Genomic DNA, 69,111 nt, shown 5'->3' with positions numbered 1-69,111 from the left:
GCCACACCTCTGTGCCCAGCCCTCTCCCACCCCACCCCAGCACCACAGGAACTGACCACACTTCTCTAGGAGCAGGTTCTCAGTTCACTACCTGGAGGCTGCCCACGCTTTTGGCTCCACCGTTTGCTTGGGCGTAGGAAGTCACAGTCTGCCTCTGCAATTGTTTTCTCATCTGTAAAATGGAGCTAATGATAAGACAGACCCCCTATCAAAGACAGCTAGGAGACACTCAAGGGAGCCCTAGAGATGATTCTCATAATGGGGTAGCCTTACTCCACCTTTGGCCAGCTCTGGTTGGCCTGAGGACTCGTCCACTCCTGCTGCCTGGACCTAGCCACGGGCCAGTCCTGGAGAGATGATTCCACTCTGTTCTCCCAACTGCTGTGCCAGCAGCTCCAAGCCAGAGGTTTGGGGGTGGGAGTTTCTTCCTAGACTATAAAGAAAAAGACTTTGAGTCTGGAGATGTGAGCTCTGTTTTGCTTCTGGGAAATGTGTGAAGCTTTCTTCTCTGGGCATCAGTCTCCCCATCTGTGCAAGATACTCTGTCAATGAGAAAGATCCCTAAATCTCTTCTGGCTCCAATACTGTGTCTCTCTAAAACACATAGGCCAGCAGACAGGGTCCACATCTTCCAGGGACTGTGAGAGTTGAGACACAGGGGGGTTGGTGGTTAGAAAGGGGTGGGAATAGGGGTTGGGCTGAGGGTAGAGTCAGGGACCCTTTCCATCATTTTCCTGTCTGGGTCTTTGGAAGCTGCTAATTCTCCGTAATGTGGATTATTTTGTATAATCCTTACAAAAACCCTAAGAAGTAGCTGATGTGTCCTCATTTTACAGATGAGGAAACAGGCAGAGGTTATCTGCAGTATGGATTTGCCAACGGTTACATACTAGCAGGCTGGCTTGACTCCAAAGCCCAGGCTTTTAACCACCATAGCACATCACCCCATTCCCAAGCTCCAGGGACCCTTAATTAGACCTCATTAAACAAGGGACGCTGCGGGGATGTGGCTGTCCCTATAAGTGTCATTTTCCCATTGAGAAAATGGCACACCAATCCTTGTCCTGCCTGCTCTCCTAGGGGACATTAATACCGCAAAGTGTCTATCCCATCCTGAGGGCCTCTGGGGAGGTGTATGGACCATCCTGCCTCAGTTTCTAGCCTGGGAACTTGGACTAGCCAGGATCAGGACTAAAAGTGGCCTATGTGGGAAACAAGTGCGGCTGGGATTGTATGAAGTTACCTGCCATAGCGGCCAAGTCAGCAGTGGCACTGGGATGGAATCCCAGGAGTCAGGGCTCCCCCTACACCATGGTCCATCAGTGACCTCCTTCCTCTCTGGACCAATCAGGACTACCCCTAGCCACACCCTTGCTAGTTACAACTCTTGCTCTCACCTCTATGCCACTCCAGACACTTACCATGTAGGGCAGCTTGAAGGCTTGGGGCCTTAGATCCCCTTTACTGACCAGCCCTCAGTTTCGAACCTGTTTTACTCTTTATTTATTTATTATATTTTAAATTTTAAGTAGGCTCCATGCCTAAGGTGGGGTTTGAACTCAAGACCCCAGAGATTAAGAGTCACATGCTCCAACAACTGAGCCAGCCAGGCCCCCCTGCTGTTTTTACTTTTAAGCTTAAACACACATCCTTCCGTCATAGAACACTTAGAAAAGACGGTTAAGCAAAAAGAAGAAGATAAAGATCACTCTAAACATCACCACCTCTCATAGTTTGGTATCTATCTTCCCAGATTTTTTTTCCCTGTATATATGGTGGCATGTTGCTTTGGTTCCCCCCCCCCCAACATAGTGTTTTCATAATTAAAAAAAAAATACAACTAATTGTGAACAGTGGTGGAATTACTGGTGATTTTTATTTTCTTCTTTGTGCTTATCTGAATTTTCTGAGTTTTTTTTTTTAAGATTTTAATTTATCAGAGAGAGAGGGGAGAGAGAGCGAGCACAGGCAGACAGAATGGCAGGCAGAGGCAGAGGGAGAAGCAGGCTCCCTGCTGAGCAAGGAGCCCAACGGGACTCGATCCCAGGACGCTGGGATCATGACCTGAGCTAAAGGCAGCTGCTTAACCAACTGAGCCACCCAGGCCTCCCGTTTTTCTGAGTTTTTGATAAGAAGTCTGTATTACCTAGAAAAATGAGGTATTAAAAATAAGATGAGAATGTATTTAGTGTGACTGTGAAAGTCATAGAACTGGAAAGAGAATAGCTAACATATGTGCCAGTTAATAAAATTAAATGTTAGAGAAATAAAGTGACATATGATTGCTGTAAAAACCTCAGAAGTTACAGGAATATTGAAAGTAGTGTCTCCATTAGATGCATAAATGCGAGCACCTTGGTGTGTATTCTTTCAACCTTTTTGCTTCCATATATTTTACAAAAGTAGAATCACAGTTCTGTAACCTGCTCGCATCTTACCTCCACCAGCCTTTGGTTTGCCCAGTTCAGCTAAGAGGGAGTCCAGTCTGGGCCACTAGGGTCTGTCAGCTGTAAGCTACTAGCTGAGAAAGGTCCTGAGTCAGGACTTTCTTCTCTTTGAGTCTCGGTTTCTTTCCTCTGCTGTAAAATGGGGCCGTGAGCCAGACATAAAGGACACACCGAAAGAGCAGTGTCTGGTATTTAGAGAGCACTCAGAAATGACAGCCCCTTTTCTAAAGACAGAGCTCAGGGACTAGGACTCTGGGAACCCCGCTCCCAGCCAACTCCACTCCTGACCCTTCCAGGGACCAGCTGCCCCCACCCCCGTCCTTTCCAGGATGCCACTAGAAGAGATGGGGACGCGTGGTCAGCCACTTCTGTCACCCCCAGGGAACGGCCTCACGCTGGAGGGGGCAGTGCCCTCGGAACAGGACAGTCAACCCAAACCGGCCAAGCGCGCGCGGACATCCTTCACCGCCGAGCAGTTGCAGGTACCCCGGCGGACCGCGAGGGGCCGAAGGTGGGGGCGGACCCTAGAGGTAGGCGGGGCCTAGAAGGGCTCTGGCTCCGCCCCTTCTGCCCGGACCCGCTGGTGGTGGGGAGGGGCCGTAGCTGTCTGGGGCGTGGCCTCCGGGCCGGATCCTCTCTGATTGGGCCGGGGTCTCGGAGACCTCCGCGCGTTCCTGCCTCACTGCCCCTTTTGCTCCCCGCAGGTTATGCAGGCGCAGTTCGCGCAGGACAACAACCCCGACGCACAGACGCTGCAGAAGCTGGCGGACATGACGGGCCTCAGCCGGAGGGTCATCCAGGTGGGGCCGAGGGAGGGCGGGGCCTTGGGGGCGGGGGCGAGGCCTAGAGGCCGGGGGCGGGCCCTCCAGCGTGTGCCGGACTAGCCAGCCACAGGCCCGGGCGCACGTGGCCGCCCTAACGCAGGAGGCGACGAAGCAGTCCCGCGTGGGGTCTCCCAGCGGCGCGTCCGACCCTTTTCCGCAAGGCTGAGGCTGCTGAGGCTGTCGTTCCAGGTGTGGTTTCAAAACTGCCGGGCGCGTCATAAAAAGCACACACCACAGCATCCCGTGCCGCCCTCCGGGGCGCCGCCGTCCCGCCTCCCTTCCGCCCTGTCCGAGGACATCCACTACTCCCCGTTCAGCAGCCCCGAGCGGGCGCGCATGGTCACCCTGCACGGCTACATTGAGAGTAAGTGACCGCACCACCTAGGCTGCTGGGTCTGCGGCGGGGGAGGGGCACGCGCAGCAGCGCGCGGCAGGCGGAGGCGAGCCTGGTGGGGGAGGACGTCGGGTCTGCAGTCCCTCGGACCTGGGGTTGGAGAGAGGGGCTAAGGTCCCGGTCTTTGCCTTAGGGAGACGGGATTCTTTGTAGAAAAGCCATTTAACCACTCAAAAAATACTTTCCAAGTACCCACTCTGTGTGCCAGCGCCCAGGGACTAGGGAGAGAACAGGATGGGGAAAGCCTTTACGTTTTGGTGGAACCTGCGTTTTGGTGGGAGAGACAACGTGGCACACGATAACCAGACAGATGAGAGCATGGTTTTAATCCTGATGATTGCTGTAGGAAAGGAGCTGGACGCAAGCTTGTGGAGATGCCTCCTCTCAGCAAGCCGAGACTGGAAGGATGGATAGGAATTAGTGGGACACAAGGAGAGGGGAAGTAGGAGTGCCCAGCAGCAGAGGAGCTGAATGCAGGCAGGCCATAGCTCAGAAAGCACTGTGGCATGGGTGCTTTTGGGGTTGCAGAAGGCAGCCAGTGTGGCAGGAGTATCCAGAGCTAGGAGGCCGAGGGCAAATGACCTACCCTCCTTGAATCTCAGTATCCTCAGCTGCACGCTGGGACATTAATAATGCCTATTTCACAGGGTTGTGAGAATCCACGCATGTGTTCAGTAACTACTCTGAGTGCCTTCTGTCCTAAGCACTGGAATACAACGGAGAACAAAACAGACCCAAATCTGTGTGCTCTTGGGGTTCACATTCCAGAGTGGGACGTGAGTGGAGAGACAATCAGCTAATAAAGGAGGGAGGGGATGGCATGCCAGTGGGGACTGGAGATGCCATGGGGATGATGGAACGGGTCTGGTGGAGTGACCTTTGAGCAGGAACCTGGAGGAGAGAGGGAGGCGGCCTTTTGAATTTCTGGGGGAATGAATGTTCTCTATGTCTGCTAACAAGCAGGTGCTTATTACGGATCTTCATTCCCTTTGAACTTGTTTGTTTCCTCAAAGCTGGGTGTGACCAGAAAAATAGAAGTGGCCACAACATACCCACAAACATAAATCCTCCCTTCTCCAGCTCCAAGTAAAAGGGAAAGAGAACAGGGAGCATCAGAGAGAGAGCCCTGCTATTCACTGAGCCCCTGCCATGGGCCAGACACTATACTAAGCATGTGTGTAAGCATTAGCTATCACTGTCTCATTGCACAGATGAAGAAACCCAGGGTCCTCAGTAATGGGAGCCAGTATTCCTTAATGGTTGATTGTGGGGCTTTAGGGTGAGACTGTCAGGCTTCTGATCCCAGCCGTGCCACTCACTAGCTGTGGGACATCAGGCAAGCTTCTTAGCTTCCCTGAAAACCAATTTCGTCATCTACAAAAATGAGGATGATAAGAAGGCTTCTCTCAGAGCATCAGATAAGATCTCTGACATCAAGTCTCCAGCATTCAGTCCATGGGGGGACGTCCTAGCTGCTTTCCTAGTGGTGGTGGTGGTGGTCCTGGCTGGCACAGCTGGGGGTGTGGAATCCTGCCTATGGCACCAGGCAGCCAGTTGGAAACCATGTCTCTTTGCACTGTGTCATTTCTGAACCATCTGCTCCGGAGGAGGGACTTTTCTTCCTTTCTTTTCTAAACAATGATTTATGTTCAGGTTGCACAGAGTCCACAGAACTATCTAGATCATCTGTTAAAGGCACCAAGGACTAGGGACTCTCTAGATACCTGGAGTCTGGGCTGCCAGCTAGCACTTGCTGTGAAGCTGGCAATGGGTCTTGGTGACCTCCTTGGGAGTGGGGCCATGGCATCCAGAGTCAGGCCCCGGGACTCCCCTCACAGACTTTGTCAATGAAGGCTAGATATGTCTTGGATGCTCAGAGAGGGGGCTGAGGGTGCCGTCTCCTATTTACTTTGAGGTGAAAGTAAAGCATAGGGCTGGAAATGTCAAGGGTGTTTGGACCTGCTGCCTCTTGCTGCAGGGCTGAGGGACACCTCAGCAGTTTGCTTGGAAGTTAACAAAAGTCACACAATTCTGAGTTCCCTGGGGCCTCGGAGCTTGGAAGCTGATAAAAAGCTTTGGAACCAGACCCCAGAAAGATGCACATACACACATAGTTTTCAGTGTAATCCCAGGCTGTTCATGGACTTCTAGAATGCCCCAGGATAAGAATCCCCAATCTTGGGGTGCCTGGGTGGCTCAGTGGGTTAAAGCCTCTGCCTTCAGCTTGGGTTGTGATCCCAGGGTCCTGGGATCGGCCCTGCGTCAGGTTCTCTGTTCAGCAGGAAGCCCGCTTCCCTCTCTCTCTCTCTGCCAACTTGTGATCTCTGTCTGCCAAATAAATAAATAAAATCTTAAAAAAAAAAAAAAGAATCCCTAATCTTATATAATTGCTTTATTCTCCTGATGAGGGAACTGTAGCTCAGAGAGGCACAGTGACATGTCCTAAGTTACATATTAATTATAAGTCTCTGTACTGTATAGGGCTCTCCCCTGGGATGCTGCCATTTTAGATGTTGGAATAAGGTACAGAGATTCACACAACTGATATTCAGTGAGTACCTTCTAGGTGTCAGGCCTCATTCCAGGTGCTGGGAATCCATAAAGATCTAGAGTCTGAAAAACAGACAAAAATTCTGGCCCTCCTTACAGCTTGTATTCTAGTTGACAAGACAAGACGATGACAAGTCAACAGTAAAAATGTACCACAAGTCAGATGATGGCAAGTGCGAAGGAGGAAAAATAAAGCTGGGAAGGAGACCAGGGAGGGTAGGGGTGAGTGTTGTTGGTGGTGGGCTGCAGTTATAAATAGGGTGGCCAGGGACAGCATCATTAAGGTGACATACAAATGCAGGGTCCTCTAGGAGGTATAGGGTAAAGCCTGAGTGATACCTGGCAGATTAGAAGGGAGAGGCATTAAGAGGGGAGACTAGTAATGGAGTAGAGCTTGGTATGTCCGTGTTGAATTACGTATTAGTTTAGGAGTGTTTGTCAGTGAGCTGGACAGTTATCACCTGGCACTTCATAGACTAAAGCTTTTTACCCCAAGCATTACAACCAACTCTGCTGAAGTTTTGCCCAAGACCACGCACAGCCAGTACACGGTCAAAGTGAAGCCGGTCCCAGGGCTCCAGCTTGCTGAGCATGGGGTGCACGGGCTTGTGCGCGGAGGCTGCGGGATGGGCTCCAAGGCGTCCTCTCGTCCACAGGTCAGGTACAGTGCGGGCAGGTGCACTGCCGGCTGCCTTACACCGCACCCCCCGTCCACCTCAAAGCCGACATGGATGGGCCGCTCTCCAACCGGGGTGAGAAGGTAAATGGAGCCAGGCTGGGTGTGGTGGGGGAGAGTTGTCCGGCCAGCAATGGGTTTCTGGCAGGCACCACGCTGCTCTGTGGCAGACCCTTTCTGCCCAGAATCCTCCAGCCCCCACCTGGCCCCCAAAGCAGGCACTTGAGCCGCGTGTTCTATGGGCCCAGCACCCCCACAGGCCTCCTTCTAGGCCTCCCACCAATACTTGGCCTCTCTCTTTTTTTTTTTTTTTTCCCCAGATTTGTGAACTTAGTCGCTTTGCTCACATTTTGTGGTTCCAGGAAAGGCTTCTATGACACACCACCCTGCATCCCACACTGTCACCTGTTCTTTCTCCTTCCTCACTTTTATCCCTGTCTGTTGAGTGAGCGCCCCTATCAGGGGGGGACCCCTGGGATAACAGGGCAGCAGGGGACTTTGGTCAGCTGGCAGGGCCTCCTTTGTGGAAGCAGGATCTCTGGTTATCTCAAGCATCAGGTCTGAACATCCAGAAGGCTGCTTAGACATCCCCCAGGCCAATGGCCTGAAAGCTTTGTATCTAAGCACCAGAACCTTAAAAAAAAATTTTTTTTCCAGAACCCATAAAACAGATAAAAGTAGATGAAACCACATGCTTTCTAGATGAGACCACAGTGTGTGTAGGACTCCACTTCCCTCTCCGTGCCGAGACGCCTCTCAGTGAGCCTAGCAAGGCCTCTGTCCTAGGACAGCCCCTCGTTTTAGGAGTGGGGATATTGAGGCACAGCTTGCTGCAGGTCCCAGAGCCTGGATGGGAACCGGTGTACTCCCCTCATCCACTCCACTGACATTTGCTATGTACTGACTGTGCTCCGCAGCCCGAGTCAGTGGCCAGGAACACAGAGGTGAGGAGAGCAGGGTGCCCACTCTGTGGGGGCCACAGGTTAGAGGAGGAGACATGGCAGAAGCACTACAGTGTGAGGAAACTGATGGGGTAGCCCAGGGAGCTGGAGAGTTAGGGCACAACTCAGGAGAAGCACAAGGAGGAGTCTCTGGAGGAGGGCAACATCTGTGCACAGGCCTGAAGGCTGAGCCAGAGCTCATCAGGGAGAGCACGAGCCACCCTGGCTCTTGGGGAGCCCTGAGCAGTTCAACGTTGCTGGGGCACCGGCTTGAGAGGAGCAGTGCAAGGAGTGGGGACTCAGGGCTGCAAGGCGGAGGAGTCTGTACTTTGTCCTGGGGCAGCGGGGAGGCCCTGGAGGCTTCTTTTTGAATTTTATTTTACTTATTTTATTTATTTGCTTTTAAGGGTTTTATTTTTTAAGTCATCTCTATACCCAGCACAGGCCTTGAACTCACAACCCCGAGATCAAGGGTCTCACGCTTTACCCACTGAGCCAGCCTGGGACCCCTGTTTTGTTTTGTTTTATTTTATTTTATTTTATGTTGTTTTATTTTATTTTTCTAGTTTTATTGAAGGGAGGCCTCTTCTGGAGACATTGCTGTAGCAGGCCTCAGGGAGGCAGGGAGCCCCAGGAGTCAGCAGGTGTGGTGGGCCAGGAAGACTGGGCCAGTTCCTTCCACTGGAAGGGCCTCTAGGGACTCTCCAGGCCAGCAGAGCCCAGTCTTTGCATGCCTCAGAATCACCTGGGAAGCTTGTACAGAAGTAGATTCCCCAGCCTCCCCTCTAGAGAGTCTGCTGGGGAGGCCTGGAGTGGGGAGCCACTCCCGCAGGATACCTCTACTAATCCTGAATGAGCCCCTGCTGGGTGCCCCCCTGTGTGCCAGTGGTGGTGGTGGTGGTGGTGTGGACAACCTGGTGGCGCAGATGGATTGAGAAATAAACAGCAGCGTGCAGTACAAAAGCCCACAGATCTGGGGTGGGGGGAGCCTCCCAGGAACACCCCCCAAGATTGCGCCACTCCCAGCAAGAGCTGATGTTGCTCCAGCAAAGCCTCCACTCCCAGCACGTGCTTTCCGTACTCTGATTAATGTTTGTGGGTGTGGGGATGGTCCTCAACGTAAAGATAAGGAGACTGAGGTCCTCAGAGCAGCAGCTCACCAGTACCACACGGTGAGTGTGGGTAGAGCTGGCCTCCATCCCAGGACTGCTCGCCTTGGAGCTGCCACTCTCCTCTGAGGGGGCACTTGTCCTGTCACACTTGGCACAGGACCAGAAGAGGCACGCTGGCACTGTCCCTGTCCTCGAGGAACATGTGGCTCAGAGCAGGAGGTGAGCAGGGTGACAGAGCAGTTGAAGTGAGGGATGAACGTGGCATTGGAAGACCCAGAAGAAGGGGCCCTGAGCTCTCAGGGAGAAGCAGGGAATGGCAAGAAGGGTGTTCCATGTCAAGAGAAGAGCATGTGCAAAGGTCCAGAGGCAGAGAGGAGCCTGGGTCTGAGGGACCATGGGGTGATTAACATGACCGAGGCCCAATGAGGTGGCAGGGGTCACACCACGAAGGGCCTGGACCATGGAGCAAGGGGCTTAGGCTCTACCTGCAGCACAGCGGGGAGCCTCGGAAATGTTTCAGGCTGGGCTCAGCACTTGGAGCTGAGCCTTGTCTCCTGGTTACTCAGCTAAGCTTGTGGTTATGTCTGGTTCAGTCTGAAGGATGAGCCAGGCTCGGGTCTGAAAGCTTTTGCTGGAGAAGGTTTCTGGACCCTGGGTTTGGCTGCCTAGCCAGAGTTTTCTCCCCAACTTCACATCCAGCAGCTTTGCCAAAAAAAAAAAAAGTGTCTCCCTCCTTCATGACCTCCCACCTTCTCACTGTCAGTCCTTCCTGCCAGCTCCTGGGGACCCTTTCTGTCCACCTCTTGCCAAACCCACGAGACCTGGTGGGCGGTGTGTGATCAGTCCAAGAGTGTATGGACTTCCTCCCAAATCCCTCCAGGCTTGTGTGGCCGAGCCATGAGGAGACTCAGTACCCCCCACGGCAGGCTCAGAACCCACTCAGCACCAGCCCTGGTGTGGCCAGGAGGACAGCACTCTGAGCACGGGCAGGGAGCAACCCCTGACTCTGCCACATCGTCATTTGGCGACACGTGCCTGAGAGTTTCCAGAGCTGCCTTTCTCCTTGGTCATGTCCCCTGATTCCACAGTTCCAGAGCCTGGAAAGCCTTTAGAAATCAGGGCCATCTTATCATGGATCAGATGGAGAGACTGAGGCCCGCAGAGGGTAGGGGCTTACCTGAGAGGGTGGGGTCTTACCTCTCCTCAGAAAGCTTCTCTCAGTAAGGGACCAAAGCCAGGCCTCCCAGTGGTCAGAGAAGAGCACTGCCCAGGCTGGGGGAGACAGTAGCGTGTGAGCTCTGGAGTCAGGCTGATTCTGAATCCCAGCTCTGCCTCCTCCTCACGGCGAGGCCGGGGAACACAGTTCACTTCTCTGAGCCTCCATTCCCACGCCCACAGCATGGGGATAATAACAGTTGCCACCACCACCGAAGGCTGTTGCTGAGAGTCAACGCAGCGACGCGTGGGAAGCGTCGAGCACAGCCCGTGGGCCGCAGAACAGGCTCCGTAGAGGCGGGTTATCATGATTCCGCTACAGACATCGTCACCGTTACTTCCTGCGGCTCCTCTTCATAGTAAACATTCTGGGCAAGGGACGTTCCCGATCTGAAAATGGAACAGCCAAATGGCCATGCCCACTGGATGTCCCCGGATCACCCTGACAATGTTACTACGGCGAGGCACCTCCCGCCGACCAGCCGGCCCGTAATCCTTGAGCTGCCCTGCAGGGAGCTGGCTGAGCACGGGAGTGGGGTGCGGGGACAATGAGAGGTCAGGCCGGTGCTTGAGGTGGAAGAGGGCGAGGGAAAGGGGCCGGCGGTTCCTGATCACCCACGTGTGTCCGGCACCTGACTGCCTTTCGGCTCCATGAAGATCCAGTGAGGTGCTCGGCCCTTGCCCGGGGCGTGGTGAGCGTCTGGGACGACTGTCCCCGTGGCTCGCAGAGGCAGAGGCGATGTGTTACAACACAGAGAGCTTGGTCTTGGGCCAGGTCTGGGTCCACCTCTTCCTCGTTGTGAGATCCCGGCCGTACTGATTTTCACCTATCTGGGCCTCAGCGCCTTCCCTGGGAAATGGGCATAATCGCGGGGCACCCTCATAGGGCTGAGGCTTTCGTCCCATAACATAAGTGAGGCCCTTCCCACAGTGCTGGGCACGGGACCCAGTGCCCCGCAGACACGTCTTGCCGCTCTCTGATCTCACTGAAGCCTCCCCCTTCCGAGAGAGAGCTTTTGTCATCCCTGCTCTCCAGATGAGGAAACAGGCTCAGTCAGAGAGGTGCAGTGAGTGGCCCAGGGTCTCACAGCAAATAAGTGTTGGAGCTAGGATTTGAATCCAGATCCGGGCCCTGAGCAACCCGCATTCTCTATGCGTTGGAGAACCTCTGGGGGGGGGGGGCACCCGGTGGGGCAGGGCCCGGACTCAGCCGCCTCCCGCGCCCTCCTTTTGCAGGTCATCCTTTTTCAGTACTGACGCCGCGGGCCCTGGTGCCTCTGTCCGCGGGCACCCCACCGCCGCCCCGCAGCCGCTGAAAGCCGGTGTCCGAGCCACTGCCAGGGATCCACCCGCTCCGTACCCACCCTCCCCCACCTTCCTGACAGCCACCAGCCCGGCCCTGGGGCCTGGCCTTCCCTCCTCCTGCTGACATCCAGAACCTGCCAAGAGCACTTGCGGGGTCCTCCTCTGGGAAGGCAGAGCTCCCTGAAATCTGGAATCAGGGTGAAAACAACTGGCCTGTTTTTCCATCTAGACAGGAGTCATCTTCAACTTCAGCCGATTTCAATAGCAAAAGGCCAAATCGAATCGTGCAACGCCAACAGCCTTCTAATTTACAGGTTTTCTTTCTTCCCGTATTGGCCTTTCTTTACTACTTCCTTGCAACCATCTCTGAATTCTGAATAGCCGACAACCCCCAATGTTATCCACTCTGTTGCTTTTGTCTGGAAAACTCTACAGTGTTTGTGGGATGTCCCCAAAGGAAAGCTATGTTCTAATTTTATCATTTCCATCTGTCTGGTTATGTCAAGTTAATTCAGAGAGAGAAGAGACACTGACCAACACTGAGAGGCCCAACAGGGCAGAGATGGAGGCCTGCCCAGACCAAGAGGCTGGGGATAGGCAGGGGCTGGGGTGGGGGTTGCGGCTGCGACTCCCACTGGAGAAGGATGTGGCTTGCTGGGCTGGTGGGGGAGGCATTGGCTATTTTAAGGAGAGGAAAGAGAAGATGTGGGGTGTGTCTGGGTGAGGGGGAGACTCTGTTCCTACCTAGTTATCCAGCATATATAGAGGAGACGTGGCAGAGATGGTGTTTGATATGCGTGATGGCATTTCTGAACGCTTATGCAGGGTAGCCTTGGTGGCCACTTGCTGACTCCTGATAGGGTTGGTTGGGTCACATCTTCCTTGGAGGGGCCATCCTGGAGGGGGAGCTGCAGAAACAGAGCCCAGGGAAATGGCAGTAGGAATGCTCATTTTGGACGCAGGTCTGAGTAGAGAGAGGGTACCTGCTGCCTAGGTGAGTGTGCCAAGCTCCGGATTCCAGGGAGGCACGTGGGGGGCTTCCCCACCAGCCCTGCACGGAGCCAGTCCCACCCCCTCAGGAGCAGAGGCCAGACACAGCTGTGCTCACATCCACCCTATTCTGCTGCAACTCTTCCACCCCAAACAAAAGGGCTTGGGCTGCACAAGACCATGATTTATGTTTTCAGGGGACGCCCATTTGTCCCAAGCGTATCCTGTAATTTCAGAATTACTTGGTGTCCTGATGTATTTCCCACCAGAGGTTGCTAGTAAGCCTGTTCTAGCCCAAGTCCTCCCTCCTGCTTCGGTTAGCCGGATGCATTGCTTCTGGAAGGAGACTCTAGGATGGGAAGTGCACGTTCATGGCACACAGGCATCTGCTGTCCCCACTTTCACCCGTGGTAGACATCGCTGATGGATTGTATCACTCTCGGAGTCTGGATCAGGTTTCGGAATCCAAAGGCTTGAAGTTGGCGCTTAAAATGAAAACTTATATGCCTTTCTTGCTCTGGGACCTGGAGGAGGGCAAAGCATGGGTGTAGCCGAAGAAGGGAACTGGCTTTCTTTCCCTTCCGAAGGCAGTTCTGGGGGACTCAGGGCCAAGAGAGGGTAGCACCAGAACATGGTCAGTGCAGCTCGATTCAGAGCTTATCCAATGAGCGGCGTGTACTGGCCCTGTGCAGGGTGCTGGGGCCCAATCCCTGGTGACTGGGGAGCTCTCCTGCTTCCTTTGATTTTTGCTCCTGATGATTGAAGCCCCAAGCACAGCCATGTGGTACACATGTGGCCACGGCCAAGTGGGCAACCAAACCCTGCCAGGACCCACTCTGCCTTGAGCCTTCCCCCAGGGTCTGTTCCTTGCGTGGATCACGTGGTTGTAGCACGTTGCCATTCAGACATGTCTCCACTAGCCTGTTAGAGCAGCCTGGGAACACACAGGCCACCAAGACTATTTATTTAAATACAAAACAGAGGGAGAAAACACACACACGGAAAAAAAATTGTAAGCACTTTTTTTTGTAAAACCAATGTCTGTTTTGTTACATACCTTTCATGTTGTGCTTTGTAAATGTCCTATTTGTGTAATAAATAAAGTTAATGCAAGTAGAAGTGCGGGCACTTAAATCCAGAACACGATGGGATTCCGTTTCTTTCCTGCTCTCCGGTTAAGGACTCCGGCCCCCGGCCCCCGAGGGTTCTGGGCCGCTGGACAGTGCAGTCCCCCTTCCTGGGCAGTTGGTACTCTTTCCCAGTTAGTCGCGGCTGTGTGCTGCCAAGGCACAACGGTGAGTTTCTTCTCTCATCTAAGCTTGGTAGGCAGTCGTGCTGGCTGCTGTGTCCCGTGTCCCCACTCCTGAACGCATGCTTTCTGCTGGGCCCCAAGCTGGCTCTGCACACTTGGAGAAGGGCCCAGCCCACCAGCCCTAGAGGAGCTCTCAGTCTGGCTAATGCTGTAGCAGATGGATCCCTCCGACATGCTGTGGGGGCTGGGGTGCGGGACAGAATAGGTGCAAAAGAGAAGTTATTGGGGGGCCTGGAAGGGGAAGTGCAGGGGGAGCCTGTTTGGAAGATTCGGGAGAGTTTGGTCTGGGGAAGTAAAGGGGAATATGGGATGGGAGGCAGGGAGACAAGGAGACAAGTCTCTAGCTTTGACACATACTGGGTCTCCTACTGGATCTTACTGGGTTCCAGAGCCACCACACCATCTGGGGAGTGAAAGAGAACATCTTTTCGCTCCTGGGCCACTTGTCTTTTAGCAGCAGAACTGTTGGTTCAAGCCAAAGTTCTCCATGAGGCGGGGAGTGGAGTGGCCCTCCCCGCCCTGCACAGAGTTGCTCAGAAACCTCAGCTCCGGGTGTACATTGTCCTCACCCCTGCAGGGCCCTTGTCTTTATTAGCTGTTTCATCCACCATCCCTGGCCCCATCTCTGCCCTTCCCCCCCTCCTTTCTTCCAATCCACTTATCAAATGTTGATTTAGATATATGTGTATCTTTCAGAAATAGTTTGTGTGTGCGCTTCTTAGACAAGAATGTGCCTTCTGTTTTCCAAGCACAGTATGGAGCTCAACTCTGTCATTTTATAGAGGTGACCTGTTGCCCCAGAAGGGAGGATTAACCCCCAGGATCCTTCCATGGAGCAGCTGAGTGTGCCCAGGCTGCCCTCTACTCCTAACTCTGCCTACATGCTAATTCCAGTTCACTAGTTTGAGGGCCAGTTTCCTATCCCTGCAGACCTTGTCAGAGCCTTTGAAGGCCCACCTTTTCCTGGCAGCTCTTGGTGTGCCAGGGACAAAGCATGGGGGTAAGGGTAGCATGGGCTGCTGGATCCAGCAGCCTCTATGGAGGGATGGTTATACAGAGATCCAGGATGTCTGTGGCCCAAGTGTGGCCGTAGAACATGTCACTCCTTCTGGTTTTCAGCTGACACCTGATCTTGGGGGTGATGCTGAGAGATACCGGAAATAAGAATGCTTCAGGGAGTGGCACTTGGGAATGCACATTGCTAGACCCCATTCCCAGAGATTCTGATTAGCATGTCTAGGGTAGGGTCCAGAAATATCTAATTCATGAGTGATTCCGAAGCCGGTGAAATGAAGATCCCCTAAGAAATCATCTCAAGAAAGTACACTTGGGGCCACTGAGTGCAAAAAGGCTTTATTCCTGAGCTAGAAGTCAGGGTCTGGAACAGCAGGCTGCCCCCAGGGCCAGCCACGGTCAGTGGTGCAGAGGAAACCTCCACCAGCAGCACAGTTCACAGCTTGGGTCGGTGACCCACGATCTCATCCCAGCCCTTGCGACACGTCCTGATGATCCACTCGTGCTCGTCATCATCTGTAGGGGAAGAGGAAGAGCTGGTCATGCCTGGGGTTTGCTGGGCCTTCTCTGTGCAGGGAGACCCACGGTCGGCATCTTGGAACTGCATTCCAGCACAGGGGTGTGGCTTCGGGGGCCAGGCCAGCTCTGAGCTGGGAAGGAACAAATCTTTCACTAAAACCCGAATCCTCCAGTTGCCTACGAATGTCTGGTCTTGGGGAAATTGAACACAAAGGGGTTTACTGATGGTGGATATCGCCTGTGGAGGCAGGCATGAGGTCATGTGGCCACTCTGAGCTGGGCAGTCCCCAAGGGCACCCAGAGAACAACTTGCTTGGGCATTCGCCCCATCTGACACCCACAAAGGGCACCTGCCCCCAACAGCCAGTACAGGCCCTGCCGGTAGTGCCAGGGGCCAGAGCTCAGCTCTTCTTTGTTTCCTTCCTGGGTTTTCCACTACAGACCCCCCCCTTTTTTTTTTTTTAAGATTTTATTTATTTGACAGAGATCACAAGTAGGCAGAAAGGCAGGCAGAGAGGGAGGAAGGGAAGCAGGCTCCCCGCTGGCTCCATCCCAGGACCCTGAGATCATGACCTGAGCTGAAGGCAGAGGCTTAACCCACTGAGCCACCGAGGTGCCCCCTCACTATAGACCCTTCTAAGTATCCAAGGCTCCACAGGGGAACCTGACACCTCTGTTGACTCCGAGCCTTTCAGTGGAGAGTAGAGAGGAGGAACTGATGTTCCTATGGGCCCTATGCTCATTGATCTCTCTTAATTTAACCCTCGTGAGCACCTGCGGGCAGCAATGCTGCCTTTCTGCAGAGGAACAAGCTGCTCAGAGAGGTCAAGTCACCCGCCCACAGACACAGATTAGTGCACGGGAGAACCCAGAATGTGAACCCAGGTTGGTCTGACTGCAAAGCTTGTGCTGTTTTTTAAACCTCAGAGAGAGGGAGGGAAATGCAGTCTTTGGTCCCCCCATATCACAGTCATCTCTCTGGGGACAGACTTATTTTTCCCCCATTATCCTCCAAACCCACACACAGCCCCTCTTTGAACCCTGACAGAGACCCACTTTAATGGTGGGATATATGCCCCTAAACATGCATGCAGCTCTGTAAAATGTGTGCCGTTGTTTTGTGCGCGAATGTGGTTTTAATTTGCCACCATAAATGGCATTGTGCTGTGAGTCTCATTGTGTCTTACTTCTTTCACTCAACACTACATGTTCAAGATCTATTCTTGTTGCTAAATGTACATCTCATTCTTTGCTTCCTATTGCTGCCTAATACTCTGCGGTGGCTTCCTTGTGACGTTGTACTATCCACCCTTCCTGGGGAGGACACCCAAGGGTGCCACCTCCCACGCCGGGACAGACGTCGTTGGACCCTCTCCTTCCCAGACTCGTGGAGAACGTGGAGGAGGAGGAGGGTCTCGGGGTCATGCCTGCACTTCATGAACCAAGACTCCCAGCTAAACCGGGGTTCTTTTCCTAGTGCCATAGCTGTCCTTGCCTCATTCCTGCCTCACCTCCATGTCAGGCACTAGGGGCAGAGAACGAGCTCAAACCCCTGTCCTCACACCCTTTTCCGCAGGGCTACAACCCTGGAGCAGCTTTTGTCGCTTCTCTTGACCTGCCTCCCCCTAAGGGATGGGAGCATGGGCTACCTGTCCTCCTCAGGAACACGTGGCAGTAGCCAGAGACCAAGGGCACCCCCTGAGAGCTCAAACATGGAGGGTCACCCCCAATTCTGCCCTCCAGACCAGATTCCCTTGCCCCCTTCCTCTTCTGAGAAAGCACCCGGCCCGGGATCAGAGAGACAGAGGCTTACTGACAGCCTACCGTGTACTCCATGCTTTGCAAACATGGAGTCTTGGTGATAGCCCAGGAGGGTAATGGAGGTTCCCTCCCTTTGAGAGAGGTGACGAGCCTTGCCTCACCTCCACAGCCAGTGGAATTCAAACCCACCAGACTCCAAAGCCAAATGGCCCCCACCCTGGGGTCGATGGGGCTGATGTGACAAGGGAGCCAGGGGGCAAGGCTGCCTCGCATAGAGCTAGCCTCCTCTGCCTGCTCCCTGCTATTCCTCTGTATGTGACCTCAGGAAAGAGGCACGATCTTGCCTCCGAGGACTGCCCCGGGGGCCGCAGGTGGGCCTCCGCGTCTTCCCAGAGAGGCTGTTGGGGAATCCACGCGTGGCCGTCAAGCCTGGGGGTGGGGACAGCGGCGGCACACAAGGAGTTAAGCGCTGGTGAAGCCCACTTTTGCCACACCGCGAGCAGCCTGGTTGATAATTACAGTTCTGAAGTCTCTGGGCTATTCGAATCTGTGCAGCTGCAAGCTCTTCAGTGCTAACCCCTGAAACCAGACAAACTGGGGGTATTGTGCTAAACCAGCCCTCGGGCCCCTCCCCCATCGTTACAAATTGACAGCAATGGACTTAACAGCCTCTTCACTACCCCTCTCGCTCTCTACCTGGCGGCACAGCCACCAATTTGAATCACAGATGCCTCCCCTCCCGGCAGCTGCTCACCAACCCTCCCTCCACCTCCTCTGCGAGGAGGCGCCCGGGCTCCCCTGGCCCCGCCACGCCAGGGTGAGGCCTCCGAAGCACGTTTCATCAATATTTAAAATGGAATTAAACCTGCCGCTTTGATTAATGCCTCCCAGAGCCCGGGAGTTGTGATTACTATTTTGCAAATTGCAATTGTTGGAATATGTTAATATGATTGTCTGAGAACATCTTCACCTTCTCGGATAATTTCCCCCCCTTTTCGGCAGGAGGGAAGGGGGAGAGGAAGGGAGGGGAAAGGTAGTGGGGGGGGACCACGCCGCAAACTCTTTAATCAATTGTAAATTATTACCCTGGACACAATTGCTGGTGGTTCCGAAGGGAAGGGGAGGGAGATTTCTGGTTTGGTGCATTTATCTTGAAAAGTTTGGGCCTTGTTGGCCCACAATTCCATTCTGGGACACGATCCTAAGGGTTCGTATATATAATAGATTATTATCTATTTGTCTTCAGTATTATTTAGAGTCAAGGAAACTGAAATAATCTATGTTTCTAAAACAAGAGAAGGCTTACGTTGTTGTGTATTTAACAACTAATTTCTCAAACGGGGACTGTGGGCCAGGTATTATGCTACAAGTCTGGCTGCAGGGTGGGGTGGGGGAAACTGATTTAGCAGCGCTTGAAAAAGTCGGGTTATGAAGTCTGTATAGTAGCATAGAGATGTTTTTGATATGATGAAAAGGTGGGAAGAGGCAAGAAACAAAATTACATTGACAGCATAATCTGCAGAAAACCGTGCACGGAAGAAAAATTAAAACTAACACATTGTACGTGAATAATAGTCATTTCTGAGCAAAGACGGGAGAGATTCTTCTGTTTTGGTATCTCCCGAATCTTCTTAATGTGTATTGACAATCGAAAAAATAAGAAACGATTGTCTTTTCTCTTAACCTCCAACTTAATGCCTTGCTGATTTCATGCATTTGGGGAGTTGAAAAAAAATATATTTCTAGGTTCCTAGAAACACCGATGGGGGTTCTTGAATTTCTACAAAGTAAAAGAGCCAGCATTAAAGTATTGGTAAAAATGGGAGAATAGACAAATTTCCTGAGCAGAAGAATTCCAGATAAATTCCGTGAAGACTGCCCTCAAGGAGATGGGGCATAACTCCCGACCAGTGAGTGGTATTGGAAGTCCTTATTCCGTATCTGTTCAGTGAAGGAAGGAAGGAAGCAATGGATGAGCCCCGTGCCCTGTGCTTAGGGGCTGGAGTGGGGGTACAGAGGGGAACTGAGACCCAGCAGGGGGTGTTGTCCAAAGGTTCCACTCAGATACTCTTCAGGTTCAGGTCTGCCCGCCCTTGGGGCAGAAAGATTTCTTTATTCTGGGCTGAAGCTTTAGGAGTGGACCTCACTGTCCCACGGAACCCTGTCCCCGGCACAAGCCACCCCCCGCCAGGAATCTCACCAATTATTAGGAGAACTGGGCTTCTTATAGAGAAGAAAAGGATCTTTCGGGGAGAGAGACCCCAAATCTGACCACAGGACGTCCCTGCTGAGAAGCCTTGCCTGGAAAGGCTCCCCACGCCTTTACCTGGACTTCAAGGCCAGTCTTCTGCTCTCCAGACTGCCTCCCGCCCGGCTCACCTCACCCTGCTGTAGGGGAGTCCCCGCTGTGCCCGTGCACACCAGGGCCTCTGCGCCTCTTAAATATACTGTTTGGGGGGCCCGGGGCAGGGCCATTTCAGAGCCTTAGTGTATGTAAAAGTGAAGAAAGGCCTGGACGACAGTGTCTACCAATTGCAGTGTAATTTAAACATGTGTAATTAACAAATGCTTTGAACACAAACAAAAAGGCAATATAAATGTGTCATTCCAGGATTTCTTTCGAGGCGGTGTTAAGCACACGGTGCACTAAAGGCCATGGGCTCAGGAAGGGGAATGTGAGGTTGGAGGTGTCTGGTGAACGTGGCTTTCTTTTGTAGCTGCCACACTCCAAACTTAAGGCCGCTGGCGAGTGTGGGCGACTAGGTCCCGGGGCCCTCCTGGTGGTCCTCCACCCCCAGGGACCCTGTCTGGATGGCATCTTCCCCGTCTCCTGCTGAGGTCACTGTCGCCCCCACCAGCCCCGGGGCAGTCGGGCCCAACTGCACTCCTGGTCCTCAGAGCCTGGGGCAGATCTAGCACTTAAAAAGTCTTTAATGAGTATCTGGTGAATGAATGAATAAAGCAATGCAAAGTTGGGGACAGGAAAGCAATAGGCTTACCCTGTGGGATCTGGACAAAAGGGGAAGAATTTCTTCCCCGCCCTCAGCAAATGGAGCTCCTGAGAGGACAGAGTCGATATGCCAAGTGCAGGGCCAAGGCTGCGGTTTCCTTTGTGTGTTTTGAGGCCACAGATGGAGCAGCTCCACAGCACAGAACAGAGGGGTGGTCTGGACTCATTCTGGGGCACCAAGCACACTCAGGATGCTCAAAGCCCCGGCTGGTCTGGGGCCTGCCTCACAGTGAGCGCGGGGGGCAGGGACCGGCAGGCCTGCCCAGGCCTCCAGCTGGGTCACTGTCCCTGTCACTAGTGCAATCCCCAGGTCGGTGCAGTGCAGGGGGAAGAGATCCTAAAAATCTTTCAACAAATGTGGGGCAATGCGAGCTCCCAGGTGGTTGGCAGGGAGGCAGCGGAAAGGCAGCCAAGAGCATGGGCCCTGGAGTTTGGCTGCCACCAGCCCAGAGACCATGGGCAGGTGGATCTCATTCCCTTACCAACAAAGTGCCTGCTGGAGCAAGTGAGGTCATTCCTGTAAAATGCTTAGCACGATGCCTGGCATGCAGGAAATGCTCCAAAGCAAAAGAAAACCCGAGGTTGTCTTGGCACAGTGAGCCTCCAGGGTGTGCGTGACAACACAGCATAGAATGGAAGGTGTTCTGGGTCCCAGTGCTGAGCCCTGGCGCCAACTTGTTGGGGGATCTTGGACAAGCCACTCTCCTTCTCTGAGCTGGACTGGGCTCCTTGCTTGGACCAGGCGAGGTTGCGGGGGTTCACGAGACCTCCTGCAGAACCAGGATGAGCAGCACCAGGATTGACACCCAGGAAGGAGGAGCTATGATCCCCACTTTGATGGATCTTTCATTCCCTAACTGGGTTCCTGCAAGAGAGTGTTCTTAAGGGACTCTCTCAGAGCACCCTGGGATTTCTTGTTCTTGTGGGGGAGGACAGGGTCTTTATACAAGGATCAGCACCATAAATATCAAGAACCATAGCTCAGGGGGCGCCTGGGTGGCTCAGTGGTTAAAGCCTCTGCCTTCGGCTCAGGTCATGATCCCAGGGTCCTGGGATCGAGCCTCATATCGGGCTCTCTCTGCTCAGCAGGGAGCCTGCCTCCTCCTCCTCTCTCTCTCTGCCTGCCTCTCTACCTACTTGTGATGTCGGTCAAATAAATAAAAATCTTTAAAAAAAAAAAAAAAAAGAACCACAGCTCAGCCACTGATTTTTGTTCAAAGTGAGGTGGGCAGGCTTGGGCAGGCGAGCCCAGAGAGGGCAAACGGGCGGATCCAGGTTATCGGGCGCCCACAAGCCCGATTCTGTGACCTCTTGGCACGCCTTTGAGCCGAGCACACCTGTGGTCACCACTGCTATGCAGCTCCTCCCTCTGGGACAGGGAGGGGACCAAGATGAAACCAGGCATCTTAGCCTCAGGAGAGGGGACGGACTCATAGAGCTAGTGAAAAAGCCACACTCACGCTGTGTGTGCACCGCAACAAACGGCCGTGTTTCCACCCAGTTGGGTGAACGTGCATGAGAGCCTCCCTAAGTGTGAGTGTGGGTGTGTGCGTGAGCATGAGCAGGTGTGTGCTGTGAGCGTGCAAGTGCTCAACGCGTGTGTTGCACTCAGTGTGTGACAGCGTCTGAGTGAGTCCTGGAGCAGGGGCTGAGTGAGACGGTCCTTCCGTCCCTCAGGGACAGCCTAGAGCTCACCCACAACGCCAGGCCGGGCTCTGTCATGCGGGCTGCCCTCTTTTCCTGGGGTGGAGACCGACGCTCACACAGCTCCTGTGTGGCCTGGGGTTCCAGACGGGGACGGGAGGTGCCTGGTAAACCCGGCGCCCTGGCCCGTGGGCAGTGCCACCCTCAAAGCCCAGCCCCACCCTCTGTGCAAACGCAGGGCTGTGTGAGCCTGAGCTGAGCGGGTGCCGCCCTCACCTCCTCATCACAGCTCCTGACAAGCAGGAGGCTTTGAACTTTGTTAGCAGTGCTGGTGGCCAGAGGCCAAGGCCATGGCATGGCCAATATTGACTAAGGGATCGTTGCCCGGGCAGAGCCTATGGTGGGGTAGGAGGGGAAGCCCTGGGGCTGCTCTTGATTTTCTCTGTAGAAGAGCATTTTCTGGGCTGGGTGGGTGGAGGGCTCGGAGGTGGGCGTGGGGGGGTGGGGTGGGGAGTGGATTAACCCAGGCCGCTTCACTCCCTGGGAACTAGAGGGGCAGGGTTCAGCACCCACAGCTCTTCAAAGCCTGTTCAAATGTGAGAGATTTGGGGACACCAAACCAATCTTTGGTATTTCTAAAATACAGAAAGGGAGACTGCAAAAACGGAAATTAACACGTTATCTAGTTAATGCACTCAGACTGAATGATTAAATTTAGAAATCAAAACAATGTTCTTACACTTGAAATCAGTTTATAGGCCTGCTTGCCTCATTGTGCAAGAGTTTCCCAATATGCACACGGCTCTCTAGACATCACAGGCCGACTGGCAGCCCAACAATTTACCAGGCAAAATGTTAAAAATCCCTTCAAAGTTTTAGCAGCAAAAACATATATATTTAATGTGGGAGTGCGGATACATTTTTGTTCTAATATGTTGAAACGACTAGGGAAAGACCTCCCGAGTCAGACTTAGGACTGGACTCGGGCTGTGCCTGGAAGGGGTGAGTCTGAGCGGGAGAAGGGCCACGTGGCGTTAGGGAACACGCGCACGTGCCAGGAGCCGAGTTGGGCACCTCGCACACCCGATCTCACGCAGTCCTCACCAGCGTCTGTCGTATGCACGGCGGGTATCGTTCAGATAGGAGTTTTGGGTGCTCTGGCCCGTCGGTGAAGGGTAAAATGTCCTGAGTCATGATGCCTCTTGGAAATCTCTTAAGAAGGCCCCGTGCTGGGGAAGGACATCCCAAGAAGGGTTAGGCAGTTGGTATTCTGACACGATCAGAAAAGAGAGTCATTTCTGCTGCTGAAGTCCAAAGGCACCGCCGGCTTGTTAAAAAAAGGCATATCCTGAAATACTAGAACCATCCTGCGTGTGGCAGGCTGTTCATCCAACAGGAGACACAGGGCCAGAGACCAGGGATTCATGTCTCCCCACACCCCGCCGTGAGCAAGTGGAAGGAAGCTGCCAGACCAGCAGCACCCCTTGTATTCCCCTTCTTCTTGCTTCCCCACTTCTGTTTTTCAAGCACTCACAGTTAATTTGGGCTCACTACCCATGTTCATGATGCCCAGTCACTATACACAGGCAGCTCAGGGAAGCAATGTGCCAAGGCCAAGGTCATTCAGTTGGCATGGGCCCCAGAGCCTTTGCTCTGACCACTGCTCCCTTCCGCCTCTGCTCTCCAGCTGTGTGTGGACAATGGGCTGAAGGGGACAGGCCTGTGTCCTCTAGTCGACAGACACTAAAGGCTGAATTAAGGCTTTGGTGGTGGGGCCAGCCAGGAGGGGAGTTAGGATGTTAAGAATCTGCAGAATGCACCAGTAGACTGGAACTCAGTCCATTTAGGAATCTCGCAAAGTCACTGTTAGCATCCCCACTTCACAGATGAGGGTCCTGAGGCTCAGAGAGGTAAAGTCGTCTGCCCCAGCTCACCCCGTCAGTGAATGGGCACAGGGGCAGACCCAAGTCCATCTCCAGACCTCTAGCCCTCGCCAACCACGCTTCTCTGAAAAACCTCTCTGTCACCACCATGCCTCTAGTCCTCCCTGTCTGAAGGATGGCATTCAAGGCTCTCTCTGCCCCACACTGGGTCCCTGTGCCTTGAATGCCGAGCCCAGATGTACTCCTACTCACCTGTCAAAGCCGAGTCTGTCCATCCGTGTTGGAAGGAGACTCTTCTTGACTCTTCCTCCCTCCCCCAACACAAGACCCCGTCTCAGGTGCTCTCTCTTGGGGACCCTTGGTTCCTGCATCTCCCTGTGCTTTGTTCCTTCCCTTCCATAAGCGAAACCCACCCCTCATCCTTTAAGGCCTAGCCAAACGCCCCCTTTTCCAGGACAGCATCTCAACCACACTTGGGCTCTGCTGCCCACCTCCCCAGCCCACTGTGCTGCTGGCTTCTGGCACCAGCAAAGCAGGGGCACTCCCGGTGTTTGGGAGAAAGAATCTCATATGTGATATTTCCAGTTAAACATTAACATAAACATGATAGGAATATAGAATTATGCTGGACTTCTGTTCATATGCTTATTTGGGGGGTTGATGTTCATTTCAGAACTCTATGCTGTGGGGCAGGAGTTTCGCTAGTCTTTGTACACTTAGACCCCCCTACAGGTCCCACGCTTCTGTCCAGAGAGCCCGCACTCCCAGATCCTGGCACTGTGTACTCATCTCCTTCCCCTGGCCCACACTGGTTTGGAGAGGCAAGTGCAGAGTCTGGCCCCCCAGGGACACCCTGGTGAAGACCCGTGTCTGGGGGGAGCCTTAGAAGTGCCGGGCGCTAGGCGGATAAGAAATGATGAAGATGAGGAACAATGCCGACGGCTGGAGAGAGAGATGCGCGACCTGCCGGCCTCCTGCCCAGTCTTGGAATCCCCATCAAAAGCAGGTGGGAGGGTGCCTGAGGACAGTCTGCCATCGGCCTTGCATTCATTTCTATACAAGGAGACAAAACAAACCATGAGGCTGGCCAGCCCGGGGTTGACTCCAGCAGCTTGCGGAAGGGGAAGCTGTGTCCTTTGGATGCCTCCAGGAGGCTGCTGTGGGGGGTGGGGACTTATTGTTACCAGAATCTGAGGGCACACCACTGGAAGGGAAATTTCCAGGGCTCTTGGAATTGGGGTGGGGAGAGAAGGAGCAGTGGGCAATTCTGACATGTTGGGGGGAGGCAATAAGCCCCCTCGGGCTGTTTTTCCTTTGAGACCCGCACCGGGGCTGATTCCGCCCTCTGTAGGCAAAATTCTGTTGGTAGGTTCAAGTGTCTTCCTCTGGGGCAAGTTCTAGAGCTTTGCCCAGGTTCTCATAGAGGTTCAGGATTCAGAAAAGGCCACAGCCTGTCTCAGTGCAGAGCATGGCCTCTGGTATCAGGGAGGCCTGGGTTCGAATCCTGATTCCTCCCTTCCCTGGCTGTACCTGTCAGCGAGCCTCAGTTTCCCCAGCAGCCACACAGAGGTGATAATATATTCCTCAAAAGACCAGGAGGTGGTGAGTGAGTCCCCAGCACAGCAGAGGTTTTCAGCTCATCATTTCTCTTCCTTCCCTTCAAGCAGATGCCCAAGTCTGCTGGCAGGGGTATGTGATCTGTGCAGGCATTTTCTTTGGCAGTTACAAGTGTGATATTATCCCTCCACAGAGCCTTCATTACGGCGCTGCGAACAATACCACAGATAAGGCAGGGATGGCCCTGCGTGCCAGCCTCCAGGTGATTATCACATTTGGGCAAATTGCCTTTTGTGTCACGGAGAGATGACGGCGGGAGGGCCTGTGCAGGAGGCTCGCTGGGCCATTTTGCCAAAACCGCGAGGGAAGCATTGTGGAGAGACAGCCCGGGTTTTCTGGGGAAGGAGGCCTGGCTGGCAGCCGGAGCTCGACCCGACGCTCCCACATGCGGACCGTGATCTGCCCCGTGTGGGCCGCAGGCTTCTCATTGGCCAGGTGAAGGCCTCAAAATTCGAAGTGTCTTGATTTGCAGGCAGCATTGAAAGTCTCATTCTTTGGCTAGTTTTGGAGCAAAAATGTGGGGAACCATCTAGGGAAAAAGAATTACCGCTGCAGTCTTCTGAGGAGGGTCCTCCAGTTCTTTCTTTCGTGCGTGAACTCCAGAACCTGCTCAAAGGCCATCTTTAGCCTTCAGTCAGCCAGGCCCCGGGGCCGAGTTCCAGGTCTGCCGCTTATCCCCCACGTAACTCTGGGCAACACACTTCACCTCGCCTCAGTCTCATCATCTGTGAAGTGGGAACAATGAAGACAGTCGTTTCCCAGGGTTACGGTGGGGATGAGATGAAGTGAAATAAGATAAACCGTGTAACATGCTCAGACCAGGGTCTGGAACATCGTAAGCACTCAGTAAATGCTGGTTGCTTTTGCTGTCCTGCTTTCTCCTCTGAAATAAAAGAGCGTCCCTTTGTATAGCCATCGATCCATTCCCTGACTGCCGTTTTAGGGATGGTACCGATTTAGTGTAAAAATACAGCCCGTATTGGGGCACCTGGGTGGCTCAGTGGGTAAAGCCTCTGCCTTCGGCTCAGATCATAATTCCAGGGTCCTGGGATCGAGCCCCGCATCGGGCTCTCTGCTAAGTAGGGAGCCTGCTTCCCCCTCTCTCTCTGCCTGCCTCTCTGCCTACTTGTGATCCCTCTCTGTCAAATAAATAATAAAAACAAAATCTTAAAAAAAAAAAAAAAAGAATACACCCATTATTTACTCTGTTCCCTCCTGTTGGACATCCAGGATCTTTCCAGCTTTCACCTGCTCAATAATGCCAGAGAGCCTCAGACGACCAAGCCGTCTTTCATTTCTAGGTGTTCACTATGCAACTTGCCTGAAGTTGGGCGGGAAGCAGATCTGTGAGGTTTGGAAGCTCCAGGCCCCTGCCTCTTTGGATGGAACAATCTCGGAGCTGGTCCGGCAAAGGGGAAAGGAGAGGGAAAAACCTCTGGAGGCAGATAAGCCTGAGTGTGAATCCCAGTTCCTGCCATTTCCTGGGGGAGATCCTTTAGTCTTAGTTCTAAGGCTTAGTTTCCTCGTTTGTCAAGCAGGGATCACAGGAACACTCCCTGCCCTCTTAGTAGCTGGGTGTCCGGTGCCTGGGAAATGCTCAGTCAAGGTCAACTGTCATCACGGTTGGTGAGGTGGGGGGGAGCCATCCACCACCTCCCAGAGCCTCCAAATCACACGGGTCAGCTCTCTTCCTGGACCCCCGACTCAAATTCCTTCCCCCCAACCCGTTGTCCGTCGAACTGAGCATACATTCAAATGAGGCTGGTGATCTTGATTTTAAATTCTGTCTGGAACCCACAGGTTCAAACGCAAAGGGGCCCTCTCTGCAAATAATCACTGGTATGTGATATTTTTAAGAAGCCCAAGCCATTGTTTCTGATTGAAGGAAAGTTGGTGCTATTTTGAAGAGCAGCACGATTAAGCGGTGGCGTTATCTCTTTAACCATTGGGAATTATACGCTGTTTGAAAGATTTGTGAGCTCTAGGACATTTGCCAGATGTGCTTGATTCGACATTTCAGACAACAAAGGGGATAATGTTGGCGGGAATCTTGACGGCATTTCTGATGATCAGGATATTCTTTGAGGATGGTACTGAGACCTTTCGGGGAAGAATTTCAGCTTTTACATAAACTAATTTGGGATGCTCACTCTCTGTCTTCCACAAAGCAAATTTAGTTCATTGTTAGTTGTATATGTTAAAATGGTTACGAGGGTTTTTTCCTTTGAATATTAATAATGTGCCTTTCATCTGAGACACTCGCATGGGGTGTCATTAATTGCAGGGAGGGAGTAAGGATTAGTGGTGCGGTTATTTTGCAAATGATTCCTACCAGTAACGTTGAGGCGAGCAACGGCTACATGAAGAGACACACGTACCAACGGCTAACACATCTCGGGCTTATCCCTCCTGAGCAGAATGAGGGGGCCGGGTAGGAGGCTAAGGGTTAATCTCCCAATTTCCCACCACATTAAATGTAATTATCCCTAATATTGTCTACAGCGTCCTTATTGGCCCACAGTATGTAAAGGACCCTTTATCAAATAAGGTAGCATCTCATTTTGGGGACTGGGGTGTTTTTGTCTTAAGACTCTAAAATGGGCCTTTTCATCCATTTGGGAACATCGCTGAGCTCCCACTGGGGGCGGGACCTGTGTTCTTTAGAGGAACAGCCATGAAAGAGGCACGGCTCTGTGGAGGAAGGGAGATTTCTGAGTAAGGAATTAACTAGAACACAAAGCTGGAAAGAACAGAATTGGGGCAGGAGTTGGGATCGTCTGACTCTGACTCTGGGCTGGGGAGCAGGTGAGAACCGAGGTGTGTTTGTCAACGGAAGCAGCTGGTCTGGTTGAGCCGGAACATGGGGTGGTAGGTGAAGGTGGGGGGCTCTAGACACCATAATTAAGAGTCTGCAGACCCCAATGATTCAGTAGCATTCCGTTTCCCAAGCAGAACCCCTGAGGAGGCCAACAGCATGGCCTATCCCGTCTCATTTCCCCCTGCAGCCTCCTTGTCCTGGAACCAGAGAAACCAGAGAACCAGAGAAACCTCAGCTAATCCCAGGGCCTCCCTGTCTTCTACCTCCACCAGCCCGAGCGAGTAATCATCACACTAATGGTCCCAGCTGCCTATCACTGGACACGGACGAGTCTCGGGCCTGGTGTCCTGCAGACTTGTCTCATTTTTCCCAACCACAACTCCTCCAGATTAAATTAATTACCAGAAGGCCCATTTTACAGATGAGGAAACGGAGACTCAGAAAGGAGACCAGAAGCCAGCCAGCTATGGTCTCACAGCTGCCCAGTGGTAGATCAGGGAAAGGGGCCAGCCAGAGGGGCAGACTGCAGATCCTGGGCTTTTAACTGCCACACAAGGCTGTCTCTCTGATCTCTCCTAGCCTCCTAAGGGAGGCAAGTCCTAACCCCGTCTGTGTTTTGCTTTGTGTCTGCTGTATCGATTGGAATCCTCCCTGCGTTGACTTGCTGCCTTGTGTGGTTTTATGGTCCCAACAGAGGCCGCTGCAAAGTGCAGTAGCATGACTGTGGACCTTACAGGGAGATGAGAGTGGGTTTTTTCCCAGCCTCACCGTCCCTGATCTGTCATTCATTACGCACGCCCTAGTCCTCTAATCTCAGGCCTCACCCGTCCCCAGCTGCGTAGGAATTTCCCAGGGCATGCACGGCTCCTGAGCACAGAAGTTCTAGGGTAGGCACCAGAAATGACGGCCACCACTGGGGTTCAGACAGCATGGACCTGGACCAAGCATAGGGATCCCCAAACCAAAACGGCACAGACCTGATCTGGCCAGAAGGTCACAGGCTTGGGATCCTTAATGCTGAAGTTTTTAAGCTTTTCAAAGCTTAAGGGTTTTGAAAACCCACAGGTGCGGAGAAGCTCAATAGATTGTTTTTATTATTCGAAATAATAAGTTGTCTGTTAAATGTCAGGGACTATAATTTGTTGAAGAGGAGGGGCTTGTAGGTGGGTCCTCTGCCTGCCTGTCTGTTTTTCTTCCAAAACATTTAATCAGCTCCATGTCTGGGGACCTGTGTGAGCCGCAGGGAATCCAGTGACGAGTCAGACGTCGTCACACGGTCCCTGCCCTCCAGAAGGTTTGAGAGCCACGGTCTGCGAGGATTCTGGCCAGCATGGATCCCCAAAGCCTGGCCCATTGTCGGCACTCAGAAGCTTTTAGATGAGTGGAAGGACAGATTTAAATTCTCACCACAACCCAGCCAGCAGGTACCATCCTCTCCAGGTAAGAAAGGCATTCTTAAAGCGCAAGCCGAGCACAGCCGGGTTTGTCAAGCAAGCTTGGCACTCGGCCCATCTGCAATTCAGCAGGCTAAGGTTTTCCAGTCTGGCCTAGAGCAAGCATCTCCGTCTGGGGAGTGAGGCCAGGGCAGGGTCGGGGAGGAGCCGGGACAGCCTGCGAGGCCTGAAGATGAACAAGGGTGACACTTCTGCAATGTCCCAGCCCGCGACCTCCTATAAAAAGAGTGTCCCCGGCTCTGACCCGGCCAGGTGGCATGTACTTGATAATAGCAGTGGCTCAGGCCACTCTGTTTATCCTGGGATGGCCTCAGGCCCCACCGTGGGCCCGCATCGCCAGCAGCCCCGCACCTTCAGGATGCCAACAGGAAGCACTGTTTATGGGGGCAGACCAGAATGTAGGGGAGAAAGGGCCCAGAGAAAACAAGAGATGGACAGAAGTCTGAATCGGTCCCTGGCAGGGTGAGGTGAGTCAAAGGTAATGACTAGGTGGGCACAAACAGAGACTCCCTCTTAGTGGTTTTCAGGACACTCCAAACTCCATCTGTCCTATAATATCAGGACCAAAATATCCCTTGGTTACCTTTCTCCTCCATCGTAGACTCTTAAGGTTGGAAGGACCCTAGAATTTATCCAGCCCGACTCCCTCATTTTACAGATGAAGAGCAAGGGGCCCAGAGAGGGAAGGCGCTGGCCCAGGGTCAGCCAGCAGGCAGCCCAAGAGCTGGGCAAGGACATGGAATCTGGGTCTCTGGCACAAAACGCTGGGGCCTGGGGCCCTTCGGGTGCCCTCTCTTGCCATCTTGTCATCTTTCCTATCTAGTTTCACCTCCTTTGGCCCCTTCTCTCTGTGCAGCCTGAGAAATCCCTAAATGATGACTCAGCTACTACTCGACCTGCCCAAAACCTTTCCTTGCTCCCCTGCTGCCCTCGGGTGGAAACTTGCTGCCCTTCCCCTTACCATCCCTTGGGTTCTCTCTCTTACTCTTTTTGCCCTGACATATTGTTGTCTCAGGCTCCCAAACTACTTGTAGCCCCATAAATGTGCAATGTTCTCCCCGATCTTATCCTTCGCACATGCTGTTCCCTCTGCCTTTCACCCTTCCTGACCCTGCTGCACCTGTCTGCTCTTTGGGCTGCCCATTCCACCTTGCTCTTTCCAGGAAACCTCCCTGGCCTGCTGACCCTGAACTCCAGATTAGATATCCCTGCTACGCTCCCTTGTAGCAACTTGCATCTACCCCCACTTTCTTCTCCTCCCTGAGAGAAGATTCTGTGATGCTTCCTAACCCAAGGTCAGATCCACAACCACTAGTCGATAAACGTTTGTTGACCAAAGAGTCATCAGTGTCCATTCTTCTCCAAACCTCCCAAGAATGGCCTTCCCATCTCATGATGCATTTTTTCAAAGGCTATTTTTTTTTTTTTAGAGCAGTTTTAGGCTCACAGCAAAATTGAGAGGAAGGTACAGAGATTTCCTCTATGCCCCCTGCCCCCATGCCTGCATGGCCTCCCCATTATCAACCATCTCTACCGGAGTGTGCATCTGCTGAAGCGACACCAACACCTCATAGTCATCTGAGGCTTACAGGCGGGTTCACTCTGGTGTAGTACATTCAATGGGTCCGGATGAGTGTATAATATCATGGAGCCCTCACTATAATTTCATAAGAGTATCTTCATTGCTCTAAAAGTCCCCTGTGCTCTATCTGTTCATCCCAAGATGAATTTCCAATTTTCTTACCAAGCATGGCTTTTGCCCAGAGGATTCTGCGAGCCACAGTTTCTCATTCCCCAGTCACGCCTTGCCTTTTTTTTTTTTTCTCCCCCATGCCTCTGTGTCTTTGGAAGTGCTGTTCCCTTTACCTGGAATGCCCTTCCCCAACACGCCTGCTAACAAAATCCCTACTCCTTCTTAAAGACCCATCACTTCCAGTACCTTCTTCCTGACTGAGGCCCTGTATCTAGACCAGATGATGAGTTCCCCTGCTCAGTGGCCCTTCATGCCCCAGGAACTGCCCCCTAGGAGGAGTGGTGAGAGGACCTTTGTACTCATATGAAAGATACTTGTAACTAATTATACAAAAAGGCACAGACGTGTTATCTTTGTAAGACAGGAGAGTGTGTACAGACACTGCCCAACAACAAAAGAACAGGGGCACCATGCCAGGGAGGAGGCTACTCTTGGCTCCAAATCTGCCCTTCTCTTCTCACTTTGCAGTCTGGACTGGGACCACACGATTGACGGTTCCGCTCTGCTGGCTGAGCCCCAGTTAGATGCTGCAAGGCAGGCACACGAAGGCAGAAAGGACACGTTCTTTTCTGTGTGTCTTGTTGCTCATGTTGATGTCACGAAAGCAAAAGGCCCACTCACTTCCACCTTCCAGTTGTCCCCCAGCTCCTAGCATCAGCGAGGCCCAGAGGCCACACTGGGCAGTAGGCTCTGCTCAGAGGTCTGGGTCACCCCTTCTGGGGGTCCCTCTCTCAACCCTCTACGTTCTAATATCTCAGTCTCAGGGTTTCCCATCCAGGAAAACGGGGCAGGGAGGGTTGCTTCTCCCTGTGACTTTCTCTGCTTTCTCTCCCTCCTTTTGCTTTTTCAGTTCCCCAGTATCTCCTGATATTAAATTCTGTTTTCCTGACTGCACTCTACCTGATACAGACACAAGAGTTCCTGCTCACATAGCTCTTACAGTCTTGGGGGAGAGAGAGACAGACAGACGTTAGGCAATTACTCACACAAATGAAGATTTAATTACAGTTGACATAAGTGCTGGGGAGGAAAAGTACAGGGTGTATTAGCATGTGAATGGCCCTGGGAAGCCCTTCAATAGATGAAACTGTTAAGCATTGTTTAACTCAGCATCTCTTCAGTTTCCTTATCCAGAAACTCCGTAGTAAGCCTACCAACGCCCAGAAGAATTAGTGCTCTGTACAGTCTACTCTGTTAATGGGAAATAGGAAGTCATTAAAGAAAACTGCCAGGGGACCCAGAATGTGAGCACTGGCCATGTTCCTCCAGGAGCACCCGTGGGTCAGGGCTCTCTGAGCTCTCTGCTCTGGCATTCAGACATAGCACCAGCTGACCGTCCCCTTTGCTCTGATTCCAGCACCACAAAGGCAACTTTCTGATCCCCACCTACTTACGGAGTAAATGGCCCTGTAGGGAGAGGAGGCTCTCATCAGCCAGTTCAGGCCTCCTGGGCTCCCTGGCAGTTTCTTTCTCATTTTAGAGCACAGTTTCTTGACTTGGGTTTTTAGAAGAAACCCCTTAAAACTATATGCAAAATGTGCATGCGTGTGCATAAGTGTGAACGTGTATGTTTGCGTCTGTGCACATGTGGTCATTTTTCTAGGGAGAGGGTGCCTAGTTCTAATGTTATTCCTTGTGGGACCATGACTCTAGGAAAGAGAAAGGTTAGGAATCACCATGCTAAATGGAAACGTTCTTGTTCTTATTTGTACATTGGTCTCCTGTGAGTTTGGTTACTGTAAATCTCAGTCTGATCAGCTTGCATTCCCTTACCAACAGAAGTTCTGGATCCCCAGCAGGCATTCTTGGACCACATGGTATCATTACCATGTGCTGTTTCCTCTCTGAAAAACCTCTCCCCATGCCCTGTGGTCCACTCCCAATTGTTCTCTGGGTCTCATTTTAGCTATCATTTCCTTCTTGAAACTCTCTGGCTTTCCAATTCCGGATGAGGTGCCTTTCCTTTATGCTCCCACAGCATCACTCCCACCTCCCTGGCACTCCCCACCTTTACCTCTCCCCCTCCCCCCCATCTAGGGCCATGTTTTCCCCTTTCGTTATGCTTTTCTCACGAAGCAACCAAGCCTTTCTAGTACTTGTCTGCTCTCTGTCAAAACACAAGCTCCGTGAGCAAGGGGTGTGTGTCTCGAGTTGCCCTTCTTCTCTGCCTGCAACAAGTATAGTGTTTAGGCACACAGTCACTGCTCACCAAAGGAGAGCATGCAGAACTCTGTAGTTTAAGCCTTTCAGTGCTAGCCTTTGCTGTCACCGCTAACCACAACCGTCCTTGGCTTCACTCTGTGATCCCGCAGAGACTCGTCTGCCATGAGAACCCCCCACGGTGAGCCATCCAGATCATAATTTTTGTCTTTTGTCAGAAGTTTCTTTCTCATCAAATGCATGCCCATGTGTGCACACAGATGCACACAGATACGTGTGCGCGAGAGGGGAGAAAGCGGGCATCCCGGCATGTCAGAATGGACATACCTGCATTTCTCAGAAAGCGATTCCTGTAGTCCTTGATTATCCTCGTGGCCGGGTTGTAGAAGCCATCTCCACAGTCGTAACAGCCCTCGGGGATTTTTCGAGGTGGGTCCATATTGGTGAGCTGAGAGATACCTTAAAAGGACGCAATGGATAATTAACTCGCCACCAAGGCTAAATCGAAACCCAGCACCCTGAAGTCCACTTCTGTCTGGTTGTCCCTGTGGCAAAATGCTCCCCATTCAGAGCACAGAGGACAAGCGATGGGAGCAGTGCCCCACAGCAGCTTCTTGAAACTGGCTCTGGGAGCCGGGACTTGGGGACTAGAACTCCAACTTCTTCCTCTGTTTCTGGGGACACCATGACAGGGGTGTAGGTTCTGGAGGGAGACAGAGCATGAGGGGGCACCACAGTTTGCGAAGGGGATAGAAAGACGTGTCTAGAGGAGGGATGGCATCCAAGGGGGTGAGCCCAGAGGCGTGAGCCCTCAGGCCTCACTCAGCCGAGGAATGCAGAAGGAGAACAGTGGGAAGAAATGCGTCAGGTGGGCGGGGATCAACTTTGACTCTTAACCAAAATTACAATGGCGGCTGTTGACTCAGTGTTTATCCTGTGCCTAGAAATTCATTAAATGCTTGACTCCCACTATTTCACTCAATTATCACAGCAACCCTGGGGCCCCTTTGTGGATGAGAGAACTGAGGCTCAGAGAGGTCAAGTAACTCGCCCCAGACTCTCCAGTGAGGAAGCGGCAGGGCACCCAGCCGTGAAACCTGCACATCAGGCTGCTGACGTTGTGCTGACCCGGGAGCTCGAGAGGAGTTGGTCACACTGCCCTGGGTGTTGTGTATCTTGGAATGCTGAGGCCTGAGTGAGGGGGACGAGGTTGAAATAAATAACTTCTCGGGTTCTTGTGTTTCCTGTAATTCCCCGTCCTCTGGACTGAGAGCCGGATGCGCGCTGAGCATAGCACCCCGGTCACAGCGCAGGGCCCTGTCCTGCACACAGATGCTCTTCTGTTGGTTACTGACACCACGTGCGTATGGTGACTGAGTTCTCACTCCATGCCAAGCACTTCCCAGCCATTCCCTCCCCGGAGCCTCCTGCTTGTGCCATCTCAGAGATAGAAAGGAGTGGAAGGGGCTGCTTTAGATTCTCGCTGCCCCTGAGGCTGAGGGGCAGCTGCTGCTGGGCTCTGCCGAGTGCCTAGGGCCTAGGGAAAGCAGTGGGTACTTAGGATGAAGTGACCGCATTGGGAGTCGCCAGAGGAGAAGGAAGTACGCAGGGAAGACCACCACGCTGCCCATGAGCCTGGCAGAGCCTCACCTTTGACAAAACTAGCCACCGCGTGACAGCTGAAGGCCTGAGGCCAGGGGCTCTCTCTTCACCTATGGGCTTTCGCTGGGGGTGAGGAGCCCGTGACAGAGTCCAGGCCCTGTCATAACTAACCCAGGAGGGGCCACAGACAAGGTTCTCAAGTGGGACCTAGACTGGTGGCTCCTTGAAGGCAGGCATGGTCCCCCTGGGGCCCAGCTAGTGTCTGACACAGAGTAGGTGCTCAGAAAAATCCAATGTCATGAACTTAACGCCCACACCTCATCTCCCCTGCTGTGATGTCAGTATTATCTTCCCTGTGCCATTCTTTACTGAGCACCGACTCGGGGCCAAGCAATGTGCCAGGCACTGGGGACACAGCAGTGATGAAGACGGAGCCCCCGCTCTCATGGAGCGCAGTCGGCGTGGGATGAGGGACACTGCGCACTCAGGACAGAGCTCTGGGGACGAGCCCTGGCCACTCCGCGGGATGCCACAGGGAGACCTTGCCTCATCGGGGAATTCAGGGAAGGGGCCCCAGACAAAGGGACGTGACGCTGAGACCTGCAGGCTGGGAAGGAGTTATTTGGGTGAAATGGGGTGGGGGTAGAGCATCCCAGCAGAGGGAAAAGCAGGAAAGAGCGTGGTCTTTTCAAGGTCTAGAGATAGAGCCAGCCACGAGGGAGAAGAGAATATCCCAGAAGGGCAGGTGGTGTGGGCTAAGGGTAGGCTCAGCCACAGGAGCCAGAGAATGAAAGTCATTTTAAAAATCTGCAACCTTCTCATGAGAGGAGCGGAGAGGCACTGAAGGGTAGGTAACAGGGGTGGGAGTGGTGGAGAGTGGCAATCAGAACCCCGTTTGCAGGAGAGAAACCGAGGCACGGAGCTGGGACGGTGGACATCTGAGGGGGACTTCAAGGGGCTGTGGCCCGTTACGTAAGGCTGCCTTTCGTTTTCCTCCCAGTCTGGGTGTGAAGGAAAGGGAGGGTGCCCGGGTACCTGCAGGCTTCAAGCCATGGCAGATCTCGGTGTAAAACCGGCGATCGCAGCTGTCGCAGTAATGCCAGTGCTCTGCCTCGTACTGCAGCCCGTCCGAGAAGGTGTACGTGCCCTGGAAGACATGGAGCATGCGCGCAGGGCTGAGGAAGCCCTTCTGCCAGGGAGGACGGGTGTCATGGCAAGAGGCGGCTTTCTCACCTTCTCATCGCCACAGAGGAGCCATGAGAGCTATTCCGGCTACCGGGGCTGTGATGATTAGAAGGAACGGCTATAGTGCTGGGCTCTGTGGCCACTCTCCGCACGATGCGGGGCAGATGACCCAGCCCTTGGTTTCCTCATTTGTAAAACTGCCTCCTAATGGTAGATATTTTACGGGGTTGATTTGATGAGACAGTGCACCGGCAAAGCGTTTAGCACGGAGCTAGCTAAAAAGGTCACAGCCACTGGTCACAAGCCCTTTGTCCAAACATGTACAGGGCTGAAGGAATCTGCTGCCCCAGGGCTGAAGGAATCCCCAGGATGTAGAGGTCGCATTGGCTTGGGCATCAGGAAGTGTAGGTGGAAATTCCGATACTATTAATTCACTGTGTGACCTTGGGTAAGTCACATCCCCTTCCTGGGGCTCAGACTCTCCAAGTGGTAAAACAAGGAATGTTCCTTAACCTTTCGAAGGTGGGCATTTTGTGAAACATAGGTCTTTCCCAGGAGAAAACCACAGACACACAGAAATTTTGGCATATAAAGCCGGAGCGGGGGTAGTTTCTACTGACCCCCTGAATTGTATGCAGGGCCCACAAGTCCCAGGTGGGATTAGATGGAGTAGAGGACTTGTCATGAGAGTAGCAGTGGTTGTGGAAGTAGTACTAAGACCTAACAGTGAGTGCCTGCTGGATGCTGGGTACTGAGCACTGGGGACTAAGCACTGAGCACAGTGCTTAGAGAGATCACCTCATTTACACTCACAACTGCCCCAGGAGGTGGCCGGTGTTGGGGCAGGCGGAATAACGGTCCCCCTAAGATATCCACCTCTACCTGCTGGAGCCCGTAAAAATGTTAGCCTCATCTGGCAAAAGGTCCTTTGCGGATGTGATTAACTGACAGCTCTTGAAATGGGGAGATTTTCCTGAATTACCTGGGTGGGCCCAATATAATCACAAGGGTCCTTGTAAGAGGGAAGCAAGGGGGTCAGAGGGATGAAGGACAAGATGATGACAAAAGCAGAGAGAAGGGGATGTGATGACAGCAGCAGAGGTCAGATTGAGACATGGACACTGGCCAAGGAACGCAGGAAACTTCTGGAAGATGGCAAAGGTAAGGAACTGGATCTCCCCTACAGCTTCTGGAAGGAATGCAGCACGGCTGACTTATTTTAGACTTCTCACTTCCAGAACTGTAAGGTAATACATTTCTATTGTTTGAAGGCACAGAGTTTATCATAATCTGTTACAGCAGCAATGTGAGCTACAACTATCGTCCCCAGTTTATAGGGGGAAGTCATGGGCCCAAGGTCACTCAGTTAGTTCGTGATACACTAGGCTTCAAACTCATCGTGGCCTCTCTCCAAGGGCCCTTCTGGATCCAGAGGAGTGGATTCCAGAGCTCTGGGAGATCGGGTAGAGGGGAGCAGCAGGAATGGAAGGAGGGGGGCGCCGGATGGACAGATCAGGGTGCTCTGTAGTGGGGGTTCGTCCCGTCCAGGGCTTTGCCCTCTGCAGCCTCCCCTCCTCAGGCTAATCACCTTCACGACCAGTCCCTTATCCCAAACGGCATCAAAGCGGCTCCCGCTGGGGAAGTACAGGGTTCCTTGGCCATGAAACATGCCGTCCTTCATTTCCCCGACATATTTCGTTTCAGTCGGGAGGATGTACTCAGCGTCGCCCTCCATCCTGCGAGGACAGAGGGAAATCAGCGGACTGGGCAGAGCCGTGGGAGGATCAGAGCGGGCAGGCACAGCAGAGCAAGTGGGAACCTCATTCTCGGGGCCCTCAGGGGTTACTGTCCCAGTAATATTCTGTTAGAAAACAATGTTTTTGTTTCCCTCAAAAACGCAAAAATGAGGGGCGCCTGGGTAGCTCAGTGGGCTAAAGCCTCTGCTTTCAGCTCAGGTCATGATCCCAGGCTCCTGAGTTCGAGCCCCGCATCGGGCTAACTGCTCAGCAGGGAGCCTGCTTCCCCTCCTCTCTCTCTGCCTGCCTCTCTGTCTACTTGTGATCTCTGTCTGTCAAATAAATAAAATAAAATCTTTTTAAAAAATGCAAAAATGAGAGGGTCTGTGTTGTGATGGTGGGGGATGGGGCACAGAGTTTTGTTGGTTTGTCTTCGCCCTCAGCTAGAGACTGTCCTGGGGTTCTCACATCCCATAACACAGCCCTTGGTAGGTCCAGAGAGGGGAGGGATGTGCCCAAAGCCACACAGTAAACACTGGGAAGCAGTTTTCCTGGCAGCTGGTTTTGTGTCCTCCCTGTCCCCCATGAACAGCCCACCCCTGCCCTTTACAGCACTTGTAGGTAATGGGAAAAGGATGAAATTCAGACAGGGGGCATAGGTTTGAATCGTACTTCACCATTTCCTAGATGTATTATCTTGGAGACTTTCTTAAACCTTTTATTTTTTCCCTCCTTCCTTCCTTCCCTCCTTCCTTTTTTCCAACAAATCTTTACAGAGCATCTACTCCATATCAGCACCTACCACACATGCTGAGTCTGGTCTGCTGGGTACAACAAGGTCACAGCAGTGATCAAGGCATCCCTGCCATCAAGGGGATTCACGGTCTAGTGGGCGACACAATTAAGCAATTGCAGAATATGTGGGACTTGCCATGCAGGGGGAAGCAGGCCTCTACAGGAGCCCAGGCCAAGGAAACCCAGCTTGATCAGCTGACCACTTACTTCATGTGTGAAGTGGCTGAGATTAATGCCCAAGATAATGTATAACCCAGATAATGTATAATGATTTTCCTAGTAAAGGGCCTGACATCTGGTAAGTGCTGATTTCTTCATCCTGTATTTCTTCATTCTTGTATTCCTTTCCTGTTCTTCCCCTGCTGGCTAGAAGTCATCTCCTCTAACTCTGAACTTCTTTAGGCTTTTGTTTGTATGTCTGTTGGATGCTTAGCACTTTCTGCCGTGCGTTGGAATTGTATTTCTCATATTCCCTATTTAATTAAAGGTCTGGAGAGGAAGACCTTGGTGTCCTCAGTTCTTAGAATCATGATTCTGTGTAAACAGGTGCCCTATAAACAGCTACTGCATCAGGAGTGAAGGGAACTGACCGAGGGGATGAAGGAAGATGCCACTGGGGCACAGGCCCCGAGCAAAAGAGTGCTGTGGTCAGACAATGTGGCACAATTTCTGAGCAATGCAGACCTACAGCCACCAAACCTGAGCACAGGCCACCTCCGTGCCTGTGTGACCTTGGGCCAGTTCCTTTGCCTCTCTGAACCTGAGTTTCTCATCCGTAAAATGGGGATAATGACAACACTCCTCTTCTTGAGATAATTAGATGAAATAATAGCTACGGAACAATAGCAGAATTCCTCAAATAGAGTAAGAGTCCTATTGTGTTCACTGTTGTCTTTATTCTCCTGCAAGACATGAGAGATAAGAGAATGCCTTTTCTCCTTTATGTGTTTACTTGAAATCACATCTACCATTTCTGTCTCCATCAAAACCCTTCTTAGAGATTAGACGCCGCTCCCTTTTTTTAAACTGCAAACTGGATATCAGTGCTCAATCCTTCTACAGACGTCTCCAGCTCATCCCAAATGAAATTTATCCTCTTTTCCTCCAAAGTGGACCCTCCTCAGAGTTCTCAGTTTCCACAAATGGCATCAGAATCATCCAGGTTCAAAGCCTAGAGCTAGGCACTGAGCTGGGACTGGAGGCACTCTCTGAGTGGGACTGGGAACCTATCAGTTGCCAAGTCCTGGCAATGAAAATTCCTAAACTTCTACATCTTTCTTTCCTGCAGTCCTCCCCCACCCCCCCGCTTCTGCTTTGGTCCAGGGTCCTGGACTTTTACTAGGACAACCATGGGCTCTGACTTGATCTCCCCATCTCTAATCTGCTTCCCTCTCTCCTTCTTTTCTTTCCCTTCTCTTCCTCTCTCTCATTTTTCCTCCCATTTTTCTTTTATTTGCTCAAGACAAAAGCCTTCATTATAAATTAAAGGTAGTTTAAAAGAACAAAGATATAAAGACTCCAATCCATAGTGAGGATACACTTATCATATCTCAAATTTCATTCATTCATTCATTCAGCCAACATTTACTGAGTACATATTGTATGCACTAAGAAGAGGGATACAGAAATGAAACAAATTAGATTTCCTAATGCCCAGCCCTACCAAGAATCTATCTATCAGTGGCTCCCCCACCCATAAAATTATGCACAGTACTCAGATCTCTCTATGCCAGACATAGACCCACCCTTCCAGCTCTGGCTCTCTCTCTCCTCTAGATATGTCCAACACTCCAGTCACACTGAACTGCCTGCTCTTCCACTTGTAAATCCTCTAAACTATTGCCCATGCTGTTCCCTCTGCCTGGAAACATTCTTCACCCTGCATCTCTACCCACCTAAATCCCACCCAACCTTCAGGGCCCATCTCAAGTATTTTCTCCTCCAGAAAGCCTTCAAGGACTGCACCAACTGGATGTGTCCAGTAGGATCTCAGTAGCAGGGCTTAATAGAAGAAAACACATGAGCTTTCGAGTCAGACCTGAGTTGTGATCCCTCATCTGCCCAACACCAACTAGTACTTTGAGTAAGTTATACAGTTACTCTGAGCCTCACTTTTCCCATCTGCAAAATGAGGATAATATCCACCTCATAGGGTTGCTGTGAGGAAGGGAAGATTCGGGCAAAGCCACTATCTGAAATTATCTTTTCATTTCTTTGTTTATTGGCAATACACCAACTAGACTGTAACCTCCATGACAGTAAGGATCTTGCTTGACATTTTTTAATATTTTTACCCCCATATCTAAAACTGGCAGATAGCAAACACACAAGTATATATGGAATGAATATACCTCAGCTCTGCTGCTTATCAGATATGTGTCCTTGAGCAAGACACTTTACTTCACTGGGCCTCATTTTCCTGAACTGTAAAATGGGAATAATCAAGCCTACGTGAAGGGTTGTCCTGAAGGTTAAAAGGAATAAAGTTTGTGAAAGTGTCTGGTACAAAGTCCTTTGCAAATGCGAAAAAGCAGCCGTCTTTTCCCAATCACAAATACTCAAGACATAGTGAATCAGATGAGGCCCTTACCTCCCGTCTACATATTCCCCAATATATTGGCTTCCTGTGTACTCCATGGCGCCAGCCTCTAGCCTCCAGCCCTTGGGATCCCAGAGCCTCAGTGCGTCCCGTCTCACCATGACAACCAAGAAGGGCGGGGCCTAAGCAAAGCCCCGCCCCCAGCGCCTGCCGACCTTCCAGACACTGCGCACGCTCTGTGGCTCGCGGTTGGGCAGAGCAGTGCGCCTGCGTGGCCGGCTGCGCAGGCGCAGGCGTGAGGTGGCCCTTGGCGGTCGAAAGGGGAATTCAAGGAGACGGGGGCGACGCGGCTGCGGGCGCCTCCTCGGGTTTGGGGCTGCCGCCATCATGCCGGGGATAGTGGAGCTGCCTACTCTGGAGGATCTGAAAGTGCAGGAGGTGAGGCTCGTTCGGAAGCCAGGCGAGCGGGGCATAGGGCTGCAGCTTTTCGGGCCTGGGCCCAAGCCTGCTTCGTCTCACTAGACTGTGGGCCCCGGCTTCCCCCACGCAGTGCCCCCCCAACACAAACACAGGTCGCTTCCCGGACGCCCCCTCCTCACCTCCGGGAATCGCCTCACCCCAAGCCCATCATGCAGTGGCTCTGTAGCGCTTTCCTTTCCAAACCCACCGTGACCCCCAACGATGTGCTTGTCATTGACGTGAATAATAGTGGTACTTTTTCTTAAGCACCAGCCAGGGCCACTTTACTTACTTTAATGGCACGGAATACTTAACCCTTTCCGCGAAGGGAGTATGCAACCCCGGGTGCTCGCAGCCGAGCGAGAGAGAGACCGTCGCTTCCAGGTGGCCTCATCCTTACCGTGTTGGAGTGGAACTAGGAAGAGGAAGCAGCAAGAGGAGATGAGATGGTACTGGAGAGTGGAGTTGCACACAGCCCTGGGAGGGTGTTTGGGAATAGGACACTTAAGGCACTCATTTATTTAGGAGGATATCATTGAATAATTGCCGTATACATACACACCAGAATAAGAGGTATGGTCCCTGCCCTCACAGAGCTTGTAATCTAACGGGGAGACAGACATAAAGAGGCAGTTGCAGTACAGTGGCATTTGTGCTATGAAGTGAAGACAAGACAGTATTATACAGATTATTGCAAATACAGCCACGCCTTGTCTAGATGTCAGGCAGGATGCCCCTTAATTACTTTACATCCATGAATACATCACGTTCTGCCAGCAGCCTATGATCTAGGGTATTCTTGGTTTCTTCCTGTGAAAGGTGAGAAAACAGGCCTTGGGAGTAGAAGTCATTCGCCCAAGGTCATGTGGTTTAGTACGTGGTGGAGCTGGACTGTGAATCCAGGTCTGAGTTTAACACCCATGCTTTTAAACTCTTGTATTACGGGCAAAAGCTGAAGGGAGTGAGAAGGCTTAGCAGGATGTTTTGTGTCTGGGAGACAGGTGCTCTTTGATGTGATTCTAGGGTTGTGGGAAGCTCAGTTGTTGCTAAGCCTGGAGATAGGTACCTCAGACTGGTAGGAGTGGGAAGCAGCTTCTCCAAGGCCAGACTTATTTTATAAGTGAGGGTGGTGGGGAGAGGTGGAAGGTTTTAAGGCAGAAGAGTGTCATGGCAGGCCGGGATAGTAGAAAGACTAGGCTGCATAAAAGGAGAAGGAGGGCAACACTAAAAATGATGTGCCGGAAGTTATAGCCCAGAAGTTAAGGGTTTTACTTTCATGACTTCACTTCATCTTAGGTGCCTGTGAGAATGGCAACTGTTGTTTTTCGCAGATGAAGGGCTTTTTGCTACGTTCAGGGACTTTAAAGTAAAGTGACATTTATTAAGTGGTGGCCTCCAGTGTTCAGTCTTTGGTTTCTTGTCCCACAGTGAAGCTGGGTTAGCCTGAGACTGCTGGATTTTTCATGGGAGCTTTAATTTGATTCAGCAAACACCCGAGGTTCTACTTCTGCAAATATTCTGTATCTGGAATAAATTTGCTGTTAGTGTTTATACAGTTGAATTGAAATACAGATAATTACATATATCACTAAAATAGAAGACAAAGTGATTAAGTGCTATGGAAGAGGAGCAGACGTAGTTTAGGAGAAGAGAACAGGATTTAAAGTTGGATCTAAATTCCAGGCCTGACTGCTTGGTTACCTTGATTAGTCACTTGGAGTATTTGCAGACATAGTTATTTTATTTGTAAGTGAAATGATTCCAGCTAGCTCTATACTTCTCTGAGGCTGTAAAGGGAAGAGAGAAAGCCCTTCTCGGGCATAATGTGAGACTTGGCTAAATGGTATTTGAAGAATAGCATTTATAGGCCGAGATGGAGAAATGGGCTTTAAGCGAGGGTTACATCTGAGCGAAGGTAAGGAGATGGGAAAATGCAGGGGTCCACTGATGAGTTCTGGGGACCATGAGTTCAGTGTTCTGAGACAGCAGCAAGTCCCTTTGTGGAAGCATCTTGGGTGAGAAGGCTGGATCCAGAGGCTTTAAATACCCCGTGAAAAGTTTAGGCTTTGTTCAGCTGTTAAGCCTGAGTCCTTCCAGGGCTTTGTTGCTAATTTGTTTTAATGGAGTATGATAAGAATTGTCTTTTAGGAAGATCCCTCTGGCAGCTCTGTGAAGAATGGATTGAAGAGAGGAAAAGAAAAGCAAGATTAGTTTTAGTGGCTGTTGAAATAATGAGGAGGCTATGAATGACCTCAGCATAATTGGGGACTGCTCACAGAATGAAAGAGCAGATTTATCTGGAAGTCATCAGACGCAGCAGTGACTTAGGTATCATAGGCAGGAAAGGTTGAAGAGTCTGTCAGATTTGTGACCTGACAGTGGGGCTGAGGAAGCCAGAGGGAGCAGATTTGATAGACAAATTAAACACGTTTTGGACCTTGTTTTCTTTGGAGTTATAACACATCCCTGTGGAAGAAGCATTCAGAAGCTTAGGCTGGAAACTCCTTGTACACATTGACAGTTTTGAGCAGAAATAATAGCTAATATTTATGATATGCTAGGCACTGTTCTTAATATTTTTATATGTGTTAACTCCTTGAAATCCTCAATAATCCTACCAAATAAGGACAATTATTCCCCATTTTCCACAAATTAAGTAAAATGGAAGGCACAGCATGATAAAGACTGTAGAAAGAGGTGCAGACATGGTTTAAGGAAGAGAGCCGGACTGGAAGATTGGATGTAGATTGTAAGACTTTTTCTGCCTCCCTTTCCATACCTGCAGACTGTATAGACCTGCTGTATGGGGGGGCTGTCATGAGGGTAAATGAGGAAGATGCTGGAACTCTGTGTTCTTTGAGACAAAGGGAGCTGAATGAATTTGAGAGGGTATTCACAGTAAGCAGCTGTGAAAAGATGTTGTTTCTGTTGGAACTCATCAGACTTCGTGAAGAAGCAGGTGAGGGGAGATGGTGGCATCCAAAGTCCTTTGCCCTCTCAGTGAAGGTAATGTAAGACAGGACTGACTGAAGGTCATGGTCTGTGAATTCCAGTTCTGCAATTGCCACTGACCTGCTGTGTCATCTTGAGCAAATCTCTTTCCCCAGGAAAGAGATTCGGTGAGTGGTTATTGTGTTTTATTTTCCTGTGACAGAGCGTATTTTATACGCTCAACAACATGGGTGTGCCTGGATTTTGGAAAAGACCTCTACATTGGTAGGAAAGTCAGGCAAAGAATGCAGTAACTTTTTTGGGCATGATAGCTGTGAAGGCATTTGAAAAGTCTTTAAGGCATTTGTCAAGGAAGTAAATATAACTGACTTAATTTTTAAAATTTGAATCTTGATTTTTGTTTTTTAAATTTTATTTATTTATTTGACACAGAGAAGAGACCACAAGTAGGCAGAGAGGTAGGCGGGGGGGTGGGGGGGAGCAGTCTCCCTGATGAGCAGAGAGCCCGATGTGGGGCTCGATCCCAGGGCCCTGAGATCATGACCTGAGCCACCCAGGTTCCCCGATTTTTCTTTTTCTTTTTTTTAAGAGAGGGAGCATGAGTGCATGTATGCACAGAGGAGGGGCAGTTGGAGAGGAAGAGAGAATGCCAAGCAGGCTCCACGTCTGGTGCAGAGCCTGACATGGGGTTCGATCCCACAATCCTGAGATCATGACCTGAGCCAAGATCAAGAGTTGGGTGCCTAATCGACTAGGCCACCTATACGCCCCTGTCTTGATTTTTATTCTCTCAGCTCTTTACAGGTAATACAGCAAACAAGAGTATGCCCCTCAATAACCTAAATAAGCTCTTACTATAAAAAACTGTAATACAAAATCTTAGAGATTTTTAAACGAATTTATTAGAGTTGTCATGCAGACTTTACTTTTATCATAAGTTTGTCTTTGCTTTGATAATTATAGCAAGTGGAATATTAGTAGGCATTGTCCTTTGTTCTCCTCTTCCTATAGTGTGTAGATGAATTACTCTTCATCTTTCCTTGCCATTTATTGTATTAATAACTTAACCTAAGCTATGTGAAATTCATAAAAAATAAAATTATAGGGGCACCTGGGTGTTACATTCAGTTAAGCATCTGATTCAGTTTCAGCTCAGGTCATGATCTCAGGGTTGTGAGATAGAGCCCTGTGGGGCTCTGCACTCAGTAGGGAGTCTGCTTGAGACTCTCCCTGACTCTCCCCTCCATGTGCACTCTCTCTCTCTCTCTAAAACAAATAAATCTTTAAAGCATAAATCAAATTTATAAAATTTTTAGCATAAAAATAATTATAACATTATTCTTACATAAGAATCCTTAGTAAATATTTACAAATCAAATCCAGTAATATCTTACAGTGTAATACACTATGGCAGACTAGATTTTATTCTATCTATAATGGGAGAGTTTTAGAAAATCTGTTAGTGCTCTATACTTACAGATTAATGAAAAAAAAAAAAAACAAACCTGAAATTTTCAGTCTTTCCAGAAAGGACAGTAAAACAAAGCTAGTTCAGATTAGAAGGAAACTTCCTTTCTGAGGAATATCCGAAGAACTGTATCCCAGACAACAGTGACAGATGTTGAACCAAACTGTGTTTAAAGTCTAGAAAAAGGCAAGAGTGCCTATTGCCATCACTGTTCATCTGTTTAGTCAAAGCAATAAGATAGGGAAAAAGGAGGAAAAAAAAGATTCAAATATCAGAGAGGAAGGGTGGTAGTTTTTACTTATAAATGGAAGTTTTTCCTCTTAATTGTCATTAGTTTTGTATCAGAGCTGAGTTCAGAAAGATCTGGCTAGAGAGGAGATAACAGTGTACAAACAAGCAGTAACGAATTTGAAAATCTAATAGAAAAAAGTATCCTATTAAGTGTATGAAAAATGTTAAAATACTCTGAAATTAAACAAGAAATGTGCAAGGTTCCTATATGACTGAAGCTCTGATTTTAACCATAGAGCATAAGAATGACCTGAAGAAGAGAAGGGACATACTTAATTTTGGTGAGAAGGCATAATTCATGTAGTCTTGTCTCTTCTGTGAGTGTTGCATCCCCGTCCCTGGCACGCAATGAGCACTCACCAGCTACTTGTGCTGGGCACTATTTTGGGTGCTTGGTGAGCCACGGTAAACATGACATTTAATTATAGTTCCATTTAGAGAGAATTGACATCTTTAGTCTCAACTCTCTGTTGAAAAAAATCCCTACCCTCTTGGAGCTTATATTCTAGTGGGCACACACAGGGTGACCACTGATGATAGCTTTTATGAGGTCAGTAGAAAAAGATCCTCTGAGGAGATCAAATTTGAACAGAGACCCGATACTGAAAACATGCTTGTTCGCTCTGATATAATACATGACTAAACTTTGTGCAGCTCCAATGTAAATTATCAGACAACGGGGTTCTTCGGAAAGAATAACGGAAGCGACTTTGAAGGGAGGAACGCTGAGGAGGGTGGTCCTCCCACACAGCAAATGTTCCAAGTTCTAGTAATGAAGATGTTGTGCTGGGGCCCAGGAAAAGGCGGTGCACAAAGTTGGCCAGCAGACCCTTGCTGCGGGTGCAGTGAGAGGGACCCTGATCTGTGTGCAGTCCCCTGTGAGTGAGCTATAACTACGCTTTCTCAGGAAAGTGTCCTGGGAGGCAAGTGAGAGACTGACATAGTTACAGGGTGGCTACCTTGGATATAGTCTGTAATTGTAAAAAATTCAAAAATTTTAGTACTTTATTATTAGTAATAGCTTTCCGGACTAGGTGCCCTCTTACTGAGGCTTTCCAGACTCGTCCTCTGTGATTCTTTAGTCTTCTGGGAAATTTATCTATTCTATCACTTTTATTCCTGAAAAGGAGACTCATCAAGGCTCCCCAGAGGTAGGGCCCTCCATCATCCTTCAGAGCTCCGCTTTCAGAGGGCTAAGGGTTCTGTTAGGGCTGCCGTTTGCTTATGTCGTAAATGGGGAGAGTAATGTCCACCTAATGAGATGACTATGAAGGTATATAGAACATCATGCATGTGAAAGAGCCTTGCGATTTCTAAAGCAGCAGAGATCACAAGAGATTATAATGGGAGCCCCTGTCTTTAATTTTCGTGGTGGAGGTAGACCAGTGCTACCTGTATTTCCTCTGTTTTGAGTGGCAGGAGGTGAAGATGAGGAAGTGATACCTGGTCACAGATCTGTGGTCTGTCTCCTGCTGTCCTTTCTCCAGGTGAAAGTCAGTTCTTCGGTGCTCAAAGCTGCCGCCCATCACTATGGAGTTCAGTGTGATAAGCCCAACAAGGAGTTCATGCTCTGCCGCTGGGAAGAAAAAGACCCCCGGCGGTGTTTAGAGGAAGGCAAGCTCGTCAACAAGTGTGCTCTGGACTTCTTCAGGTAACAGTCTTTCACATCAGTGCTGCGGGGCTGAAACATGTAGGTGTCTGTATCCCGGTGAACATTAAGTGAAGGAAGAGTTTTGGTAGGAAATGCAAGACCTTGAAATCCGATAGACCCAAAAAGCCTACAGTAAGTGATGCAGTTATTTTTGTTATTTGTTTTTATTATTTGGTGTGTTCTTTAATATTTGTGAATGTTAATTTCCAAATTATAGAATACTATGTTATCTTATATAGGATTGTTAGGAAAAATTTGTAGAAGTACGTAATACCAACTCAGCTCACTGCTTGCTAACAGGAATTCACTAGATTGCTGTTACTACAGAACACTCAGTTACCGTGGAGTGAAAAGTGGGTACAGAGTCAAGGTATTAAGTAGGCCATTATGCTTGATACTGTAAGTAAAAAAAAAATCCAGATTGTAATTGTAGAGAAATGTTTTGACAGACTGTCTTAAAAGGGACCGAAACTCTACTTGAAGGGAATTGGCTTGTGTAGCTGTAAAGCCCAGGAATAGGACTGGGATTGGGCAGGGCTGGAATCAAAGGGCTTGCATAATTTCATAACTACTTCGTATCTTTTTGCCTTGCTTCTCCTCCCCCAGTCTCTTAGTTATGTTTTTCTCTGTCAGGTTCATTTTCAGAGAGATTCTTTGCTTGCTGTAGCAGAAGTGGCCACCAGCCACTCCACACCGCTGTGCTGCTTGCCTAGTACACGTAGACCAGCCGTGCCAGTTGTCCAGTTGAGCAGGGCTCCCGGGACCGAGTCTCATTGGCCTGGCTGCTTGATTTCATATGCATATCTTTGAATCAGGTGTGTTTCAGGAGATAAAATGCTGTGCTTGGTCAGGCCTAAAGTGGGGAGTAGACTTAGATTCAGCTAAACCACTCTGCTGAGAGATAGGGAGGGATTGTTCCCCAAAGGGAAATTAGAAAGATGTTACAGAAGAATGGGGACTGACTGCTGGCTAGGCAAAACCCACAGATGTCCACTATAATGACGGGAGAGGGAAAAATCAAATTTCCTTCACATAATAGCTACTTTCTTTCTTTCTTGGTTCTGCTGTCTTTGTCCATATGCAAAGATATTTTTGTGGTTAGAGTCATAGTAGTGTATGACTTAAAATTCATTTTTCCCTGAAACTGTTGGGAGCATTCTTTGCCATTGCTGGATTGTCTTTATGACCATCCTTTTTAATGGCTATATAATATTCCACCGGCAGGTAAACCAAACCTAATTTGCCTGACCAATTCCTGTTATTAAACATCATTTTCCCCCCGGTTTTTGATTGTTTTAGATAAATCTTCAGTGATTACTTTTTTGTAGCTCTTTTTCTCTTTTTAATTAATTCTGTGGCATAAATTTCTCAGTAGTGAGATTATGCTATAAAAAGGCTTTGAATATTATTTATGGCTCTTGGACTATAGTTGTCATTTTCTTAAAAGTTGGGTCACTTTATGCTGCCTTCAGTAAGGTATCTTTTTCTACCTTACTGGCATTGTGTATTATTTAAGTATTTGATAGGTACAAAATGATATTTATTCTTGCTTGAATCTGCATTGGTTTGATTGCTAACTAGTTTACGTGTTTACTTTTTAAAGTTTTCTAAGAGAACTTTGGAAAACAATTTCTGCTTTGGCCTAGAGGTAGTACTTTTAAGTGGACAGGGTTTGGATTTCACAAGCTCCCGAGGTGCCCACCTGCCTCCATGAGAGGCCTCCATGCGGAAGTCGCTCTTTGTAGGCATTAGGAGGTAATAGTTGGGTGTGGGTACCAGGTAGCAGGGTCCGGAAGAGACTGAGTACTCCAGTAATGCTAGCAGCTCTTCTGCTGTCCCGTGCTGGAGGAATTAAAAAACTGGCATTGGAAACAGTAGCCTGCTACCAGCCTGATTCTCAATGGAGAGGGGTGCGGTTTTGTGTACTGTGGGCATCCTGTTCAGTGAGGCTAGGGGCCGTTCAGAAGAGCTCCATATGGCTTTGCTGGTCTTCCTTCTTTCCTGTGCACACCCCGCCACCCCCAGGTTACACTAGAATTCCTGGAAAGGTATGTAAGAAGCTGGGTACATTGGTTGCTTCCTAGGAGGGAAACCCAGCAAGAATGGAAAGCAGCTTTTTCACTGTGTATTTCCTCCATCCCATCTCTGAGGTTCTTCCTGAGCTGTGTGAAGTAAGATTCCCGTGTTGAGTGTAGCTAGATGCTTAGAGTACGGCAAGCTAGCACTTTCTAGTCATGATTCCATTAGGGGAAGGAGAGTGCTGTGCATTTCTTCCAGTGCCTCATGTAAGGCTTTAACTTAAAATAATGGTATTTTATTCTTCTTTGAATTGGCATTTATTGGATTACCAGCAAGGCTGAATGGTAAGAGAAGGGAGTTTTGCAAAATAATTGAAGCTTCTCTCTTATACACAAAAGTTACCTTTTCTTCAACCATTTTTGGTGGTCACTAAATGAATTACATGCTGCCTTGCTTCTTAACAGAGACCACCAAATGTAATTTAACTTTTTAAATGACAGATTAATCTGTTTCTGTTCAGTGCATTACTAGAGCGAGGGCTCTGAACTGTGAGGAGTGTAAGGTGGTTTGCCTCTGCACTGATGACCTCAGGATCTTCCGCTTGTTGGTTTGTCTTTTACAATTCTGTCTCTTCCTTTGCCATTGTCTGTCACCACTGCCTTCTGTCAGCATGCCTGTCTCAGATTATGCTGCCTCTTCCAAGTTTGCTAAACTGATCATCTTTAGAATAGGATCTAAAGGAAAGAACACGTAGACCCTAAGTGAGGAGTGTTCTGTGTAAAATATATTGCCTCAGACCACAGTCTTCACATTTCAACTCATATAGTTTTGCTGCATAAATAAATGAGGTCTTCTTCCTCAGAAATCTTTTTCTACTTATTGGTTCTCAATCTGAGGATCTCCAGATTGTCTGTAAGTGAGGTAAGAGCATCTGTTCTCCTACCTTTCAGAAAGCAAGGCGGTGCTTTTGAGGTCGGTGCTTACTTTTTCCCTACTTTTCTGTTTTTCATTATTTTGCAAGGAGCTATCCCTAACCTAGTCCTCTTTTCCAGGCAGATAAAGCTTCACTGTGCGGAGCCTTTTACAGACTATTGGACCTGCATTGACTACTCCGGCCTGCAGCTATTTCGTCGCTGCCGCAAACAGCAGGCCAAGTTTGACGAGTGTGTGCTGGACAAGCTGGGATGGGTGCGGCCTGACCTGGGAGAGCTGTCCAAGGTGAAAAGTCTCCTCCTGCCGGATTCCACAGGCCAGATTTATCAGTACCTGAGATTTTTAAGTGTATCCCTGTAGTTTAAAAAGCACGTTTTCCTACTCTGTTGTGTATTTCCTATCTCAGTCATGACACCACCATCTCTTGAAACATCAGAAACCTCGGTGTCTTTTTTCTTCATGTCCCCTTCTCCCTTTATAAAAAATCATCAGCTCCTATAGGTAAGCATTTCCTGGATGATTTTTTTGAGTCCTCTCACTGTCCCCACATCTGGAACAGGAGTTCTTAACTTAGGCTGTGCGAATATCGGGGAGGGGAGGGTGGTCCTGTTCAGATTTTAGAAGACCTTGTATCTCCTGAAATTGAAGAATTTAGGCTATCATTACATCTTCACATGATCTGTATAGAAAATAAATATCACTTTTCTTTTTAAAACTTTTTGGGGGCTTGCCCTTGCTTGCAGTATTCTAGCTTACAAGAGCCTGTGTGATCTGACTTACCCTGCTGCTGCTGTTTTGTTTTGTTTTTGAGAGGGGGGGTGGGGTGTGGAGCAGAGGGAGAAGAGAATCTCACGATTCTCACACAGGGTTTGATCTCATGACGCTGAGATCATGACCTGAGCCGAAATTAAGAGTCAGACACTTAACCAACTGCACCACCCAGGTGCCCCTGACCTACTCCTGCTTCTTGAGCCTCATCGTCCTCCATTACCTCTGGGACAGATAGGTGCAGGACGGCAGGGAAAACTCAAGTTTGAATGGAGGAAGATAGTACTACTGAGTCACTGTGGGATCCTGAGCAAATTGCTGTTTCCTGTCCTACCACATCTCCGAAATAGGACCAGTACTCATCCCTAGTTTTCTGTGAGGATTAAGCTCGAGAGCTTTTGTGAACTTCCAGCCTAACGCCTGGTGCATAGGTCCACAGTTCGCCCTTGTTCCCTTCCCGTTATGTACAGTATCTGTGGGTAGTTGGGTCTTAAGCTTGGTGTCATAAGTAGATGAGTGGTTTAGCAACTTTGTTTTGCTTTTGTCCAGATTGATTATCTTCAGATACCTTCTTTTGCTGCCCTGCGCAAATCACTTTAAATTGTGGATAACTCTGTTGGAAGGTGGTGGGACCTACACATTTACCAATGAAAACAACCTTTTCTCATTTCTGTCTCTAATCAAAGTAGAATTAACAAATCATGCTGTTAAGAAAGCATATTGATCCCTGAACATTTATGTTAATGTTTTTTTTTTTTAAAGATTTATTTATTTGACAGAGAGAAATCACAAGTAGACAGAGAGGCAGCCAGAGAGAGAGAGAGAGAGGGAAGCAAGCTCCCCGCTGAGCAGAGAGCTCGATGCGGGACCCGATCCCAGGACCCTGAGATCATGACCTGAGCCGAAGGCAGCGGCTTAATCCACTGAGCCACCCAGGCGCCCCTATGTTAATGTTTTTAAAAGCCTATAAAATACTGTCTTGTTTTCAAAAGCTTTTTTCTTTAAGAGGATTATCAGTTTTAGTCACTTAAAATCAGAATCCAGTAATCTTTTTTTAGAAATGTCATGACCAGCTGGATAAAGCCTAACTTTTCAGCTGTATTCACTTCCGCATTCTGCTTCCACCGGCTTGCCTTTCTCCCCTCTGTGCCGCTGGCCAGTTTCTACTTACTCGTCTGCCCTCAGCTTTGAGATCAGTGTCGTTTGAAGTTTCCAACCTTCCTAACCAGTTGCTCTCTCTCCCCCATAATTCCACCATCCTGGGAAGGCTAACATTGACAATAACTTACGGAGCACCTGCAAAGCATCAGGCACCTGACTGTGTAGTATCCTAATCGCACTGTCAGCCAGTAGCCCCATTGAGAGATGGGAAATTGAGCATTGGGTAGGCTGCCCAAGGTTGTATACCTAGCAGTTAGTTTGACCACATGCTTCTGCTCCTTTTCTCTTTCAGTTGTTTTCTTGTTCTTGCCACAATAATCTGTCCTTTTAAGGGGTCTGTTATTACTTTAAATTTAAGAAACATGTTTCTAGATTTATTTCATACATATCTTGCATTCCTGAAAGGAGCTTCACATGCCAGGTGGAGGCGTTTGGAGGAGCTCTGTCAAGCAATAAGGAACCATTAGTGATCTCTGTGGTGGAGAGAAGAGAACACTATTCTAAAAAACAAGCAAACAGCTACTTTGGACCTGTAGACAGAAGGCTTGGGTCCCTGCTCCAACTCTGACATGGAGTGTGTATCTTGATCACGGGCAGGTTAGCCTCGCTGGTCCTCACCTGTGAACTACAGATAATGTTTCACAGTGTGGTTATAGTAATAATTGTGCTATTGTGTTCCTGAAAGCTCCATTCACAGTAAATGGTTTTTGAATTTGTGCAGATGGGAAGACTCCTCAGTCATATCATAGGGAGTGGCTTGAAGATCAGACCTCTACAGAACAACATTGTTAATAACTGTTGCCGTGTCTTTCCATTTCTCTGTGTGCTTTCTCATCTTTAAAGTGAGAACAATTGCCGGTGGGTTTCTGATGGAGATTTTGTGACCATCAGGGCTGATGTGGATGTGCCCACCTTCCGTCTCTCCTGTTCCCATCGTGTAGTGGTCCAGCGAGCTGCCAGGCCTGTTGGCTTGGCTCTCCCAGTTCTGGTCCCGCTCTGATCTAGCTTCCGTACCTTCCAGCCTGCACATGTGCTTGAACTGCTTCCCTGCTTCCATGCACCTGTTGTTACCACGGGGGTCAAATTCAAACACTTAGCACATCATCCGGTACCCTTCACTGTCAGGCCCTTGTCAACCAGTGTAGTATGTTATTTAAAATGTTATTTAAAAGCACAAGCTTTGGAGTAGGCAGATCTGGCTTTGAGGACTAGTTTTCCCACTGTTAGGCAGGTGGCCCCAGGGAACCTCTGTGAGATGATCTCATGGGAGTTTGAGAATGAAATTGAATAAGGTGCTCAGTGTCGTTTGCAGTGGGCGCTTGGCGGAGGTGCCTCTTTTCCCACCACTATTCATGCAGCCTTTGCTTTACCATTCTGAAGATACGCCTCTCTGTGTACACACATACTGGTTACCTGGAATGTTTTCCTCCTGCTAATCTTTCTGCCTTGCTCCTGGGCATCCTTTAAGATGACGCTCAAGGTTACCTCCTCTGAAATCCTCTAGCCTGGTTACATGTGCACAGTCCTTGCTCTAAATCCTGAGTCCTAAGTGCCAGCATTCAGTTCCTGTCTCAGTTGTGATAATTTGTTTAGGAAGTCTTAGTTGATTTTCTTGTCTGGCTCCCTCGAGGACAGTGTGTGTCTTGTTCCCTACCGTTTCTGAAACTTCTACCACATGGAACACCCCAGAGAAGGCTTTCTTAAATGTTCATTCAAAGGTCAAATGAGTCTAAATATGGTTTGCTAGGGCTTGAAAGAAGAGGGTTAGTTGGGACAGCAGGACCAGAGAGGAAATGCTGGGAAGTGCGTTCTTGGTCTCCGACTGTTCCACCTGACCTCAGCCTTGCTTCTGTCCTCTTTGCCCTTCACAGGTCACCAAAGTGAAAACAGATCGACCTTTACCGGAGAATCCCTATCACTCAAGAGCAAGACCAGAGCCCAGCCCTGAGACTGAAGGGGAGCTGAAGCCTGCCAAACATGGCAGCCGTGTTTTTTTCTGGACCATGTAAAGATAGCTCCATGGCCCACACTCAGTCACATGCCCAGACAACCACTGGTGAAATTCCCATGCAGTTTGCATCGACCGATAGAGTGTTCTTTCCGGGATCACAAACTTAACAAAAAAGTTAATTTATGTGACTTGGCAGATATTCTATACCATTTCCTGGCCATTAAAAATTTTAAAGGAAACAGTTGTATTTTATTATGTTTTATATAACCTTTTGGCCTTTAAAGATGACTTCCCTTAGCTTGTTCTTCTTGTGGTCCTGCCTGTTTCTCTCTCTTCGCTTTAAGTAGGCATTCACCAGTGTGGCTGGGGAGCCACATTCGACGAGGCAGAGATGATTGTGTAAGGGAAAGGCCCTCTTACCTGTCTGCATTCACGCATTTTTTAGTCTTACCTCTCCTCATCGAACATCTCAGACAAATAGCTTTTCCTGAAGGTCATACAAGGGAAGTGTCCAGGATAGGAGAAGTGAAGAAATGTTTGCGCCTTGTGACTCAGGCCATGGGAGGGGCCTCCTGGCTGGGTTTTAGGCAGTCTTGCTCAAAGTTTCTTAAAGAACCCAACTTCCACCACTTCCCCTTGATATCCCATCCTCAAGCATTATAACCCAGATGTTTTTCCTGATAGACAAGGGAGGTGGAGGCTGAACTCCCAGCTCCAAAGCCAGGAAGTCGGGAGGTCTGAGTGTCAATTCCAACCTTGGGTGTGTTCCTTAACCTCTTGTGAGAGGTTGAATTTGAGGACAAACTAAAGGCAACATGCTTATCTACCTCCTGGGCAGGTTAAAGCCACAAGTATTTATAAAGCTCTGGTTCAAAGCGCTATTATGTCCTTATTTTCCCTTTCATTCAGTTCCTTTTTCACTACCAGGCTCTTTCCTCTACATCTGACTGGGTCGCTCTACACCCTTCTGCCCGTGGCCTTGAGTTGTACATGGCCCTGCGTAAGTCCGTGGCAACTCCCTGGGCTTTGATTTCCTTTTGTGGCACTCTGAAAAGCAGAGTTGTCCTATAAGTCTTTCCAAAGGCCTTTCTGACTCCCACTCCAGAGATCCTAGGCGGAGAGAGTCCTGGGAGGCATTGGAGGAGGTACAGGGCCTGTTGCCCAAAGTGTCAGCACAGCTCAAAGACAAAGCCCTGTGTGATCGGCCTGACCCCTCCCCCACCCTAGTCCTACCCCACAGTTGGGAGCACTTTGGGGGAACCTCACTCTCATCTGTTCTGCAAAAGTTCCTGGCCGGCTGCCTTTGCCTCATTCTTGAAATTAATGTAGAAAAAGAACAGAGTCTTAAATTTTATTTTATTTTATTTATAAATAAATATTTATATAAAGTAAAATTTATAAATTTATTATTTTTTTTTTTAGATTTTATTTATTTATTTGACAGACACAAGTAGGCAAAAAGGCAGGGAGAAGTAGGGGGGAAGCAGGCTCCTCACCAAGCAGAGAGCCTGATGCGGGGCTCGATCCCAGGACCCTGAGGTCATGACCGAAGCCAAAGGCAGAGGCTCAACCCTCTGAGCCACCCAGGCACCCCAGATTCTTAAATTTTAAAAACAGCTAAGGCAACCTCTATTAACCTGTTGGTGGCCAAGTAGTTGGAAGCCACCCCTGGGGTGGGGAAGGTACAAGCATGCTCATGGATTTGCATTTATGTGACACCAAGCTATGTGTTGCTTCTTAGATTCTTTCTGCAAAAGAAGCTGGGACCCGCATGAGGAGTAAATATTTATTGGGCATGATGCATTGTGCCCAGTGCTTCCCATGTGCCAGCTCTCAGTGCTCAGGTTTTGAAAGAGTCTGTCCAGTCCATTTCACAAAGGAACACTAGCTTAGGGAGTGGCGGAGAAGCCCCGGTCCTGACGAGAAATAGGTGTGGGAGCCACATGAAGACTGGCTCTGGTGGCCACGCTTGTTCTTTGAAGACAGTGGTTCTCAGCCTTGGGTGCGAGTTCAAGTCATCTGAAGACCCTCGAATGCCTGTGTCTGGTTCCTGCCCCCCAGAGATTCTGATTTAATTGGTCTGCCAGGGCCTGGAGTTCTTTTTATTATATATTTTTAAAGATTTTATTTATTTTGACAAGAGGGAGAGATCACAAGTAGGCAGAGAGGCAGGCAGAGAGAGAGAGGAGGAAGCTGGCTCCCTGCTGAGCAGAGAGCCCGATGCAGGGCTCGATCCCAGGACTCTGGGATCATGACCTGAGCCGAAGGCAGAGACTTAACCCACTGAGCCACCCAGGTGCCCCGGGCCTGGAGGTTTTGAAAGCTCTCGAGGTTACTCCCAAGTTTCAGCCAGGGGATAAGTCACTGATGGTATATATAAAGCAGACCCAGGTTAAGCACTACTAAGTAGGAAGTGGCTAAATGGATTTAAAACCAGATATATCTGGTTCCGAAGTCCATACTCTTAGTATGTATTACTGCGTATAAGTCATGTGAGATCTTAAAATGAAGATTCTGGTTCAACTGGTCTGGAGTAAGTGCTGAGGTTTCTAGTAAGCTTTGTGTTGGGGCTGATGGCTGCTGGACATGGACCACACTTTGGCTAACAAGAGAATAAACCATCTTTCTGAGTGGACAAACTTCAGCTGATGGATCCATCCTGCTGCAGGGTCTAGCTCCAGGTCCCCCGTGATAATTCACCGTTTTAGAATCAGAGCAACAAGGCCCGAGCTGTTAATGGCTGCAAATTCAATTGTAGGATGTTTTAACTTTTGCCCAAGTTGGACAGAAGTTCTTGCCTTTTCCCCCTCCTCACCTTGCTTTGAATTCCTTGGACAAAGAAACTAACATTTGGCTTTCCTGTATTCTTGATGGAATTACACCACATCACAGCCTTCTAGGACCAAAGCATCTAAGCAAAGATAGAATCCCCCAACCTCTCAGAACAAACGCGTCTCTCAATTTCAGTAGGTGAAAGGTCACAGAACAATTTGAAAGCAGTTAGTGCAAAGGATCTCCGAGCAGGGCTTCAAATAATAAGAGAATCTTCCTGCTGGTTTGGCTGGAGAATAATGAGACTAATTCCTCCCATTTCCAAAGGAAATTTATCTGTCCGTTTTCCTCTGCCCAGCCTGTTCCTGTCTTCCCTATCTGAGCGAGCCGTGTCTCCATCCTTCCAGAGTCAAACATGAGACGCACCTTTTGACTCCTGCTTGCTCCTCTCCGAGTTCCAGTCCAACACGCAGCCCTGTTGAGTTCCTCCCACAACCCCCCACATTTGTTACTTCCGTTTTTATCTGTCACTGTCCTTGCTTGTTTTTGTTCCCCTTGCCTGGGTTGTTAACACCGCTTCCGGATGGGTCTCCTACCGCCACCTCGCCCTCCCGTGCACCCTCTGACTTGCTGCGTGTGCCTCTTACTCAAAAACCTTCAGTGGCTGCTGAGTGGTTATTGACTGGGACCAAATCCTTCCTGGCATTCTGACACTCCGTAATCTGGCCTTAGCTTAACCCATTTCCCCACCGTTATCTTCTTATCATGTGCCCCACCGTCTCCCAGGTGCCATTCCTCAGCACTGTTCTCTGGTTTCCTGATCATCACTGATGCTGTCATCCACTTGCTGGGAAACAACCCTTCCCCCATCTCTGCCTCTTGAAAGTCTACCCATCTCTCAAGGCAAACACGAATGTTGTCTTCCCCAGGAAGTGTCCCCTTCCTACAGCCAGAAGTGGTCTTTCCTGCCCCTTTGTTCCCAGGACACAATATAACACGTGGGTTGAGCACAAGGGATCTGGAATTGGGCTGCCTGGATCTGAATCCAGCCTCTTTCTCTCCAGAGGCCGACTGAGACACCGCCACTTCCTCCCGCAGCACTGTTCCCCCAACTCAATCCACATGACTCTGCTCTCTTCATTTCAGGCTCCCGTACCCTTCCTAGTATATGCCCTCTGCCCCAAAGTTCCCCCCCACCTCTTCTTGGTGAGTCTTTCCCTCGAGATGCAACTCGAATTGGTCTCCTTTGTGAAACATCCCTCAACTACCCCCAGCGTGAACCACCCCTTCCCTTCCTCCGCATTCAAGAGCATCCTTGACCATGACGGCTGCCGTACTCCTTGTGAGCAAGAATCGCATCCCATTTTCCACAGCTTCTACTTGGTGTCATGGCAGCTGGTGGATAGTCGCTGCTTGATAACTATTCTTTGGATGAATGTTATCCACCCATTGGCCTCTCCGAAAGGGATTAGCTTAGTTACTCATAAATGTGTATCTTTGTGCAGAATAAACACGAGAATATTTTCTGTTCAAAGAGGGGTTCTGGTTTCTACTGTAATGATTTAGCATCATTGGAGAAAGAAGGAAACCCTCAGGTGTTTGCCTTTTTTTTCCCCCCTAAAAGAGCACAGAAATCTCTGTCACAGTCTCAGTAAAAATGCTGTCTGTGAACTGAAGGGAGAATGCATAAAAGGTCAGATTAGGCTATGGTAATAAGAAATATAATTGCATGCTGGTATTCCTTTAATTTGAGGGTTGAATGCAAATTAAGCAGGCATGCCCTTTCTGGAAGCCTTGTTTTAATCAATTCTGCTGCTCTGGCGGAAGAGTTGAAGCTATAAAGGATGGTAATAATGTTTCTTTCATTTGCTATCTGAAACTACAGTATTAGGTGCGGTGTTAGGTGATATGACAGTATTTTGATGTAAAGGCTTCCTTCCTTCCTTCCTTCCTTCCATGTTTGCTTGCTTGCTTGCTTCCTTCCTTCCGATCGTCTGCAGACCATGCAGCACCATTTTGTTGCTGGGTTCCAAGGATCTGCGGTTCCCAGTGGTGAAGTCAGCCCCATGAACTTTCAAGTAAAGCCTTTGGCATCTTTCCTTCTCTATCAGTGTGTGATGGGCAGCGGGCACAGTTGGGGGTGGTGGAGGGCCCTGATCCCGTTCCTAGCTCCATCTCTGATCTTGTTGTGTGGCTTTGGTAAAACACTTCCCCTCTGAGTCAGTTTCTTTAGCTGTAAAGTGAAGTATGGGACTAAGATGGTATCCAGGCACTTTTCCACGCCAAGAGTTATATGAAACACTGTTTCTCTGCCAGGCAACTTGTTGGGGGAGATGATGGAGTTTTATGATCTGATCACCTGAGCAGTTCATTCTGGAAATTTCACTAAAATGAGAAGGGCATTTCAGGCTTTGTTTTAAATAAATCACCCACAGTGGCATTTACAGGGCATGATGTAGAAGAGACTGAGGGAGTTGATCATCTATTTAGAAATCGTTTCTTGTAACTTGTTATTTGAGGCTGAGTTTGTTCCGAGGATTATTATGAAGGCTTTGCACTTAAGAGTTGAAGGAGGAACCCTTTGGAGACCATCCCCTATTTGGACTGCCTTCTGATTGCTAAGTCCAGTCTGATGCACCCTGCCCTCGTGGTTCAGACTGGCTGACAGCGGAGGCTGGGGCAGAGTGGAGGGCGGAAGTGGGGAGGGTCACCTGGGGGAACAGGCAGCAGCACCCAGAATATGAGAGGGGACTGGACATCAGAAGCCAAAAGGCCAGCAAGGGGGATAAACTGAGACAGAACCAAGGCAGCGTGATTGGGAGGCAAACATCCTAATAGAGTCGCCTACAAAAACTATGGGCAGGCAGTTTGCAGAAAAGAACATCAGAATGGCCAACAAACTTATGAAAAGATGATTAACCTCAGGAGTAGTCAGAACAATCCAGATTGAAGCCATAGTGAGATGCCATTTTATTAGTTCAGCCAAATCAAGTATTGGCCCAGATGTGGGGGTGGGGGAGGGAATGGTTGTTCTAGCCTGGGGGCAGGAGCACAAACTGATTGATTGATACGTTATGTTGGGAGAACAATTTGCTGCATCTACCAAAATACAAAGTATGTGTAGCATTCCACATCTGTAAAAATGTATGCGACAGAAGTGCTGATTCAAGTGTTTTAAGATGCGTACAGGGATGTTTGTTGCAATGTTAATTTGTAAAAATGGACAGAGAGAGAGAGAGAGAGAGAGACACCCATATGTCGGGCAGCGGTGGCAGAGGGGTTGAATGACTTGAAGCAGAACCATACGGTGCGATCCTGGGCGGCCAGGCAAAGGCCTCAGGGGGTTCTCTACGTTGCCACAGGATTTCTAGGAGATCTGGCTTCCTTGGGTGTCAAATGATTACATGGTGATGATCGGTCTACTGGTCTACCTTCCTTTCTTGACTTGTGGTTCCCCAAACCAGAAACCATGTGTATTTTATCTCTGACAGAAGCAAAATTGAAACCCTAAAAACAGCTCTAAAAACTGGGGTCATTGCTTCTCATGGGGCTGTTGAGTCTAGAGTTGGGGAGCGACTAGAAATGAAGCCAGGGGGAGGGACAGGAGAGGAGAAGGGGAGGGAGATGACTTGCTCAGGACCACAGAGCTCTAGGCTTCCTTGGCAAACAGGGTCCCATTGACGGCTCTGGCTGGTGACCCATGCAGTGCTTCATGCTTCTGAGGGACTGGAGAAACACACCTCATGTCTTTGAGATGTTGCTCCCTCCTCCGAGAAATGAGGACAACCACAGTGCTTCCTATCCGAGCTGGTTATGCTGATTCAGTAATGAGTGTGTACAACGCCTGGCACCACATAGGTGTGCAGTGAACGTGACCCTCTTAAGGTAACAGGTGCACCCACATGGGGTTGTGAGACAAGCTGGACTGGCAGCAGAGCCTAGATTTTCCAGAGAAGTAGGACACGATACCCGCCTGAATGGCGGCGCCCAGCGCCGTGTTCCCTGTGAGTCAGCTTTGGGCTAATTGGTGGACAATGACGCTAATGAAAAGGCCATGTTCCTCGACAAAAGTAACCACCCAACTCCCAAGCTCGGAGACAGCTTGAACCAGTTGAGTGGCTCTCAGCTTCCGGGGAGGGTCCCAGCCTGCTGGCGGACTGGGGATGCAGACGCCCTCTCGCGCCAGAGGCCTCCCCCTGGCCTCCCACTCCTTGCCAAGTCCAGTGCCAGGAATCTAGCTGGGAACCGGTGTGTCTCGTGGAGCATCAGCCCTGGCAAGACTTTAGGCACCAATAAATTCCCTTTACTTCACAAACAGGGAAACCGAGGGCCACAGATGGGAAGGGCTCCGAGAACTGCAAAATTAGAATTGAGTCTAGACTTCTGGCTTGCCCACCCTGGGCTACCTGAGGGGCTGCAGCCAGATGGGAGAAGTTTGTGCAGAGCTGGATGTGTGGGTCACGGCTGGGGGGCGGGGTAAGGGTTTGCAGACAGGGACAATGTGAGCAGAGGAGGCACAATGGAGGCCCAGCGTGGGAACAGTGCCAACAACAGCTAACATTTCTTGGGCGCCTGCTCTTTGTCAGGGACTACACCAGATATTTTACATTTATTGGCCCATTCACTCTTCATAATGATGTCTGTTTTGTGTTATTTTAGAAGAAACTAAAGCTCAGAAAGACCATGTCATTGTCCCGGTCACACAGCTCCTAAATGACAAAACTAGGGTTTAAACCCAATGGTGTCTGACTCTCGAACTGTCAGTCTTTTTTTTTTTTTTTTTTAAAGATTTTATTTATTTATTTGACAGACAGAGATCATAAGTAGGCGGAGAGTCAGGCAGAGAGAGAGGAAGGGAAGCAGGCTCCCCACTGAGCAGAGAGCCCGATCTGGGGCTCAATCCCAGGACCTCGGGATCATGACCTGAGCTGAAGGCAGAGGCTTTAACCCACTGAGCCACCCTGGTGCCCCTCAAACTGTCAGTCTTAACACACCATACACATCCCACATGTGTGTGGAAATGCTCGGCATGTAGTAGCTTGAAAAACGTGAGTTGACCATTTCCTCCCTTCAGAGTCCAAGTCACATTCTTCAGGTGCCTACTAAGTGCTGAGCACTCCCTCCCGTGCCGTCCCTGTGTGGTGGCGCTCGCTGCTACTACTACTATAGTCACTATGTCCTTTGATCAATGTGCATGTTCTGCTAGGTAAGGACACGTCCCCCAAGTTTCTGATGGGGAGTCGAAGCCCAGAGAAGTCAGGTGGCCTGCCCGCTGAAACCCGACCGGCTGGGGACAGAGCAAGACATCAGACTCCAAGAGATAAGCCTAAGGGACAGCCCGGCCAGGTCTCAGGAGGTGGGGAGGGATGGGCCAAGCCCAGGCCCAGGGCAGCAGCCCCTTCCTGGCTTCCTGACAGCGCTATTGTTTGAAGCCGGTTCCTGGACATCCAGGAAATGGGCGACATCACTCCCGACTAGGGAGAGGAAGCCGCTTGAATGTTTGAGCTCCACCTCACGCGCTGGCCCTGCGGCAGGAGATGGGAGCCAGGCCAAGGCTGCCTGACCCCTCCCCCAGCTTGCTCAGCTGGGCCACCCAACCCCCACTCTGGTGTCTGGCCCGCTGCTGCCTGCCCTCGGAGGCATCTCCAGGGGGCCACTGAAGCCCCTCTGGGAGGGCCGCAGCCCTCTGCGTCCTGTGGGTTGGGACTCACCTCCCACCATGCCCCCGGCAGGATGGGAAGCTGCGCCTTTAATTCCCTAGGAGCGGCTCTGCTTCACTGGGCCTCAGTTTCCTTATGGAGGCAGAACTGGTGAGGTGGGGCTGGTCTGGGTCAACTCAAAGGGCACATTCACCTCTGATGCTCTGGAATCCCGAGTCTGAGCATCTTTTCGCCTGGATGAGGGGAAGGGGTGCCCTGGGTGGCACCTGGGGCATCTTTCTGAGGGGGGCAGAGCTCTCACTGAGAGTTGGAACAAGGTGACTGGGCAAAGCAGAAATCGGGATGGTTCTTTCTCTTGGACTCTGGAATCAGCATGGGTTCCAGTATGACTTCTGCCACTTATTGTCTGTGTGACCTTGAGCAAGTCACTCTACCTCTCTGAGCCTTTGTTTTCACACCCGTGAAATGCACACAGGAAGACGTCATTTGCAGAGTGGTGGTGGGAATTAAACGGGGTCATGGGCACAGCAGGAGCCTGAGGCACGTGGCATGCGCGAGGCTCCTCTCCCCTCACTTGGGGGATGTTTCTGGCAGTTGGAGTGAGGTGGGGAAACAGACACTGCAGCATCCGAGTTCAGCGATCAAAGCTTTGGGGGAGCTGGGAGAACAAAGGCGCGGCTCTGTTTCCTGACTCCCCAAGAGCTGGGGAAGCCAGGCCCAGTGGTTGGTGGCGGGGGTCAGAGCCTGGCATTGGGCAAACTCGCGGGTCACTGTCACCCAGGATTGTGTGTAGCACGAGCTGGTTTGGACGCAGAATGGAAACCACAGCCTGGATGAATGGCCTGTGCCCTTGAGGGGGGTCACCTGGTGCCCTGCTAGTCTACAGCACCGGTTCAGTGAGGCCACAGACAGAGTGGCGGACGGTTCCCTCTCCCGCGGTCACAGCACCAGTCGGGACTGGAACCGGGACCCCTGCCTCCCAATCCAAGGCTCTTTGTGCTTTAGGAGGGCCCTGGGATCCGAGAAGCCCCTCTAAACTCCCCAGCTCCGGCCCAGGAGATGAGAGTCAGTCTCTTGTCAGAGAATAGAAGGGGCCAGAGCCGCCTGTTTTCGGGCTGGCAGAGAAGAGCCGGCCCCAAGCCGTGTCCCTCCCAGAGAGCTTTTCTCCTGGGCTCCCCAGCATTCCTGACCTGCCCCAGCCAGCGGGGGGCTGGGGACTTTTAACCTCTCTACCTCTTGGACCTCAGGCTCCTCTTCTGTTAAACTGACAGGAAGTATCCTTTTCAAGGGCTGCAGTGAAGCAATCGAGAGGAAGTGCTCTGAAGCCCCGGGCAGGTGAGGGGCTGTGGTGGACCTTTCATTCGGATAATAGCATTAGTTGAGCACCTAGTTTGTGCCTTATCATTTGCCCCACACCCCACAGCAACCTGTAAGGGAGGCATCTCATGGATAATAAAACAGGTTCAGAGAAAGAATCTATCCAAGGCCACATAAGGTAGCCGTGGCTTCTAGGAGACCAGAACTCCAGTCCCTGGTTCCAGTCCAAGGGAGCCCTCTCCCACACACTCTGCTGTCCCGGCCTGGCAGCCCTGACATGCTATGCTGGGGGCAGGGAGGGGAGGACGAAGAGAGGAGGGGGAGGGCTTCTCCCCGGCCTCCCACCATAGGGAACAAATCTCCAGGAAGCCCAGCGGGTGGCTGGGTCCCAGCGCTGATTGCAGGAGATGGCACCAGGGCCAGGCGGTTGCCATGGCGACTTCCTGAATGCAGCACTGTTCCTGCTGAGGCTTTGGGAAGTGGAGACATACCTGGGCAGCCCCTGCACTGGCTCGGGCTCTCGAGGGGGAGGACACGCAGGTCTGTGGCAGGCGGGCTCACATGGAATCCACACACATGTGAGTGAGCTCTGGCAGCAGCGAGCCTGGAGCTGGAGCATGCACACGGGCCTGGCATGCAGAGATCCACTCGGGACTGGGTGCAAACCTTCCTGGCAGTGAGCAGATCTGCTAGGGATGGGAACCAGCGAGGGAACAGAAGGAGTCTGGGAAGGTGTTCTTGGCAGAGGGAACAAGAGGGAGCCGCTCGAGAATGGCCAGGCTGCAGCTGGGCTGGAGGAAGTGGGGCGGGGTCGGATCACCTGGGGGTCTGCATGCCAGGCTGAGGAGTGTGGACCTTCTGCTGGAGGCACTGGTGAGCTAGAGTGGGCTTGGCAACAGAGAGGTAGCATGGTAGGACCTGAGATCACATCAGCGGCCCATGCAGGGTTAGTCAAAGATGGGAGAATGAACATGGGGGACCAGGATGGACGCTGATCTCCCTTACTTAATGGCTCTATTTTTTTTAAATTAGCAGTTTTACTTTCTAACACATAACCACTTATTTAAAATATTTATTGCTTGTTATCTGTCTTCCCCGCTAGGAGCAAAGGGATTTGTCTGCTTTGTTCACTGATGTATATCAAGCACCAAAATGAGTGTCTGGTACATAGTGTTCAGTAAATACTCACTGCATGGCTGGCTGGCTGGCTGGCTGGTTGGGTGGATGAGTCGGTGTGTGGGTGGGTGGATGAACGGATGGATGAATGAACAAACAAATGATTTCGGGATAAGAGTGACAGAAGGGATGGAGAGAGATATAGGGCCTGAGAGACATGTACAAAGTAAAGTGTTTGGTTGGATGAAGCTTGAGTTGGTCAGTTGGTGGACATGTGCCTGCGGCCCACTCTGAGCTGATGGGTGTGGCCCCACCTAGGTGATATTCTAGCTCATGAACGAGGCTGTGGGGTGATTCAAAGTGGGCCGCAGGATGCTGGAACCATGAAGGATTGGAGGGTCAGATAGGGAAACTGAGTAGACCCCATGAGCCGTGGATTGGGCCTAAGTGCACTGGGTTGGAGGGGGAGCCTTAGGTCACCTTGGCTGAATGTCTCAGGTCTTCCCCTGACTTCTCTGGGGCTTGGGGTCTGTGGCACCTTCTGGACCACTGCTTTGCAATCAATACATAACATAGGCCTCAAATGCAAGCCACCTCCATGACTTGAAACATTCTAGTAACTCAAAAGTAAAAAGTCAAAAGAGATAGGTGACGGTTTAAGAGCACAGCTTACACCCCCGACCCCGTGTGGCAACTGTACCATCAGTTCACAGGTTATCAATATACCTGGGATATTTGGCCTTCTTTTTCTGGTCCAAAGTCTGAAAACAGGTGTGTGTTCCACATGTACAGCACACCTCAGAATGGCCCAGCCACCTGTTTGTGCTCGGGAGCCACCTGTGGCCCGTGGCTACTGCCCTGGATGGCACAGCTCTCTGGGCTGCGAGCCCAGCCCCCCAGTAATGAGGTCCTGGGTGGGGCTGAGTCTGGAAAGGTGCCTCGGGGACATCAGTGGGTTGGGTGGGGGTGGGAGAAGGGAACACCTGGGGCAGCCCCAGCCCTTTCCTGCTGCTTTCTTCGGGTTCAGCCCTATCACTTGCTAAGTCATGTGACAGCCTTTTGTTGGGCACTTATTATATATAAGGCACTGTGGTAGGTGGCAGGGCCAAAATAGGGCAATTATAAGACTATTTCCCTTCTCCCAGATGGGGAAGCTGATGCTCAGAGCAGCGGAGGGTCTTTCTGGAGGTCACTCAGCTGCTAACCCTCTGAGCCCTTTCCCCCGCCTCATGTTGCATGGGGTGCCTAGAAATAAGTAAAGGCCCCAGGAGAGAGGAGTGGGGTACAGGAGAGGTCTACAGAAGGCCTTTCTCAAGGAAAACCCCTACCTCTGGACTTTACACCTCCCCGGGGACAAGATTCCTCCCCTCCTCCTCAACTTCCTTTCCCCCCCGCCGCCTGAGCTGTGACCCCAGGACCTTGAAACCAGCAGTTTCTGATGCACCTGCATTTAGGCTCTCTTCTTCCTGAATCACATTCAGTCCAGTGATGCTGCAGAAGGGACAGTGACTGCTGACCAGTGCTGACCTGACAGCTCCAGAGGCTGGCCTGGGGCCAGTCTGGGTGTCCCTAACCAGAAGGCCCATCTCTCACCAAGGCAGCAGAGGGCTGGGAGTAGGGGTGGTGCAAGCCCCTGTTCTTGGTGCTCAAAGACATGGGATCAAATCTTGACAACTTTTTTTTTTTTTTTTTATCAGCTGGTGATCTTGGGGAAGAGACTTTGACCCTCCAGACTTTAGGTTCTGCCTCCATATATGAGCAGGGTAGCCGACCACCCAGGCTGAGGCCACCCGGTGGCCCTGAAACACATTGTTCATAAGAAGGGTCACGCAGGGCTTAGAAAGGGACTATTTTTCAAGAAAGACAAACTTGTGTAACTTTGACTTTGAAAACCTGATCCAGCTGAGCTGGGAGCCTGGCCAGCCTTTCTCACCAGTATGAGCTCCAAACGGCCCTGGGCTCCAGGACAAAATCTGGCCCGAGGGTTCTTTCCTTTGAGCTTTCTGTCCTCCTAGACTTTTCCAAGCACCAAGTGCCAAGTGGGTGTTGAGGAAGTTAAATAGCCTTTCTTTATAGATGAGGAAACCGAGGCACAGGAAGGTCTGGCCAGTTGCCCGAAGTTGCCCAGCCAGGAGGTAGCAGAGCTGGGCTTTACGACTTGGCTTCCTCATCCAAAGCCATTGCTTCTGGCCTCCGCCCACATGCTGAGGGGCCACGGCTGTCCTCCAGGAGTCACTAAGGGCAGCTGCCTCACGGATGGCCTGGGTCCCTTGTGGGCCAGGGCCAGCCAGCCAGTCATGCAACAAGACACGCAGGAGCAGGGAGGCCTCAGGGCCAGGCACGGCCGGATTCACAGGTTGAAGACTGTTCCTCCGGCCTTCCGGACTCCGTGCCTTCCCCTGCAGCCCCTTCCCCGGCCACCTCCCTTCCTGGCCTGGTGCTGGGGGTGACCAGCGGGTGGGGTGGCATCCGGGCTGGGTCTAGAGCTGTGAAGAGGGTGTCTGGGCAGAGACTGATGGCCTCTCAGTTGGCTGCCGGCACATCCTCAAATTCTTTGTCTCTGTGCAGAGCAGGGATTGTAGAGGGGGAGGAGGTGGAGCACTGTTTAAGCGGAGGAGGAGGAGGTGGGGGGGTGCAAAGTGGGAGGGAGTGGGACAGCTCCCTGGCCTGCTGCCTCTAATCTTGGCTTGGTCTGGGAGGTGTGGGTGTGCATATGTGTGTGTAAGCACATGTGTGTGTATTTGTGTTTGTGTCTGAAGAAGTCAGGACCCCGTTCCCTGCTTTGGGGTCAGAAACGTCAACAAATCTTGACTCTGCTCCCCACTTGCTGGGGGGCCCCAGGGAAGTCTCTTTCCTGTTTAGTGTCCCAGACCTCTAGTTCCCCATCCATACAATGGGCCTGTCCAACCCTAATGTGCAGTTTATGTAAAGCTGAGTTGATTAGAACATTTGGATCTGAAATTCTGGAGGCCTTGGGGTTCTCCTGATGGAGGAGGCCGTGGGGGCTGGGTCTCAGAACTGTCTGAGGGAAGCATTGGAGGGGGATGGGTAGGTGACCCCCAATCCCCAGCCCCCAACCCCACCGCCAACCACACAGGGCCTTCCAGTAGGGCAAAAGCTACTGTCTCCTCAGCCTGGGCATCCTGGCTGACTCTGCAGGGAGTGAGGCTGATGGAGGGGTGGCCAGGGAGGAAGTGGGGAGAACAGAAGCTGTCATCTGTCCTGAAAGAAACAGCTCCCAAGTGCTTAGGCCACCCAAATACATGATCTCGCCCCACATCCAGAGACAGATAGAACCCTGCCCACCCCAGCACACACACAGTGACAAAGCCCTGTT

General features: G+C 50.6%; 3 protein-coding genes and 1 long non-coding RNA gene across 8 annotated transcripts in view; 3 read left to right on the top strand and 1 right to left on the bottom strand.

Annotated features, from left to right (window-relative positions):
- Positions 1–13,592, top strand: part of LHX6 (LIM homeobox 6) — a 25,097-nt gene extending 11,505 nt beyond the window's left edge. For both annotated transcript variants that reach the window (XM_082696579.1, XM_082696580.1), the window contains exons 6-10: positions 2,829–2,929; positions 3,152–3,247; positions 3,461–3,635; positions 6,872–6,975; positions 11,396–13,592. In XM_082696579.1, coding sequence (XP_082552705.1) covers positions 2,829–2,929; positions 3,152–3,247; positions 3,461–3,635; positions 6,872–6,975; positions 11,396–11,416 — 497 coding nt within the window. In that variant the 3' untranslated portion in view covers positions 11,417–13,592. The remainder of the gene's footprint in view (positions 1–2,828; positions 2,930–3,151; positions 3,248–3,460; positions 3,636–6,871; positions 6,976–11,395) is intronic.
- A 1,508-nt stretch (positions 13,593–15,100) lies between these two features.
- Positions 15,101–41,438, bottom strand: MORN5 (MORN repeat containing 5). Of its 4 annotated transcripts, none has more exons than XM_082696513.1 (5): positions 41,308–41,438; positions 37,775–37,922; positions 36,037–36,148; positions 33,727–33,858; positions 15,101–15,296 (listed from the first exon to the last, which is right to left on the bottom strand). In XM_082696513.1, the coding sequence occupies exons 1-5, from the start codon at positions 41,415–41,417 to the stop codon at positions 15,217–15,219; spliced, it is 582 nt and encodes a 193-aa protein (XP_082552639.1). In that variant the 5' UTR covers positions 41,418–41,438; the 3' UTR covers positions 15,101–15,216. The 4 variants fall into 4 exon arrangements, with proteins under 4 accessions (XP_082552639.1, XP_082552640.1, XP_082552638.1 ...); XM_082696512.1 differs by lacking the exon at positions 15,101–15,296 and adding an exon at positions 22,588–22,943 and having other exon boundaries at positions 41,308–41,430; XM_082696514.1 differs by lacking the exon at positions 36,037–36,148 and having other exon boundaries at positions 41,308–41,434.
- On the top strand, positions 29,322–34,633 carry LOC309846888. The gene is made up of 2 exons (XR_014302188.1): positions 29,322–29,472; positions 34,391–34,633. It is a non-coding gene; the product is annotated as an uncharacterized lncRNA (long non-coding RNA).
- Positions 41,439–41,479: 41 nt separating the features above from the next.
- Positions 41,480–55,148, top strand: NDUFA8 (NADH:ubiquinone oxidoreductase subunit A8). Its single transcript, XM_082696516.1, has 4 exons — positions 41,480–41,694; positions 47,914–48,077; positions 51,149–51,314; positions 54,830–55,148. Exons 1-4 carry the CDS (start codon positions 41,644–41,646, stop codon positions 54,965–54,967), a joined length of 519 nt encoding a protein of 172 aa, XP_082552642.1. The 5' UTR covers positions 41,480–41,643; the 3' UTR covers positions 54,968–55,148.
- Positions 55,149–69,111: the final 13,963 nt, after the last annotated feature.

Source organism: Mustela nivalis (assembly GCF_964662115.1).
Source record: "Mustela nivalis genome assembly, chromosome: 13".
In the NCBI taxonomy this organism is placed as follows: domain Eukaryota; kingdom Metazoa; phylum Chordata; class Mammalia; order Carnivora; family Mustelidae; genus Mustela; species Mustela nivalis.
This window is presented reverse-complemented; position numbering and strand designations above follow the sequence as displayed.

Coding starts and splice junctions, on each gene's coding strand:
- MORN5 (XM_082696512.1), bottom strand. CDS start 41,417: ATGGTGAGACGGGACGCACTGAGGCTCTGGGATCCCAAGGGCTGGAGG. Junction 33,859..36,036: donor CCATGGCTTGAAGCCTGCAG/GTACCCGGGCAC, acceptor CGTCCTTTTAAG/GTATCTCTCAGCTCACCAAT. Junction 22,944..33,726: donor TCGCTTTCTGAGAAATGCAG/GTATGTCCATTC, acceptor GTCCTTCCCCAG/CACGGGGCCTTCTTAAGAGA.
- NDUFA8 (XM_082696516.1), top strand. CDS start 41,644: ATGCCGGGGATAGTGGAGCTGCCTACTCTGGAGGATCTGAAAGTGCAG. Junction 48,078..51,148: donor TGTGCTCTGGACTTCTTCAG/GTAACAGTCTTT, acceptor CCTCTTTTCCAG/GCAGATAAAGCTTCACTGTG. Junction 51,315..54,829: donor ACCTGGGAGAGCTGTCCAAG/GTGAAAAGTCTC, acceptor TGCCCTTCACAG/GTCACCAAAGTGAAAACAGA.